Below are 57,662 nucleotides of genomic sequence, written 5' to 3'. Positions count from 1 at the left end.
GCAGCATACAAAGTGAATGTTAAAGAAAAAAAACATTAAGTACTTAAGGATCTACTTGAAATGCGCTACAATGACTATTTGGAAAGAAAGTAAGATGCAAGATAGATGAGAATTTATCTTTTGCCACACTAAGGCATTCTCATGTGCTCCAAAATGAATTTTAATGACAATAACTTCCATTATTGCTCTTTTTGATAAATTAAACTATCCTTGCTTTTATTTAATAAGATTACGAAGAGCATATTTTAGAAAAATAAAAAAAGATTTATTTAAATACTCTTTACTGAAACTGATCATGCCAGATTACATGAACAAAATGACTTATATATATCACATGAATAACAAAGCTAGCGTTAACTAAGGAATGAAGAATCATACCAAATGGCACTATGGATGTAGAAACAGTAATCAGAAGCAGTGGTTTACGCCCATATTCATCTGCTAGCTGACCCAAGAGGGGAAGAACCACCATTTTAAATATGCCTACAACCTACAAAGACAGTGAAGAATTCCAGTCAAGCAATAGCAAGATCATCATCTTAATTGATCTTGGATGTCTATTGATCTCATAAGTAACATATTATTGACAGAAATGGCATAATAAGAATTGAAATGAATATAGGGGCAGATAAGAAATATCTTACAGAAGAAAATAAGAGATAAAACAAACCAAAACAAAAAACAAAAAAACTCCAGAAATATAAGAAAGTATACATTATCCATGCCATGGAACCAACATTTTCAAACACCCTCTAGTTTCTCACATTCCACATGCACCAATAAGAGGCCATAATTGAAACAAGCTTTGAAGTGACATTTAATTGCCACTCTTCCTCATCTCATATCTTGGTACAAGTTGTAGATAGAGAGCCAAACTAATGTATTAAGTGAAGCCCAATGAGATTGAGTGATCACATATAATAGAAAAAGTGCTCATAGTCAATTGAGTTGATGCAACATGGAGATTCTTGAGATAGATATATGCCAAGTAGCTATACTTCTAGGGGGCTTTTGTAAACAAAGAAACAATACAAGGATTTGACTAGGGGCTTATGCCACGTAGTTCACTATGAGCACTATATGAGATGCTAATGGAACTTAACATTGCTATAATGCAAGTGACCGGCTAAATTGGATTCCTCTATTGAAGAAAAGTTGGCAAGTCAAGCTCAATAGGCAAGCACCTTGGTGTGCATCAATCTCTAGCATATAGTATGCTTCTCAAGGGGTCAGGCATGGAGCAACCAACAGAAAGAACTCTGAACCAGCAATTTAAAGTGGAGATCAAAGGTCTCCCATGGATTGCTAGATCTCTTATCTGGTAGTTTAGTTTTCTTGCTAGATAATTATCGTACAAATAAGCAAATAGGACAGATATGGAGAGGCAAACAGTTCATATCTGTTGCTTATACTTGGAAGAACTTGCATCTTTGATATGTTGGACTAACTAGAAAGAACACACACAACAGGAGAGGCATTTCCAAACAGATGAGAACTGCCATGTGGATGTATCAAACACTCCTTTTTTGAGAATTACACCAAGCAAACAATATCCATCTGTATTAGGATGATATGCCCACCAAAATTTTACAAGATGGGAAAGGTTGTCAAAGGTAAGGTCAGCAACTCCCAATTAGTGATAAGCAAGGCGACTCAGTTTTGTCTAACCAGACCTACAAGAATTTTCATTGGTCTTAATCTCTTTATCACATATTTGGAACCTTGAAGTTGGTGAATAAGTAACACGAGACTGAACCAAGTATGAGAAAAAGAATCCTGCTCCAAGAGTCTATCTTGCTTTCCATCGTGCCAACCATCAATCCATATTTTCCAAGATAGGATTCTAATCATCCTTTAAGATCAACAAATTCACACCTGAGCGGCATCATAATTGTCACAATACATGGTGCCACACATAAGAGCACATGAAAAGGCGTTTTCTACAAAGATAATAAGAATGGAACAATGGATAACATTAACTATGCCTCATCAAATGTGAGACGTTTCCAAGGATACCTTCAGGAATAGCACCGAGACGCTCATTCCAAATAGATTTCAGATCCAACCAATCCAGAAAGGCAGGAAGATATGTCTTGAATACTAAAATGCGAAAATTCTGGTAAAAAAATTTCAAAAACTTGTTCACGGTCAACATTGACTTTCCATCCAGATGCGCATCCTATTGGAAGAACATAGGGGAAGAGACCACTTATTCAATGAAACCTTTTAACAGTTTCCAACACCTTAGAGTAGAATTCAACAAGTCCATTTGTATGGCTAACTGGACAGAAAACACATAAATCTCAAGCTCTAGGAACTTTGGGAACTCAAACAAAAAAGGGATCAGATGCAATTGCAGAAAAAGGCACATTGAAGGAGTAATTCCCTCAAATAATGAGTCCCTCCTAGATCTTCAAGTTGACTCTTGCCTACGGGAATAAAATCACGGTAACAGGGCAAATCGCCTACATCAATTATTGTAATACGAGGCTGCATGTAGTTAAAAAGAAGCATATGATAGCTTAAGAGAGTGGTGACTACACTGGCCATAGTTCTTTTGCGGCTGAGAAATGGAATTGAGGATGACAAAACCACCAAGATATAAACAAAAATAAAAGTTTAAGAAAACAAAAAACATCTTCAGAGATCAAACACCATAAACTTTGACATACGAGCAGGAAAATGGCATGATGAAACAAATCAAAAGCAAAAAATAAGAAGAAAAGAGAATGTTGCGCTTGCAAATACAACCATAGTGGAATCAAAAGTAGGTTTTGTTTTTGGAGACAAAATTTATGAACGAAGACAAAACCTAAGTTACGAATCTACCTTGACTATGACTCTAGCACAAATCCAAAGAAGACAAGACCTAGGTTATGAATCGACGGACTAGGAGTGCCACCTTTGCCGAAGAAATACACCTCGTTCGATCAAAAGGTTCCACGAGCGAAAGAAGCAGCAATGGAAGGTCAAAGGATCTCGTCGAACTCAGAAACCCGCTCACCAGGAAACGAGAGGAGCACACTATCATGGAGGAAGATCCAGGGGAGGCGTGAAGAGATTGTATGAGGAGAGGGAAAAAAAATTACCTTAGGTTTGGGAGCACGAAGGAAAAACACGGTGCCGAAAAGAAAACAGCGAGGGAAAGGAAAACAGCGAGAGGGACCAAATTCAATTACAACGATTTTTTCAAAACTGTTGTCGTAGCCGCTAAAAACGCGGATAAAGACAACGGTTTATAAAATCGTTGTAAAAAGTGTTGTCATTTTAAAAAAAAATTGCTCAATGACAACAGTTTTGTCAAAACCGTTGTCTTTTATATTTAATGGGGAGTTCAAAGACAACGGTTTTGGCAAAAACCGTTGTCTTTGAGCAAATACGCAACGCTTTCTCTTAAAACCGTTGTCGTACGGATGTTGTCGTTTGCAGTTTTTGTTGTAGTGGATGCTCAAGTTAGTACACTTTCCGGTGAATGGGCGAAAAAGAATAGTAGTGGATATGCGTCAAAGTAAGTTCTAGATAATGCGAATTGCGTACTAGTGTTGGCCATTAGCTTGTCACGTGACACTTCAAGTTATTAATTGTTGAAAACCCATATTAATTCAAGAGAAAAGATGTAGTATAGGTCCCAAGTCGTATTTTTCCAAGGATAGTTAATAAATGTGTGCTTGATTTAGATCTAAAATTCTTTTTGAGTTTTCTATTTAGAAATGTGGGTTTGGTTCTTATACTTGGAGCAAAAGGTGTAATGGAACAGCTAAAAGAAGGTAGATTCTTAACTTCTGATCCTCCCTCCAGTTCCTTAGATTATGATTGGATAATTCAAAATTCTCCCCCTACCTGTATCCCAATCTTTCATGATTTGCCTTATTTTCTATTAACTTATGAATTTAATGATTTGGGTATTGATATTCACTGTATGCTAGTCTTTAAGTTTTTGTTAATTTTAGAAAGAACCTTTATTCTAAAATTAAATCAAATAATAACTGATGTTTCCCTTTTAGCTTATGCAATAAAGCCCGTTAGAGCAATAAACCGAAAGAAATAAGGAGTGCTTATAAGACGAGCGGATTATGGTGTCCGACCTTTAAGGTCGAGCGGAGTATGGCGTCTGATCCTCAAGGTCAAGCGAACTTTTGCTCAGGTTTATGCCGATTTATACCAGAATCCTTAGAACATGACAAACTGCTATTTAAAAGATATTTAAGACTGATCAAAATTGAATTCATTTGGAGCGAAGAATCAATCGTCACAAATTTGATCAAGTCTTATCTTACTATTTTTTCGTTCGAGTTATAAAAGCTCCTTCGGTTCTATGGCTAAAGAGTTACACAGAAAATCAAGTTTACCTCGATAAAAGCACTACTATCTTGAGATGATTGCTTGTCGAATCAATTATCGTCGTGGGCTTTTTATTGGTGACACGTGTGTGTATGTCATTATAGGTGTATCATTTTTTCTTTTTCCACCGCCTTATCTTTATCATCCTACGATTCACAATTAATCCTGTCTTTTTTGTTGTTATGATATGCCGACCTTGTTTAGAATACCTTTTCTCTGGATTCTTACAAACATTCTATAAAAACCCTAAGGCTTTCTTTTAATCTTCGTCTTCATTGTTTCTTCTCTGACTTTGCTTTTCTCTTCCTTTGGCTCTTGTACTCTTTTCTTTTCAAAAATGACTGAGAGTAATGAGTGGTATGCATAATTCTCTTCCGCTTTCACCCTTGACGATGCATGTGACCTCATATTAACTACGACATTCCTTCCTATATAGTCATTCCAACTCTGGAAGATCGTCCTCATCGTCCTCCCCCAGAGAGCATCGCCATCTTTAAGGAACAAGTTGTATTAGGATTCTGTTTTTCATTACATCCTTTCTTTGTTGATGTCAGCCGCTACTTCAACATCCCGCTACACCAACTTATTCCCCAATCCCTTAACCTTTTGAGTAGTACTGTTATCGTCTTTCATTTACTTAATGCCCCCTTATCTCCTCGTATATTCCACTACTATTTTTGCCCTCGCCAAGTAGCGAATGGTTTATTCAAGTTCTAGGCTCGCTCTAAAGTAATTTTGTTTAATCGAGTCCCAACCCAGGAAGAATGGAGAAATAAATATTTCTTCATACGCCCCTCACCTTCTACACCTTACCCTATGGCCTGGCTACAAGATCTTCTCTCTCTCCCTAATTTAGGTAACATTTCTACAGATCCAATTCTATGTGAACCCCTAGAAAAGTTAAAGGGTGTAAAGTGTAATTTACTCACCTTGACCATAGAGGGCCTATTATATATTTTCGGACTCACTTCGGTCAACTTAGAGCTAAGTGCCACTTTTGGTGAGCAAAAATCTCTATCTTTCTTGTAATTAACCAGTTGTAATTTTCCTACCATTTGTTATAGCAGCTTCTAACCTTCACTTATTTTTGTAGCGGAGGTCGTTATCCCAGCCTTCCTATACAGGAACACTCAGCTAACAAGAGCAGTCCTAAACTGGCTAGGGGAAGATTTACTGAAAGAGCATCAATTTGAACAAACCTCTGCGTCTGTTGGTTCACTTCCTCCGGCTGAACCTCTCGAGAGCAGTCTTCCAATTCCTCGGAATCAGATTTGTCCTTGGTTATCCAGCGCAAAAGGCCCCAAGAGGAGGCTTCAGGTCCATATATGCCTGAACAACCCATCTCCCAACAATCTTCCCATGCTCTGGTCAAGATTTCTTTTGCCCGAGGTAAAGAACTCGGGTCTCAAAAATATAGTTATTCTCGTCTTACACTTTCTATGATATAGCCAGGCGTTCTTTTACTTATGTCTCATGCGATCCCTTCAATTATCAGACCCATCGAGACAATGCCAACTCCTACACCTACTCAGCCAATTTCAACACCAACCTTAATCATTCCTTCGACTATTCCGCGCTCCAACCGAACTCCCAATAGGCAATTGGTCGGTCGACGGTCTGAAGGATCAATACCTGAACAAACTCTTGGGCCATCTGGTCAAACATTAGCATCTTTACCCGTCTCACCAACTCTTGTTCATTCATAATCGCCCGAGGTCCCTCTTTCTCTTCCTTCAGGGTCTGCACCTTCAACTAGCTCTTCATGTCTTTTCAAACAATCCCTTGGGTTACCATCCCAACAAAGAGTGGGCACTACTTCTCCCTTACCTTATGGGATACTTAGTTGAGCATTAGCTGAGTCATGGGCGCAAGCACACAAACAAGCGCAAGGAACTATAATTTCAAAGTGTGTTGAAGAACACAACCGAAACGCTACTGCAATAGCTTTATGTCTAAGTTTTCTTAAATAACTTTTATGAACTATAACTCTTTAGTTATTCTATCCAGTTCTAAGCTTCAGGATTACACTTAGGCCAATTGGTTATGGATCTGGAGAGGGTAAATAAAGCTTTGAAATATCGTGTGGGAAAAGAACTACAGACTTCCTCCACTATTTCCAGTAATGTAATAATGTGCATAGATTATATATGTTATTTTATATCGTATAATGCATATTTTTCTATATTCATTTGACTATGATGTATACTTTTGCACCTTTTTTTATCTCATTTCAGGACAATTACTACTTTTCGTCTAGATATTTGCTCGGTATTTGTTTTCATTTTTAGGAGCAGTTTGGAGTGGGAAAAGATTTAAGGATACAAAAGAAGATCACTTGAAGAAGATCTCTTCCTTGTGGTAAGGAAAGAGAAAGAGTGGAATGCCCAAGTCAAGTTCCAAAAGGTAGTTGTACCCAATGGCACAACCAAGGAAGCAAATGGAGACAGTCGTGCCGAATGGCATGACTAGGAAGAAGAAACAACGTAAGAAAAGGGGAGGTCGTGTCTACTTCCAAAGCATAGTTGGGTTTGGCCGTGCCTTGAGGCATGGTCATGCCTCCAAAAGTTAGAAAATCCCCAATTTTGAAGAACTGGCCATGCTAAAAAGGCACGACCATGGGCGCCCGTGCTAACTTTCAGAGTAGAATTGGACATAGTCGTGCCTTGAGGCACGACCATACATCCAGAATGAAGATTCGAAAGTATAATCACCAAGAAGGAAAAAAGCAGAGTAAGCTATGTTTTAGCCGTGCCATATGGTCCGGTCAGGGGCCCAGAACCAGAGCCAAGTTGGCTCTGGCCATGCTAGATGGCACAACCAGACACCCAAGGAATGGATTAGTCATGCCTAAAGGCACAACCACCCTGTGCCCACCTCTATAAGAGGGACACTTCATCTCCACCACAAGGGAGGAAGTTTGGAAGGCGAGAGGGGACTGTCTAGGTCAGATCCTTACACTCAAAGGCATCATCTGGGTGATCTGAGGTCGTCCTGCTACTCCATCCTCATTGACACTCCAAGATCTTAATCCAGGGGCTTCACTCGACTTCAAGGATAAGTTTATTCCCCCTTTCTTTAGGGTTCTTGAAATTCTATGTATTTGTGCTCTTGGATTGTAGAAATTCCCATTATGGAGTAGATTCTTATTGTTCTAGCATGTAGGAGGTAATTGTAATGTGTGGGTTGTTGTAAACTTTATTGAATTGATAACTTCCTTATTTGACGAAGCTTGTATGACACTTGTTCTCTTCGATGAAATGTTAGCTAGTAGGCTTTTCCTTATGAGCATGAATTTATCTATCTAAATTGCATTTCTGCATGTGTAGATCTTGTTTCTAAGTTAGATACATTGTTGTGTATCTATATTGGGACTGTGCCTGAACCTGAATTTTCGTTGATCAGATGCATAATTGTCGTCTCTTTTGAGTGTACGTTCCGATATAGGTCAGTATGACTTTATGATACTTGTTTGAAGTTGAGTATTTAAGGTAACTATCTTTCTATATGGAATGTAACTTCCTAAGGAAGGGTAATTTTATGTATGGATAAGTCTATCACTTGATCTAATAGGCTTCCCATAATCATACGCTACACAAGTGACCTACGTAATCTAAAGAAGTATACCCGGGGGAGACTTTGTGACAGGAGGTAATCTACTAAAATCCGGACTCTCTAAGTTACTTTTTCAGTTAATGACATACTTGGTTACTGGCAAGGGAAGTATTCTGATACACCATTGTGGGGTAGAATTTAGTAAATGTTTAGACTCTCCTATAAACGTACAAACAGAGAACTAGGAATGAGCTAATTCGTAGTACAACATCCATCATTACAATGAATCCTTCGACCTAGAATATTTTCTAAACACAGGACTTCCTCAGTTATCTTTCTTTACTTTTATTTTCGCGTCTTAGTTAAAAATCCAAAATACTCATTTATCGATTGTTGTCTAGCTAAATTTGAAGTGCAAAATTAATTAGCATTTAATCCTCAATCTTCGTGGAATTGACTTATACATTTTATTACTTGACGATAACTGCGTGCTTGCAATTTATCACATTAAATTTTTGGCGCCGTTGTCGGGGATTGAGTGTTTGAATCTAATTAGTTTATATTAGAGTTTGTCTAGATAATTCTGTAATTCTTTAATTCTTATATTCTTTATTCTTTATCTTTCATTACTGCATTTTCCTTCTTGTCTTTAATTCTATATTTCTATGTTTTCTTATAATTTTTTTAGATGCTATGAGCACTAATATGTGAAGTATATCCTTAAGAGAATTCTTTGCACCCATTTCTGCAAGATTTTTATCTCCGATTGTGCAACCTTATATTGAAGCAAAGAGTTTCCAACTAGATCTACAAATAATTACTATGATACAAGGTCATAAATTTGGAGAGGAGGTATCAGAAAGCCCATATCTGCACCTTAAGACATTCTTGGAGCTTTGTGATACGATGAACTGTGAGGGTGTCTCAGCGGATGCCATTCGGTTGATGACATTTCCTTTCAGTATCAAGGATAGGGCGAATACTTGGTTTTATTCTCTCCGTCCTCAAAGCATCACAAATTGGGAACAATTAGAGCAACAATTTCTAAATCATTTTTTCCCTCCAAGCAGAATAATGTTTATGAGGAAGTGCATTACAAGTTTTGCTCAAACAGATAGAGAATCTCTATTTGAAGCATGGGGGAGATTCAAAAATTTATTAAGGCAGTGTCCTCATCATGGTTTAGTAAGGTGGCTGCAATTGCGTATATTCTACATGGGAATTTCTTTCTCAGATAAATTTTTATTGGATTCATCAACTAGAGGCTTTTTTATGAACAAAAGTGTGGATGAAGCATATACATTAATTGATCAAGTAACAGTGAACCTTCATGAATGGTTAGATAAAAGTTGGATGGAATTTCCCCCGAAGGTGCAAGCCATGAAGGCAAAAGAGCCTGCCAAACAAAATACAGTTTAACCATCCAAGAGTTTTGAAATTCACAAGCCACAGAATGAGGGGTTCGAACAGTTGGAAGCAAAGATTGATAGCATAATTTCAAAATGGTTCAAATATGACTTCCCTCCAACCCAAACAAAGTTTAGTGAACATTGTAATAATATTAAGTTGAGAAGTGGTAAGAATCATAAAAAACTTCTAGAAAAAGACTTGTATAGAATTGAGAAGAAGAACAGTAAAAGACCACAAAAACTCAGTTCCATTATCCCAGAAAGTGTCCAAAGGCCACAAGTACCTTTCCCTCAACAGTTGATCACACCATCAGTAGAAAAGCAAGTTGAACCACAACCACAAGCTCAATCATTCCCAAGACCTCTGCTTAGGATTTCTTTTCCGCAAAGGCAAGTGGGGACTAACAAAGATGAAGATTTTAGCAAATTCTGTGATATCAATATGGTTGAGTGCAAATTTCTTGATGTCTATCAATATGACCTCTGCTTATGTCATAAATTAATTAAAATTATGACATAGTAAATGAGCAAAACAATGAGTACTTCATATGTGTATATCTTACCATAATTTGGAATATTATCCAAGCAAGATTTATTATGTTGAGCCATTAAATAAAGGGAGAGTGAGCGTGATATCAACAAATCTAATTCACGAAGAATAAAATACTCTATAATGTATAAAAGTTTGAGTTCTTCACTAGCTCTTTATCACTTTTCTTGGAAAAGAAAATAACAAAATTACATTACCCTTTATATCAATGAGCATGACTAGAATCATTTGCAAATTCAATTTCATTCAAATACAAAATGATAATTTAGTTTTATGTCAAATAGCTCCGTGAATTAGGTGAATGAAGTTCAGATTTTACATAATTTTAAGAAATGAAGTTCGGAAATGTAATTGTCTAAAATCTTCCATTTTCTATGTTATAGAATTTTAGGAGGCAATTTGTCATAGTTTGTTTAATGCAATACAGAAAATTAGAGTGACGATATAAAAGTTGAGGTATACCATACCTACCGTGAAGAGCAAACAAGAGCCCATCTAAAAAATGGGACACATTCACTTGACACAATTTACTTGAGAAGTTAAAGCAATACGAAATGCATCAATCTGTACTAAAGAAAGCTGAAGCAAATGGAGTCTTTTTTAGTCTATGATTTACTTTTATGACAGGGTAGGTACCATGTTAGGGAAGACCCTTGTTGAGTCACCTCCATGAGCTCAAACCAAAGGAGGGTTTTTGATTCAGCTATAATTGCATAGTTATTTTTGTGACAAATAACTGATAAGCTAAAATTAAAATAACAAAGAGATAATTGTGGGAGGGGAGGGGAGGGGAGACATGTTGAAGGGTGAAATGGAAGTAGAGAAGAGAAAGAATAACAAAAGCAGTATGAAGACACTAACTCCTTACATCGATGAACAATTAGGGAAGAAACGATAATCGTGAGTCTTTGATTGTAATTTCTAGGTCAATACAAATTAGGGGAACAAGTTAACAATAAAAGCAACCCTTATAATATGTCACTTCCACCTGTTAAATAAGTCTTCTCATCTATTTTTACAGGGATTTGGACTTGAAAAAACGTTCGAAAATTGGAGGATTAAATTATGTCAATTGAAAAATATGAGACGAAATTGGGACCACGTCAAAAAATAAGGAATTAAATTGGGAATTATCCCAAAGAATCCAATCATACATTAAAAAAAATAAAAATAAAAATAAAAATAAAAATAAAAATCAGATGGAAAGAAATTGAAAATCTTCAATAATAGAAAATCAAAATTCACACAAGAAAAATTAGAAAATATTTAATATTGATAATAAATATAAAATAAAATAGAAATATTCAAAATAGTATATCTATAATAAATTAGAAATTTAATTTTTATTATTTCGTAATTAATTTTTTTATTTAAGTAATAAATAGGGAATAATTATAATCATTAATTTAATTTCTTTATTTTAAATATTTAAAATTTATATTTACTAGTGAATTGAGTATATATAGATTCAAAATCTTATATTTTAATTGTCTTTGAATTAATATAATTTTTAATTATTTTTTTCTATATGGAGTTATTTATTTTATTAATTTTTTTCCAAATTCTTGTATACATTATTATTTTCAGCAGTTTAATTTTGATAAAGTGTCAATATATAAAGAATACCATATTACATACGTATATTTATTGGTAGTTAAATTTAAAAAATTAAATTTAAACACCATCTAATATTTGATGGGCTATTTAATTTAGGACAGTGGTTAAATCTATTCAGATATCTGCTTAAGTTAATATGGTAATTCAAAACCCATTAACCATTTTTAATGTGATTGCTATGGCAAATTGTGTTAGTGAGAGCCCTAGAGTCAATTATATGACGATTGTTGTATGGACTTGATGTATTATATTTCTATATATTTATAAAGACATTTCTTTATGGTTATTATACTTACTTGTATTGGTGTCAAATAACTAAGTATAATAATGTCATTGAGTAGAAGGTTCTTATCTATATCAATCGATTGGTTGAATCGATAATGAGATGATATAGAGAACACTACTTTTAATCATTGCTAGTCAAGTATTAACATTCAGGGATAATGTTAATGTGATGAAACTAGCATGTAGGTCAACTCGATGACTTGATCTCACAAGTCATGGATATAGAGATATCAAGTTGACACATGAGTATGCATTGGAGAATGTATACTGAATAACTCGTCATGAGAAAGTATCATGAATCGTTATATGAGTGTCATATACTTTCTCATGTGACTATTAATATAACTATCAGTTCTTGGACCTGAAGTCACCATGGTTCCCTACATAAGGAGTTGCATACTTTGGCTTCGTCAAACGTCACCCGTAATTGGGTGGACTATAAAGACGATTACTGGGTATGTAACAAATTATGCGGAGGGATGTGAGCGATGTAGATGAGATCTATCCCTCCTATATGACGGGAGTGACATCATGATTCTTGATAGAGTGAGACCACTAAGTGTATGGTCATACCCAAATGAGTTAATATGAGATATTGAGCTCATTTGTTTAGAGTGAGTCTATTTGGAGTTCAAGATATAGATTGATTAGAGGATGACACGGTCTATGACTCAATTGATCAATCTAGATGTCAATGAATTGTCACATATTGTGAGTCACAATTAGTAGTTACAAAAGTGATATTGGATCTTAACATTCTTGTAACTTGGGTAGTAATGATGTGTTGCTAGATACCGTTCATTACTTATGTTTCTGAATGAGTTTAGGAGCATTGCCAATGTTACAAGAACCTATAGAGTCACACACAAAGGACAATTAGATGGAGATTAGGTTCATATGATGGACCAAGAGGAGATTAGGTTCATATGATGAACCAAATTGGATTAAGAGTAATCTGAATTAAACTAATTGAGTTGGACTCAATTCGATTCATGTGTCAAATGAGTCTAATTTAGACTTGGATTCATTGAGTTAATTTAATTCAATGAATAGAGATTCATTAAATTTAATTGACTTGAATCAAATGTTAGATTTGATCAACCATGGGAGATAAGAGGTCAAGTTTGACTTGACTTGAGAGGGAAGATGAAGGGTCAAGTTTGACTTGACCAAATGCAACATCATTTGACTTGGCATGGGTCCGGCCAATGATAATGTTCCACATCATCAAGGCTACATCAAGTGTGTGTCACCTCATGAGGAAGACCAAGAGCCATGACTCTTGCTATTCCATGAGTAGCCGACTACTTAAAAGGGGAATAAGTGCAAGTGTGTGCTAACTTTAATTCTCTCTTATTCTTCCCCTCTACGCCTCTCTCCCTCTCCTCCATTGCCGTGACCATCCAAGAGTGCTAGCACACTCTAAGTGGTTTTTCTCCATCTCTTGTCCGTGTGGATATGTGTAGAGGAGTGTACGCTTGACACTCTACGAGTTCCGGCTACCGTTTGGACGAGCGGGATAAGCGAAAGGCATCGCTATAAAGGTATAACTTCTATCATGTAAATCTAGTGTAGATCTAGGAGAAAACTATGTATATGTAAATTTTTATCTTTGCACGGATCCGTGGCAAGAACTTCGAGGTTTTTCATAACGCAAAAAGTGATTTTTACGGCTCGAAAGTTCTAACAGTGGTATCAGAACCACGTGCGAAGCATATACTAGTTTTATTTGCAATTTTATCTAAAATTTGCAAATCTGTAAATTTCTGTAAATTTACTAAATTTTAGCATTTTTATGAGTATTTTTCTCTTGGGAGCGAAACAACAATTGTATAGTCACTTGGAGGTTTTCGGCCACTAAGAAATATTTTTCGCAACGAGTTGCTCTCGGCCAAATCGGCGATCTAAGTGATTTTAGGTGCTTTAAGGTCTATGTAACACCCACAAAAATTAATTTTTGTGAGTAGGGGTGTTGCCCCTAACCCTGTAAGGGGAATTGTTACTTGACCTCGGCTGAAAAATCAACAAGCGAGATCGCCGCGAAGTTGCGGCTCATAAAGAATTGTTAGAATGGTAGTAAATTTATGAAAATTTATGAAAAATGTATATTTTGAATATGTGTGTGATGTGTTCATGGTTATGGCCCAAAAGACCCAATATGATTGGAAATTATGTGTTGTAATTCATAATATGGCCTGCGAGCCGTCATTTGGTTGTGAGTGTTGTATTTTGTTACACAACCTATGTGTCTTGCCCTCCTTCTTTTAATATTCCTGTTGTAAAAGAATTTTAGACTCGAATGTAACTCGAGTTTCACTTTTGTAATGTACAATTGAAGATGGAATTACAAGAAGGAAGCCGACAACACAAGGTGAACAAAGGAAGACCTTAGAGAAGGTGTTATCCCTAGGTTGACCATTCGATCTTCTTATTGGCTTGAGAAGATCGTAGAAGGGCCATAACCATGTCACATTATCTTTGTATATTGATATATTCTTTGTGTGTATGTGATGCATGCTAATGTAGGGTAATTAGTGCCTTAATGCGTATATGATACGAATTCATGATTATATTAGATCTTAATTAAGTCAACTCGATATGCCTACCAAGTTTTAATACCCATCACTAACTCAATCATTTGTTGTTGTTGAATCTGCCAAAGTAGAGCAATGCATATTATCTTGGTAGTGTGCGGAGGGACAATCTTGGTCCCGCCTATCAAAGCTTGGGTGAGTACAAACTCAATTATATTAAGTATAACTAATTAATTCAATTTAATCGGGTATAACTATAGACATTTTCCCATGGTTGGAAGATAGGATAAAAATCACATTTATACTAAATCTTGGGCGATTTAGCTAAAGCTAACTCAAGTTTTAATGTAAATGAGGATCTTGATCCTATATACAAGAGTTGCATAGAGATGTAATTGATAATTAGTTATCTACCGATCATACAAAGTCTTTGGCGATTTAGCCAAAGCTAACTCAAGGCATAGTATGATGTGGATTTTGTCTCACGAGAATTATAGCTAATTGGTATGAATCTAGTAGTATGGTTTGACCACATCCATGACTTGATTCTATAAAAGTCCTATAATTCAGTGAAAGCATCATTTAGTTAAAGGTCTAATTAAATGATAAATGAAATATGATATTTACTTTCTGCATTATTTCTGTTGTAGATTGCCATGTCGACAAACATGGACACTTTCTCCCTGCGTTCTGTCTTTAACAAGGACAAGCTCAATGGAGCTAATTTCCTAGACTGGTACAGGAATATGAGAATTGTTCTCACACAAGAAAGAAAACTGTACGTCCTGGAGCAGCCTATTCCGGAGGCACCTTCTACCACTGCCACGCGAGCCGACCGAGATGCTTATAAGAAGCATCAAGATGATGCATTAGATGTGTCATGCCTCATGCTCGTGACCATGAATTCTGAGGTTCAGAAGCAACACGAGTTGATGTCTCCTTATGATATGGTTGAACATCTTCGTCAACTATATCAAGGACATACGAGGCACGAGAGATTCGAGATCTCCAAGGCACTGTTTCAGTGTAAGATGCAAGATGGGACTCCTGTAGGTCCATATGTGCTCAAGATGATTGGGTTCATAGAAAACCTACAGAGGTTGAGATTCCCACTTGGCCAAGAACTGGCTACTGACTTGATCTTGCAATCCTTGCCAGAGAACTACAGTCAATTTGTCATGAATTACAATATGAACGAAATTGACAAGCCACTACCTGAGCTGCTAAGCATGTTGAGAACTGTTGAGCTCAACCTTAAGAAGGTAAAGTCCAACTCCATTTTGATGGTGCAAAAACATAAAGGCAAGGGCAAGCCTAAAGGTAAGGGAAAGTCCCAAGCCAAGGGCAAAGGCAAGATAATGAAACCTAAAGGAGGGGTTGCCAAGGATGCTACATGCTTCCACTGCGATCAGACCGGGCACTGGAAGAAGAACTGCAAAGGATACCTGGAAGATCTTAAGAAGAAGAGAAGTGAGACTTCTACTTCAGGTATATATGTTATAGAAGTCAATCTATCTATTTCGACATCGTGGGTATTGGATACCGGATGTGCTTCTCACATTTGTACTAATGTGCAGGCGCTGAGAAATAGCAGGGCATTGACGAAGGGCGAGGTGGACTTACGAGTATGCAATGGAGCACGGGTTGCTGTTGTTGCTGTAGGAACTTAGTTTCTATCTCTGCCCTCTGGGCTTGTACTGGAATTAGATGAATGTTGTTATGTGTCTGCTCTCACAAAAAACATCATTTCAGTTTCTTGTTTAGATAAAAAAGGTTTTTCATTTATAATAAAGAACAAATGTTGTTCCGTTTACTTAAATGATATGTTCTATTGCAGTGCACTTCTGATGAACGGACTCTACATTCTAGACTTAGAGAACACCATCTATAACATAAGTACCAAAAGGTTCAAGTCAAAAGATATGAACCGAACTTATCTCTGGCATTGTCGCTTATGTCATATAAATGAGAATCGCTTATCCCAGCTCCATAAAGATGGTTTGCTGGACTCATTTGATTTCGAATCATATGAGACATGTGAGTCATGCCTACTGGCAAGATGACCAAGACTCCATTTAGTGGACACAGCGAAAGAGCGACTGACTTGTTAGGACTTATACATAGTGATGTATGTGACCCTTTCAATGTCGCTGCCAGAGGTGGTTATAAGTACTTCATCACATTTATTGATGATTTCAGTAGATATGGTTATGTGTATCTGATGACACATAAGTCACAATCCTTTGAAAAGTTCAAAGAATTTAAGAATAAGTACAAAACCAACTAGGCAAGAGTATTAAGATACTTCGATCAGATCGAGGTGGTGAATACCTTAGCCATGAGTTTTGTGATTATCTAGCTGAGTGTGAGATTCTATCCCAACTAACTCCTCCCGGAACATCACAGTGGAATGGTGTATCCGAAAGGAGAAATTGTACCATATTAGATATGGTACGGTCTATGATGAGTCACACAGATCTTTTTATATCTTTTTGGGGGTATGCTCTAGACACAGTAGCCTTCACACTTAACCGTGTTCCATCCAAAGCTGTGATAAAGACACCATAAAAGATATGGACTGGGAAAGATGCCCAGATGTCTTTTATAAGGATTTGGGGTTGTGAGGCTTACGTTTGACGTCAAGTCTTGGACAAACTGGGACCCAAATCTGATAAATGTTATTTTATTGGATATCCCAAGGAAACGAAGGGATTTTACTTCTACATTCTCAGTCAGGACAAAGTGTTTGTGGCTAAGACTTGGGTATTTCTAGAAAAGGACTTTGTTTCTAGAAAAATTAGTGGGAGTACGTTCGAGTACGTTCGATCTTGAAGAAGTTCAAGATAAGGACCATAGCACTGAAGCCTTGATGGAAGTTGAACTGGAACCATAAAGTGTTGTGGATGATGAGATTGTTCCACAAGGAGTTAAGGAACAACAACCAGTTCAAGTAGACCTACCTCTTCACATGTCTGATAGGGTACATCGTTAGCTTGAGAGATACTCATTTCTCTTGTCTGACCATGATGATGTTATGCTCGTTGAGAATGAGCCTACCTCCTATCAGGAAGCTATGATGAGACCAGATTCTGAGAAATGGATAAGGCCATGAGATCCGAGATGGAATCCATGTACATCAATCAAGTATGGACTTTGGTTGATCCACCTGAAGGGATAAAACCCATTGGGTGTAAGTGGGTCTTTAAGAGAAAGACTGACATGGATGGACTTATATATAAGGGTCGTCTAGTAGCTAAAGGTGTCAAGCAAATTCATGGTATTGACTATGATGAAACCTTTTCTCGAGTAGCGATGTTTAAGTCCATTAGGATCATGCTTGCTATTGCAGCATACCACGATTATGAGATCAGGCAGATGGATGTCAAAACCGCGTTTCTGAATGGAAACCTGCTCGAGGATGTGTACATGACACAATCTGAGGGTTTTATAGATCCACAGCATACTGGCAGAGTATGCAAGCTGCATAAGTCCATTTATGGACTAAAGCAAGCTTCTCGGAACTGGAATCTTCGATTCGATGATGCAATCAAATAGTTTGGTTTCATCAAGAATGAAGATGAGCCCTGTGTCTACAAGAAGGTTGTTGGGGACACAGTTGTCTTCCTTGTATTGTATGTGGATGACATACTACTCATTGAAATGACATCCCTTTGCTGCAGTCTGTAAAGACTTGGCTGGGGAATTGTTTCTCAATGAAGGACTTAGATGAAGCAGCCTGTATTCTAAGCATAAAGATCTATAGAGATAGATCTAAGAGATTGCTTGGCCTAAGTTAAAATGCATATATTGACACGGTATTACTACGGTTTTCCATGCAGAATTCAAGAAAGGATTTCTGCCGATGTCACATGGTGTGAGTCTTTCAAAGACTCATAGTCCCTCTTCTAGAGAGGAGAGAGACCTCATGGATAAGATCCCTTATGCTTCAGCCATAGGATCTATCATGTATGCCATGCTATGTACTTGTCCTGATGTTTCATATGCTTTGAGCATGACGAGCAGATACCAGTCAAATCCAGGTGAACGTCACTGGATAGTGGTCAAGAATATTCTTAAGTACTTGAGAAGGACTAAAGAATATTTCTTGATATTTGGAGGCGATGGTGAGCTAGCTGTAAAGGGTTACAGTGATGCTAGCTTCCAAACTGACCAGGATGATTATAGATCGCAGTCTGGGTTCGTGTTTTGCTTGAATGGTGGTGCTGTGAGTTGGAAGAGTACCCATAGAAGCTAACATCGCTGATCCCTTGACCAAGACTTTGGCACAAAGAAAGCATGATGGTCATACTAGGTCATTTGGCGTTAGAGCCCACACTGATTGGCACTAGTGCTAGTGGGAGATTGTTAGTGAGAGCCCTAGAGCCAATCATATGATGATTGTTGTATGGACTCGATGTATCATATTTATATATATTTATAAAGGCATTTCTTTATAATTATTTTACTTACTTGTATTAGTGCCAAATAACTAAGTATAATAACGTCCTTGAGTAGAAGGTTCTTATCTATATCAATTGATTGGTTGAATAGATAATGAGATGATATAGAGAACACTACTCTTAATCATTCCGAGTCAAGTATTAACATTCAGGAAAATGTTAATGCGATGAGACTAGCATGTAGGTTAACTCGATGACTTGATCTCACAAGTCATGGATATAGAGATATCAAGTTGACACATGAGTATGCATTGAAAAATGTATACTGAATGACCCGCCATGAGAAAGTATCATGGATCGTTATATGAGTGTCATATACTTTCTCATGTGACTATTAGTATGACTATCAGTCCTTGAACCTGAAGTCACCATGGTTCCCTTCATAAGGAGTTGCATACTTTGGCTTCGTCAAACGTCACCTGTAACTGGGTGGACTATAAAGGCGATTACTGGGTATGTAACAAATTATGCGGAGGGATGTGAGTGATGTAGATGAGATTTATCCCTCCTATATGACGGGAGTGACATCATGATTCTTGATAGAGTGAGACAACTAAGTGCATGACCATGCCCAAATGAGTTAATATGAGATATTGAACTCATTTGTTTAGAGTGAGTCTACTTGAAGTTCAAGATATAGATTGATTAAAGGATGACACGGTCTATGACTCAATTGATCAATCTAGATGTCAAGGATAGAAGGACATTGTCACATATTGTGAGAGTCACAATTAGTAGTCACAAAGGTGATGTTGGATCTCAATATTTTTGTAACTTGGGTAGTAATAATGTGTTGCTAGATACCGCTCATTACTTATGTTTCTAAATAAGTTTAGGAGCATTGCCAACGTTACAAGAACCTATAGGGTCACACACAAAGGTAATTAGATGGAGATTAGGTTCATATGATGGACCAAGAGAATTAGGTTCATATGATGAACCAAATTGGATTAAAAGTAATTCAAATTAAAATAATTAAGTTGGACTCAATTCGATTCATGTGTCAAATGAGTCTAATTTAGACTTGGATTCATTGAATCAATTTAATTCAATGAATAGAGATTCATTAAATTTAATTGACATTGAATCAAATGTTAGATTTGGTCAACCTTGGGAGATAAGAGGTCAAGTTTGACTTGACTTGAGAGGGAAGATGAAGGGTCAAGTTTGACTTGACCAAATGCCACATCATTTGTGACTTGGCATGAGGCCGGCCAATGATGATGTTCCACATCATCAAGGTTACATCAAGTGTGTGCCACCTCATGAGGAAGACCAAGAGCCATGACTCTTGCTATTCCATGAGTGGTCGACCACTTAAAAGGGGAATAAGTGCAAGTGTGTGTTAACTTTAATTCTCTCTTCTTCTTCCCCTCTACTCCTCTCTCCCTCTCCTCCATTGCCGTGACCATCCAAGAGTGCTAGCACACTCTAAGTGGTTTTTCTCCATCTCTTGTCCGTGTGGATATGTGTAGAGGAGTGTATGCTTGACACTGTGTGAGATCCGACTACCGTTTGGACGTGCAGGATAAGCGAAGGGTATCGCTACAAAGGTATAACTTCTATCATGTAGATCTAGTGTAGATCTCGGAGAAAACTATATATATGTAAATTTTTATCTTTGCACGGATCCGTGGCAAAAATTTCGAGGTTTTTCGCAACGCAAAAAGCGATTTTTGGGGCTCGAAAGTTCTAACAAATTGTAGATCTTCTCTGTCTAAGGGTGTAATCGAGCCGAGTCGAGCTGAATTTTTAAATGTTTGAAATTAACTTGTTTATAATCGAGCTGAGCTTGAGTTTTATTTAACGAATATATTCATAGTTCACGAGCTTATTTGAGATTTTATCGAGCCTAAATGAGTTTAATAAATATAAATTATAAATTTAAATATTCATTAAAATCTAAATTATATATTGAGCGAAAATTATAATATTATTGTTAACATTTATAATTTTATTCTAATAAATAAATTTAATATATTTATCTATATGTTTCATAAGTAGAGTTTAAAATCTATAAATTCAATATCAAAACTATTATTTTTTATTTAAAAGTTGATTCATATGCTTAACAAACATGTTCACGAGCTAATAAGCTGAATATTGTAAAACTTGAGCTTTGTTTGTTTATCTTAACTAGTCTCATTAAACGAGTTCAAATGAACTTTTTTATCCAATCAAACTTCGAATAACTCACAAACGACTTGATTCATTTACATCCCTATCTCTATCTAATAATATTAACGCACAAACATTTATTTAATTTTTTTTCTTTTAGCAAATATTTTAAAACATTTTATCAGAATTAATTGGCCTGAATTCAATAAACTGAAAAAAAAACACGTGGCGCCTCCCTCCTGAACGGTTTCTCCAATCGGCGGCGATCCGGATCCGATTGTTCTCCTATAAATAAGCAGCCTCCCTTGGCTCCCCTATTTCTCAAACCCTATTTTGCAAGGTAAACTTGGGAGGGGAGAGAGGAGAGGGATTGAGTTGTAAAGGCGGCTGCGATGGCTCCTGCTCTTTCCATTGTCAACCTTCGCGCTTCTCTCTGTTTCCTCACCGCCAGGTTCTTCTTCTTCTCCTCCCTCTTCTTATCAGCGTAGTGGTCGATCGATAGGTAGATTTGTGTTTCTGGTACTGACAGTGGCGGGTGTCGATACAGGAGGTTGTGCTCGACGTCTGTCAATAAAGGCGAGGCCTTTTTCCGGGGGGAATGGATGGCGAAGAAGGGGAAGGCGACAGATGATGGGGAGGTGGCGCGTTCCTGGGTTCCGGATCCGGTGACGGGCTACTATCGTCCTGCGAACGAGCACGGAGGCATCGATCCGGCGGATCTTCGTGAGATGCTGCTGAAGCCGAGCAAGCTGCGAACTTGAGGTTTTCCATTGGCCGACTCAATCCTCTTCGCTGCCAAGTTCCATTCTTTGATTCAAATCGAGCTTTTGCAATTCTGCCAAAAGACCAAAAATTAAAACACCGTTTTTTTTTATATTTCTAATTTATTGATAAAAGGGCGTTTCATCCTATGTATGTTTTCTCCACTAGATTTGCTTATTAAAAATTTGGATCCATTTTTTTAGTTTAATCAGTTTTTTCTAACATTAATTTATTGGTGATAAATTGAATTTTTTATTTATATAATTTGGTGCTTGTATTTCTATTTTTTAATAGATAAAAGAGGAATATAACTATAGTTTTAAAATCATTTTACAAATATTTAATTCACGCACTAAAGGGTGTAAAGTAGTAAAAAAAATCTTATTTGAATCAAATAAGATAAAAAATTAATTATTTAACAGACTTATCTTAAAAATCTTAGCTTTATATTAAATTAACATCAAATGGTCCTAAGTTAAAAATTTTATTTTTTATAATTTCCAAAAAAATCAATTATAAATGAATTTTGATAACCAAAATTCATTTATAAGTCTACATATATTAAATTTATTCTAAACCTGAATCACTCTCTTTTTTATATTTTTCTAAGTTTGAAACTATTCAAATTCTCTTAGTCTAACCCTTCTGTTAATGATTTAGCTAAAAGTCATTAATGAACCTAAACAAATCTGATTTAATTAAAACATTAATCAACTCTTTCACGATAATCTTATAATTGTAAACATGCTTAAATTTTCTAATTTTAAACCCTTTTAATCCATGGGGAAAAAATTTAGTTTTTAATGCTCAAATCAATCTCCTCTTAAATTCAACAAAAACAAATTGAATTTACTCCAAATCTAGAATCTTCTTTTGCTATCAATGAGAACTTAAAAAAGATATTTAACCATGAATGAGTTTTGGCAGTCATTCATGGGAATAATATACTTATCAATATCACTTTAAACCCAACATCATAATCTCTTTGACACTCTTTTGAGCCTGATTATGTAAAAAAGAAAAAACAAATTGATTCTAGTCTTTTTTTTTAAGCTATCAATGATTTTTAGTTAGCATTAGGAAAGTGGTATATCTATAAAAAAAAATTAAAAAAAGAGGTGCAGTATTATAAAATCTTTCGATTAAAAAGTCAAGTAGATTTTTTCCCCTTCTAGTGGTACATATGCAATCGAATAATTTTCCGATATTTATTATCCTTATTTAGTTTTAGAAAATTTTCTAGTATAGTATTAATTTTATGAGTATATTAATAATAAATCATGAAAATTAAAAGGGCAAAATATTTTTATTTTATTCGTAAAATTTATTAAATTATATTTATTTTAGATCTTATATTTAAATTACCAAAAATGTTAATTTTGTATTATGATGTTTTAATTCTATTTTAAAATTATATTTAAAATTAATATTACATAAAATATAGAATACAAATTAATATTTTTAAAATACAACAAACTACTAATATTAATTTAAAACTTATAAAAACATAACTTTTATTAAAAGAACGGACGACAAATCAACGAGGATCCTCAAGTTCCACATTGAAATTTGAGAATTATTTTATAATTTCTTTTGGCAGATAGAGAAAATTTTAATATCCTAAAGTGGTGGTTATAGAAGGTTTAAAGTTTTCCCGTCCTCCTTGTGATCGCCGAAGAAATTTTAGTTTGTCTAATATCAATTGTTCATGTGGAGCAGACATTTAGTGTCAATGATAACATATTAGACGAACGACAATCAACTTTGTTTCTTGATTCATTGGAAGCCCAAGTATTACTCGATAATTAGACCAGAGTTAAGAAAAGAAATTAAGGAATGTAACTTTCAGATAACGAAGTCGAAGATTTTGATATCAAAGGAATAAATACAACGGGAACGAGAAATGGAATTGAGTAACAATGTCATTTCCTAATGTAAAAGGATAAAAAATTATAAAAGAATTATGTGAGTTTTTATTCCCCTATACCTTAAGATTGTAAGCCCTTTTCAGAATAAATTTTAAATTTTTTAATGTCATAATTTTGAACTATGGCAAATCGTGAACTGATAGTTCTAAAACATAAATTATAATCATCTTAAGCAGTTAAAGTTAAGGGTCGACCTGTCAAGAATCATCGAACCGGTTGTTTCGAACCATCGATTCTGAACAATAGTAAGGTCTACTCCTATGCCATGACCTTTTCTTCTTCTTTTTAATCCTCCCTAACCCTAATGTTTTCCCAACCACTTTTTCTCACCCACAAATCTTTTGTCGTAGTCGTTACCATTGTTGCCTCATCGTCGTCCCTCCTTATGTTGCTATGGCTACCATCGGTTTCACCTCCCACAATGCTATTATTGCCACCTCTTTCTCGAGCCCTCCTTTAGGCCTAGCCACCTTTCGATAGTGATTTGAGCAACAGAGAGTTTTGGGCCCCATCTTAATCGTCATAACTATAGCTCGTCGTTACTGCTAGCGTCGCTATCGTCGTGTCACCAACGCTCCATAGCAACACGTATGATTAGACCTTTGATTTATGTGAAGTTTTCTTACTTAATCTCTTTTAATTACCTTTGTGCATGATTAAGCATACCATAAGGAGAAAATATGAAGTATATTAAAATTTTATTTCACATGATGATTACTGATATTAAGAATCTTATTGTTGCTACATTAATTATCATATTCATGCCCCGGGGCTATGGTGGAGGGGAAGAGCATCAATTTGTCACTTAAACACTCATGGTTCGATCCCTAACTATGACACATTTGTATAGATTTTTCCTCTAAATGGGACGTGTAACCACGAGATGTTGGGATTCTGGAATGATGAGCTCCAAATTGGGGTGCAACATTTTATTATCTTCACACCCGCGGTTCGATGCTCAACTATGACACATTTGTAGGGATTTTTCCTCCAAATGGGGCCTGATTCTATCTGAAAGCTAGGGAGATGATGCGTTGGCTCTGGTGGATGATTTGTTGACTGACATAAGACTTCTTTAGCTTAGAATGGAACCTTCCTGCAATCCTATATACAATCAAACGATTCGACAAAACATTAGTGACCAAAGATCAGGGAAGGGATCCCTAGCAAAGCCCTCTGACGCTCAAATTAGTACACTTTCCGGTGAGTGGGCGAAGAAGAATAGTAGTGGATATGCGTCAAAGTAAGTTCTAGATAATGCGAATTGCGTATTAGTGTTGACCATTAGCTTGTCACGTGACACTTCAAGTTATTAATTGTTGAAAACCTATATTAATTCAAGAAAAAAGATGTAGTATAATTCTAAACATGGTTAAATTCTCTAATTTTAAATCCTTTTAATCCATGGAAAAAAATTTAGTTTTAATGCTCAAACCAATCTCTTAAATTCAACAAAAACAAATTGAATTTACTCTAAATCTAGATCAATCTCTTCATAACACTTTCTTAAATTTAAACATGCTCAAATTCTCTAATTTTATATCTTCTTTAGCTATCAATGAGAACTTAAAAAAGATATTTAACCATCATTGAGTTTTGACAGTCATTCATGGGGATAATATACTTATCAATATCACTTTAAACCCAACATCATAATCTCTTTGACACTCTTTTGAGCCTGATTATGTTATGTAAAAAAATAAAAAACAAATAGATTCTAGATTTTTTTTAGCTATCAATGAGTTTTAGTTAGAATTAGGAAAGTGGTATATCTATAAGAAAAAATTAAAAAAAGAGGTGCAGTATTATAAAAACTTATGTTTTAATAAACTTGCGATTAAAAAGTCCAAGTAGATTTTTCCCCTCCTAGTTGTACATATGCAATCGAATAATTTTTTGATAGTTATTATCCTTATTTAGTTTTAGAGAATTTTTTAGTATAATATTAATTTTATATGAGTATTTTAATAATAAAGCATGAAAATTAAAAGGGCAAAATATTTTTATTTTATTCGTAAAATTTATTAAATTATATTTATTTTAGATCTTATATTTAAATTATCAGAGATGTTAATTTTGTTTTATGATGTTTTAATTCTATTTTAATATTATAATTATAATTAATATTACATAAAATATGAAATACAAATTAATATTTTTGAAGTACAACAAACTACACTAGTATTAATTTAAAACTTAAAAACACAACTTTTATTAAAAGAACAGACGATAAATCTACGAGGATCCTCAAGTTCCACTAGGGATGGCAATGGGGCGGGGGCAGATTTGTCATCCCCATCCTCACCCTGTTCTCATTTTTTCGGGTTCTGATATTCTCCGAACTCGAACCCATGAGGATCAAATCCCCATCTCCATATTTAATTATTATTATTATTATTTTATCATTATTATTAATGATAATATTAATATCAATATTATTAATAATATTATTATTAATACATTAAAAAAAATCTTATTATTATTTATTAATATTAATAATAATAATATTCGGGGCGGGTTCGGGGATGGGGATAGTATTCCTATACCCGCTCCAAACCCGCCCCATCCTCGAAAAATCGGGGATCCCTATCCCTATTTCGGGTTTTCCCCGCGGGCTCTCGAACCCACAGGGAAAATTGCCATCCCTATGTTCCACATTGAAATTTGAGAATTATTTTATAATTTCTTTTGGCTGATAGAGAAAATTTCAATATCTTAAAGTGGTGGTTACAAAAAGTTTAAAGTTTTCCCGTCCTCTTTGTGATCGCCGAAGACATTTTAATTTGTCTAATATCAATTGTTGATGTGGAGCAGACATTTAGTGTCAATGTCAACATATTAGACGAACGACAATCAACTTTGTCTCTTGACTTATTGGAAGCTCAAGTATTACTCGATAATTGGACTAGAGTTAAGAAAAGAAACTAAGGAATGTAACTTTCAGATAACGAAGTTGAAGATTTTGATACCAAAGGAATAAATACAACGGGAACGAGAAATGGAATTGAGTAACAATGTCATTTCCTAATGTAAAAGGATAAAAAATTATAAAAGAATTATATGAGTTTTTATTCCCCTATACCCTAAGAGGATACATATGCAACTTAAATAAGTGTAAGCCCTTTTCAAAATAAATTTTAAATTTTTTAATGTCATAATTTTGAACTATGGCAAACCGTGAACTGACAGTTCTGAATCGTAAACTATAATCGTCTTAAACAGTTAAGGTTAAGGGTCGACCTGTCAGGAATCGTCGAACCAGTTGTTTTGAAGTGTCGATTCTGAACAATAGTAAGGTCTACTCCTATGCCATGATCTTTTCTTCTTCTTTTTAATCTTCCCTAACCCTAATGTTTTCCCAACCACTTTTTCTCACCCACAAATCTTTTGTCGTAGTCGTTACCATTGTTGCCTCATCGTCGTCCCTCCTTATGTTGCTATGGCTACCATCACTTTCACCTCCCACAATGCTATTACTGCCACCTCTTTCCCCAGCCCTCCTTTAGGCCTAGCCATCTTCCGATAGTGATTTGAGCAACAGAGAGTTTTAGGCCCCATCTTAATCGTCATAGTTGTAGCTCGTCATTACTACCAGCGTCGCTATCGCCGTGTCACCAACTCTCCATAGCAACAAGTATGATTAGACCTTTGATTTATGTGAAGTTTTCTTATTTAATCTTTTTTAATTACCTTTTGCATGATTAAGCATACCATAAGGAGAAAATAGGAAGTATATTAAAATTTTATTTCACATGTTGATTACTGCTATTAAGAATCTTATTGTTGCCACATTAATTATCATATTCATACCCCGGGGCTATTGTGGAGGGGAAGAGCATTAAGTTGTCACTTAAATACCAATGGTTCGATCCCTAACTATGACACATTTGTATATATTTTTCCTCTAAATGGGACGTGTAACCACGAGATGTTGGGATTATGGAATGATGGGCTCCAAATGTGGGGGAACATTTTATTATCTTCACACCCGCGGTTCGATGCTCAACTATGACACATTTGTAGAGATTTTTCCTCCAAATGGGGTCTGATCCTGTCTGAAAGCTAGGGAGATGGCGCGTTGGCTCTGGTGGATGATTTGTTGACTGACATAAGACTTCTTTAGCTTAGAATGGAACCTTCCTGCAATCCTGTACACAATCAAACGATCCGACAAAACGTTAGTGACCAAAGACCAGGGACGGGATCCCTACCAAGACCCTCTGACGCTTAAGTTAGTACACTTTCCGGTGAGTGGGCGAAGAAGAATAGTAGTGGATATGCGTCAAAGTTAGTTCTAGATAATGCGAATTGCGTATTAGTGTTGGCCATTAGCTTGTCACGTGACACTTCAAGTTATTAATTGTTGAAAACCCATATTAATTCAAGAAAAAAGATGTAGTATAGGTCCCAAGTCGTATTTTTCCAAGGATAGTTAATAAATGTGTGTTTGATTTAGATCTAAAATTCTTTTTGAGTTTTCTATTTAGAAATGTGGGTTTGGTTCTTATACTTGGAGCAAAAGGTGTAATGGAACAATTAAAAGAAAGTAGATTCTTAACTTATGATCCTCCCTCTAGTTCCTTAGATTATGATTGAATAACTCAAAATTCTCCCCTACCTATATCCCAATCCTTCATGATTTGCCTTATTTTCTATTAACTTATGAATTTAATGATTTGGGTATTGATATTCACTGTATGCTAGTCTTTAAGTTTTTGTTAATTTTAGTAAGAACCTTTATTCTAAAATTACATCAAATAGTAATTGATGTTTCCCTTTTAGCTTGTGCAATAAATCCCGTCAGAGCAATAAACCGAAAGAAATAAGGAGTGCTTATAAGCCGAGCGGATTATGGTGTCCGACCTTTAAGGCCGAGCAGAGTATGACGTCCGATCCTTAAGGCCAAGCGAACTTTTGCTCAGGTTTATGTCGATTTATACCAGAATCCTTAGAACATGACAAACTGCTATTTAAAAGATATTTAAGACTGATCAAAATTGAATTCATTGGAGGCTCCCAATCGATCGGCCGATCGATTGGGAGCCTTTCTGGGCGATCGGCAAAGGCTCCCAATCGATCCATGGATCGATTAGGAGAAGCCTTTGTCGCGGGTGCTCTCCCAATCGATCAACCGATCGATTGGGCATAAGTCAATCGATCGGTTGATCGATCTAGCTCATGTGGACTTGCCCAATCAAGTCCAAAGCCCCCTAAAACCCATTCGGTTAATCCATGACCTGTTGATACATCATGCCTAGCATCCGACCATAACCAACCAATCTCAAACTATCCTTCTAGCCTCCTCCATCAGCCTTGCGTCCCTCAGATATCTCCCATCTTTCACGCCTTGCCTTCAGGAGCTTCCTTCGGCCTCATCCTAGTTGTCGAGTTCTCCTTGCCAAATCACACTAGGACTTATCTTGCCAAGACCACATGCTTGGACTTACAACCTTTGCCAAGATCACACTTGGACTTTCCAATTGCTTGACTCCTCACCAGGACTTTCTCCTTTGCCAAGATCACACTTGGACTTACCTTGCCAAGACCACATGCTTGGACTTATAACCTGTGCCAAAATCACACTTGGACTTTCTAATTGCCTGGCTCCTCACCAGGACTTTCTCCCTTGCCAAGATTACACTTGGACTTTCCAAATGCCTAGCTCCTCACCAGGACTTTCTCCTTTGCTTAACCTCCAGTTAGGACTTCCACCACTGTCTAAGCTCCAGTTAGGATTTCAGATGCCTAACCTTCAGTTAGGATTTACCCAGTCAAGTCTCTTGTCATCCTTGACCTACTTGACTTGTATTCTCATCAACCTGGTCAACCATTTGACCATCTCCACAACCGGACGATTGCTCCAGCAATCTCCTTATATTGTCAAATATCAAAACTCAAATCCTGACTTAAGCTTGATTCAACTCAAGCTTAGTCAAACTGGTCAAACTTGACCTAGGGGAATTGTCCTAACAATCTTCCCCTTTTTGATGTTTGGCAATACCTCTAAGTTAGGCTAAATCCCATAGTCTTAACTTTTTCCTTATCACAAGGCTAAATCCCATAGCCTTAACTCCTTCTTTATATAAAGGCTAAATCCCATAACTTTAACACCATTCTTCATAACAAGGATAAATCTCATAGCCTTAACTCCATGACAAAGTATAAATAAAAGTTTCCTTCATTCTCTCCCTTTCCTAGAGGGTAAGCTCCCCGTTCTTAGGATGAAGGCCTAACTTAACCTCCAATTCTCCCCCTTTGTCACACATTAAAAACTGAAAATAAACTCTTCTCTATAAGAGTTAACTGTACGTTGTTTACAATCTCACATGTTGTTAACATCTCTACAATGAAGACCTCATATTCTTCATTGCCGCCAAAGCTCCCCCTTGAGCTCTACTTTACTTCACAATGCTCATCCCAGAGCATGCATTAACTTCCCAATGAAATTCTCATTCATTGTATTCAATGCTCCCCCTTGAGTAGTAATCGTCTTCTCAATGCTCATCCAAGAGCATTTTTGGCTTTACCAATGAAGGTCCGATCCCCTTCATTAACCCAATGCTCTCCCTTGAGTAGTAATCTTCTTCTCAATGCTCATCCGAGAGCATTTATCATCCTAACAACGAAGATAACTAATCTTCCATTGTTCCCAATACTCGACCCTGAGTATTATCCAACACAAAGGTTTAACCCACCTTCTAAGGTCTTTGAAAAGATTTTTATATTTTCAAAGAGTAACTCCCTCTAAAAATATGGTAAACTTCCATCATTGCACCAACAATGATTTGGAGTTCCTAAATAGTCAGGAAACCAAAACTAGAAGTTTGGAGGTTCAAAATACAATAAAGAAGCTAAACCTCACCCTAAACTTCACCTAAGTCTACGTTAACCAATCCATACTTGTTTTCATCAAGAAAACTCCCCTAAGTGTGTACAAACGTATTCCAAAGGATTAGGAATAGTTAATGACCCTTGAAAACCAAAACTTGAAGTTTTAAGGTTCCAAAATTCAGAATTGAAGCTAAACCTTATCCTAAACTTCACTTTGGTTTTTCTTAACCAATCCATAATTGTTTTCATCATGAAAACTCCCCCTAAATGTATACAAATGTATTCCAAAGGGTTAGGAATGGTTACCTAGACAAAGAATGACTTAAATCACTGAAAACAGACTTTTTCAGCCATAATCAGCGTGACAATCGATCAATGGATCGATTCACGCTGCTTGGATTGATTGGTGGATCGATCCAGCAAGCTTTTGTTTGCGAGAGAACCGCTTTCAATCGATCACCCGATCGATTAAGCCCATCCAATCGATCGGGTGATCGATTGGAATGCTGAAATTCTGAAATTTACTTTTTGTGAATTTCAGAAACTCTCCAAAAATTCTACAAAATTCTAAAAATCATGAAAACTAATGTAGACATTATTTAGGGTATACTTTATCAAGGAAAAATAGTTTTCTATGAAAATACTTCCTATTTTCAAAGATTGACACAAATTTGAAAACTCTTGAAAACTTTAATGTTTTCTCCTAGTTTGTGTCTAACTTTCCAATGATGATTACTATCAAAAGATAGTCTTCACCAAAGTTTTTCAAAAACATTTTGAAATCATTTTCAAAACCAATATCCAATCATGTTCTTTGGGCTCAATGCACATGACTTGCACATTAGCTTTCCCAATGATTGGAAAACACATAACTATGTGTTTTGATGAACCTAAAACTCAACAAGATGCACTAAATCAACATCTTGAGTTTTGTTCATCATCCTAACATCTCACTTGCATCTAATGTATACTAAAACACATATAAGTCACCTTATGGTTCTTTGTGAGATGTATATTTTTTTTTTGCCCTAAACTAAGGGATCATGCATAACTATCTAGGCATTATGAAACTTGTGATCATCCACCTAGGATATCACTTGGTGTCATCCCACTTGTTGGGATATTTACCATTTATAATAGATGTCATGTGTCCTTAATAACAAGGAAATTAAAATAATGCATGATATTATGACATACATCAAAAAGAGATAATTTTCAAAAGAAAATCAAGCTATAGCTACATGATGTATGTATGACATGACATGATATTTTTGTGTTTTTCATAATAAAAATGAATGCAAGGCATGATGTCATGACGTATGATAGGCAATAAAACATGGCATTTTAGCATAAATAGAGTATACCTAGATAATCTATCTAAGTATCCTTAAACCTTAGCTATAACCTTAACATTAAGCATAAATTGCTTATCTCTTGAAGGAATGCCAAAACCCAACTTAACATTTCTTTTACCCCCTTTTCTATTTGTGCCAATTGAGATTAAGAATTCAGTCCTCAAATATTTGTTTGACATATATTACTCTCTTTAAGGATCAAACATTTAGATTTAGACTTAATTTTGCTCTTAATCCCTTAAGAACATACTAATATCTCAACTAGACATTTCTTATCCTTTCTCCAAGTCTGCCAACTTACCTTTGATGTGATTCCTCAAGGTTTGACACAACTTACTCTTCCACAGAGTAATTAATTTGATTAAGGTTTAAATTTTCTCTTAACCCCTCAATAGAATACTACATTTCCAACTTGGTATTTCTTTTTTGCATTTGTGCCAATTTAAATTCAAGTTCAATTCCTTAAAACTTGACACATTTTTTTCCTCCAAAGAGTAAATGAAATCAAATTAAGGCTTAGATTCACCTTTAACCTTCTAAGAAAATGTCAAAATCCCAACTTGACATTTCTTATATTTTCCCAATTGTGCCAAGTTAAATTAAATCCAATTTTCTTAGGTTTTGGCACATGTTACTCTTTCTAAGGGTAACAATTTGGATTAAGGTTTACATTTCCCTTAATTCCATAAGAAAATGCCAAATTCCCAATTTGGCATTTCTTTTGCTTCTCTCAAGTGTGTTAATTTAAATTAGATTCAACTTCTCAACTTTTGACACATTTTACTCTTTCAAAGAGTAATCCAATAATCCTTTTCATTTTCAAAGGTTAACAATAACCTTGAAAATGCTCTCAAGTGTCAACTTTAACAAGGCTGGGTTAACTACCCTTCCAATTAGAGTTGACACTCTCTAAACCAATCTAGGATATAGAGAATATGCTCCTAGGAACCCAAAACCTATTGGTGTTCCTTGGGTGCTCTAGGTATTCACTAGAGATAACTTCCCTAGATACCTTCCTAAGGACCTTTCTAGGCTTCTTAGAAGCCTTGGTCACTTCTACTAGATCAACTCTAGGGATAACTTCCCTTGTGACATTCTTTGTGACTTTGTTTGACCTTTTTGGAGCCTTAGTCACATTGATCTTGCCAAAAGTACTTTTAGGGATTTCTTCCCTAGTATTTTTGATTTGACTTCTAAACCTAGGGTTGGCCCCATAGCTATATGGAACCCTATGGTATTGAGTCTCACTCTTCTTGGCCTTGGGTTTGTATCCCAAACCTCTATGTCTATTGAATGTCTCTTGCCTAGTTCTCCCTAGATTTTGCTCATTTTGACCCCTAAGTATGTTTTCCATTCTTGCTAGGGTCCTTTCTAAATTATCAAGTCTTGTCCTCAAGATTTGATTTTCACTCCATAAATCCTTAGATTTTGATTTTTCATTGAGTCCTTGAGCATTTCTATTTTTAGGCATATATCCATAAACCTTAGAGTTATTGCCTAAGTAATTATCTACCTTCCTAACCTTAGGTGTGATAAATCTAGCACGAGGAGGAATATATTTACCCTTAGTGCCATCATGCTTATTACTTTCATGATAATTAGCATTAAAATGATAAGAATTATTTCTAGCATGCTTCTTATCATGTGTCAAAAGAATAGGTCCATTAAATGATACCTTGGTTTTTACCTTGGAAGCTCCCCCTAGACTTGTGCTTCCTCCTTTGATCTTGACCGACTTCTTCCCCTTTGGACATTGCCTTCGATAATGTCCATTTTGATTACACAAGAAATACACAATGTGTTCCTTATTCTTCATTGTTGTGGGAGCGATCTCCTTGGATTTCTCCTTGCCCTTGGGTGCTACTTGACCATTCTTCTTGGCCAATTTGGGATACTTACTCTTGTAGTGCCCATGCTCCCTATACTCAAAACAAATGATATGATTTTTATTATTTACAATGTAAATTTCTATACCTTTGCTTGTAGGGGTAACACTCAATCCTCCATTTGATTTATCTTGTGTTGTAGAGGTGGCATCATCTTCTTCTTTTTCTTCTTCTCTTGAGGATATGGATACTTTCATCTCTTCCTCTCTTGAGGATGTAGAAGATCTCTCCTCATCTTCCTTCTCCTCTTCTTTTTCTTCCTCGAATGTTGCACTCGTGTCAACATTCAATTGGTCCTCCTCTTGGACCAATGAGCCATTCTCCTTGGGCTCCTCAACTCCTTGAAGTTGTGTAGGATGCTCATAATAAGCAATGATCTTCTTCCAAAGATCACATGCACTTGTGCATTCACCTACACTCAAAAGGATATTAGAAGGTAATAAATTCAACAACACTTTTGTTACCTCCTTATCCGCCTCCGCTTGCTCCTTTTGTTCCTCGGTCCAATGTCGAGGTTGGAGGTGTTTACCCTTCTTATCCATTGGAGCTTCAAACGGGTCTTCCAAGACCACCCATTAGTTCCAATCCATTTGGAACTAAGTCTCCAACCGATTCCTCCATGAATTAAAATCTTCTTTATCGTACGGAGGTGGAATCCGGATCCGAGTGGTCCTTCCAAATCCATCTTCTTATTCCTCTAGCTTCTTGCTCTCTTGGCGATTAGTCCGTAGAAGAGCGACCTCGCTCTTCTATCACTTGTTGGGACCGAAATGTAGTTAGAGGTGGGGGGGGTGAATAGCTCGTCGCGATCTCGTGCTTGTCGTTGCTTCGTCTTGTGATGATGTGCAACGGAAAATACAAGAAACAACACACTATAACGCTAACACGTAGATTTACTTGGTATCCACCTCAAGAAGAGGTGACTAGTCGAAGAATCCACACACTCACACACCCTCCACTATGAAAACCCTCCTTTACGGTAACGACCGAAGGCGGAGAAGACTTACAAGCTCACAATACAACAAGAATATAAAGAGAAGCAAATACAAGAGAAATCTTACAAGATTTGTAGAATAAACCCTAACCATAGCTTCTTCTTGTTGTTGTAACTCGCCTCTTGACTTGGACGTGCCTCCAAGAATCTTCAAGACTGGCGGGGAGAGCTGTGGAGAAGCTGTGAAAATCGCCCTTACAAGCTCGTGTAGAAAGGAATGAAGTTTCTACCGAAGAAATCACACGCCAATGGCTTTATCTGCGCCAATGGTCGAATCTCAATCGATTGGATTGCTCCTAATCGATTGGGGAGGCTTTGGATCGATCGACCGATCGATCCAGAGCGCCTCTGTGCTCTTTGAAAATTCTCTGAATCGATTGCCCAATCGATTCAATGTGTTTCGTGCGATTTCCAGTGATATCGCACAAAAATCCAACCTCCCAATCAATCAGCCGATCGATTGGGAGGCTTTTTGTGCAATCGGCAAAGACTACCAATCGATCCATGGATCGATTGGGAGAAGCCTTTGTCGCGGGTGCTCTCCCAATCGATCAACCGATCGATTGGGCATGAGCCAATTGATCGGTTGATCGATCCAGCTCTTGTGGACTTGCCCAATCAAGTCCAAAGCCCCTTAAAACCCATCCGGTCAATCCATGATCTGTTGATAGATCATGCCTAGCATCCGGCCATACCCGACCAACCTCGAACTAGCCTTCTAGCCTCCTCCATCAGCCTTGCGTCCCTCAGATATCTCCCATCCTTCATGCCTTGCCTTCAGGAGCTTCCTTCGGCCTCATCCTAGTTGTCGAGTTCTCCTTGCCAAATCACACTAGGACTTTTCTTGCCAAGACCACATGCTTGGACTTACAACCTTTGCCAAGATCACACTTGGACTTTCCAATTGCCTGACTCCTCACTAGGACTTTCTTCTTTGCCAAGATCACACTTGGACTTATCTTGCCAAGACCACATGCTTGGACTTACAACCTTTGCCAAGATTACACTTGGACTTTCCAATTGCCTGACTCCTCACCAGGACTTTCTCCTTTGCCAAGATCACACTTGGACTTACCTTGCCAAGACCACATGCTTGGACTTACAACCTGTGCCAAGATCACACTTGGACTTCCCAATTGTCTGGCTCCTCACCAGGACATTCTCCCTTGCCAAGATTACACTTGGACTTTCCAAATGTTTGGTTCCTCATCAGGACTTTCTCCTTTGCCTAACCTCCAGTTAGGACTTCCACCACTACCTAAGCTCCAGTTAGAATTTCATAGGCCTAACCTCCAGTAAGGACTTACCCAGTCAAATCTCCTGTTATCCCTGACCTACTTGACTTGTATTCTCATCAACCTGGTCAATCATTTGTCCATCTCCACAACCGGACGATTGCTCCAGCAATCTCCTTATATTGTCAAACATCAAAACTCAAATCCTGACTCAAGTTTGACTCAACTCAAGCTTAATCAAACTGGTCAAACTTGACCTAGGGAAATTGCCCCAACATGGTATGCATAATGCTCTTCCGCTTTCACCCTTGACGATGCATATGACCTCATATTAACTATGACATTCCTTCCTATATAGTCATTCCAACTCCGGAAGACCGTCCTCATCGTCCTCCCCCAAAGAGCATCACCATCTTTAGGGAACAAGTTGTATTAGGATTCTGTTTTCCATTACATCCTTTCTTTGTTGATGTCAGCTGCTACTTCAACATCCCGCTACACCAACTTATTCCCCAATCCCTTAACCTTTTGAGTGGTACTATTATCATCTTTCGTTTACTTAATGCCCCCTTATCTCCTCGTCTATTCCACTACTATTTTTGCCCTCACCAAGTAGCGAATGATTTATTCATGTTTTAGGCTCGCTCTAAAGTAATTTTGTTTAACCGAGTCCCAACTGAGGAAGAATGGATAAATAAATATTTTTTCATACGTCTCTCACCTTCTTCACCTTACCCTGTGGCCTGGCAACAAGATCTTCTCTCTCTCCCTAATTTAGGTAATATTTCTGCAGATCCAACTCTATGTGAACCCCTAGAAAAGTTAAAGGGTGTAAAGTGCAATTTACTCACCTTGACGATAGAGGGCCTATTATATATTTTCGGGCTCACTTTGGTCAACTTAGAGCTAAGTGCCACTTTTGGTGAGCAAAAATCTCTATCTTTCTTGTAATTAACCAGTTGTAATTTTCCTACCATTTGTTATAGCAGCTTCTAACCTTCACTTATTTTTGTAGCGGAGGTCGTTATCCTAGCCTTCCTATACAGGAACACTCAGCTAACAAGAGCAGTGCTAAACAGGTTAGCGGAAGATTTACTGAAAGAACATCAATTTGAACAAACCTCTACGTCTGTTGGTTCACTTCCTCCGGCTGAACCCTCTCGAGAGCAGTCTTCCAATTCCTCGGAATCAGATATGTCCTTGGTTATCCAGCGCAAAAGGCCCCGAGAGGAGGCTTCAGACCCATATATGCCTGAACAACCCATCTCCCAACAGTCTTCTCTTGCTCTGGCCGAGATTTCTTTTGCCCGAGGTAAAGAACTCGGGTCTCAAAAATATAGTTATTCTCGTCTTACACTTTCTATGATGCAACCAAGCGTTCTTATACTTATGTCTCATGTGATCCCTTCAATTATCAGGGCCATCGAGACAATGCCAACTCCTACACCTACTCAGCCAATTTCAACACCAACCTTAATCATTCCTTCGACTATTCCGCGCTCCAAGTGAACTCCCAATAGGCAATTGGCTAGTCGATGGTCTGAAGGATCAATACCCGAACAAAGTCTTGGGCCATCTGGTCAAACATCAACATCTTTACCCATCTCACCAACTCCTGTTCATTCACAATCACCCGAGCTCCCTCTTTCTCTTCCTTTTGGGCCTGCACCTTCAACTAGCTCTTCATGTCTTTTCAAGCAATCCCTTGGGTTACCATCCCAACAAGGAGTGGACACTACTTCTCCCTTACCTTATGGGATACTTAGATGATCATTAGTTGAGTCATGGGTGCAAGCACACAAACAAGAGCAAGGAACTATAATTTCAAAGTGTGCTGAAGAACACAACCGAAACGCTACTGCAGTAACTTTATGACTAAGTTTTCTTCAATAACTTTTATGAACTATAACTCTTTAGTTATTCTATCCAGTTCTATGCTTCAAGATTACACTTTGGCCAATTGGTTATGGATCTGGAGAGGGTAAATAAAGCTTTGAAAGATCGTGTGAGAGAAAAACTACAGACTGCCTCCACTATTTCCAGTAATGTAACAATGTGCATAGATTATATATGTTATTTTATATCATTTAACGCATATTTTTCTATATTCATTTGACTATGATGTATACTTTTGCACTCTTTTTTATCTCATTTCAGGGCAATTACTACTTTTCGTCCAGATATATGTTCGGTGTTTGTTTTCATTTTCAGAAGCAGTTTGGAGCGGGAAAAGATTTAAGGATACAAAAGAAGATCACTTGAAGAAGATCTCTTCCCTGTGGTAAGGAAAGAGAAAGAGTGGAATGCCCAAGTCAAGTTCCAAAAGGTAGCTATGCCCAATGGCACGACCAAGGAAGCAAATGAAGACAGGTCGTGCCGAATGGCACGACTAGGAAGAAGAAACAATGTAAGAAAAGGGGAGGTCGTGCCTACTTCCAGAGCAGAGTTGGGTTTGGTCGTGCCTTGAGGCACGATCATGCCTCCAAAAGTTATAAAATCCTTAGTTTTAAAGAACTGGTAGTGCCAAAAAGGCACGACCATGAGCTTGCCCGTGCCAACTTCCAGAGCAGAATTGGACCTAGCCGTGCCTTGAGGCACGACTATACATCCAGAATGAAGATTCGAAAGTACGGTCGTGCTAAATAGCATGACCAAGAAGGAAGAAGAAGAGTAAGCTCTGCTTTAGCCGTGCCATATGGTACGACTAGGGGCCCAGAACCAGAGCCAAGTTAGCTCTGACCGTGCTAGATGGCACAGCCAGACACCCAAGTAATGGATTAGCTGTGCCTAAAGGCACGGCCACCCTGTGCCTCACCTCTATAAGAGGGGCACCTCATCTCCACCACAAGGGAGGAAGTTTGGAAGGCGAGAGGGGACTGTCTAGGTCAGATCCTTACACTTAGAGGCATCATCTGGGTGATCCGAGGTCGTCCTGCTACTCCATCCTCATTGACAATCTAAGATCTTCGTCCAGGGGCTTCACTAGATTCCAAGGATAAGTTTTTCTTCCCCTTTCTTTAGGGGTCTTGAAATTCTATGTATTTGTGCTCTTGGATTGTAGATATTCTCATTATGGAGTAGTTTCTTATTGTTCTAGCATGTAAGAGGTAATTGTAATGTGTGGAATGTTGTAAACTCTATTGAATTGTTAACTTCCTTATTTGATGAAACTTGTATGACACTTGTTCTATTCGATGAAATGTTAGATAGTAGGCTTTTCCTTATGAGCATGAATTTATCTATCTAGATTGTATTTCTGCATGCGTAGATCTTATTTCTGAGTTAGATATATTATTGTGTGTATATATTGGGATTGTGCGTGAACTTGAATTTTCGTTGATCAAATGCATAATTGTTGTCTCTTTTGAGTGTACGTTCCTATATAGGTCAATATGCCTTTATGATACTTGTTTGAAGTTGAGTATTTAAGGTAACTATTTTTCTATATGGAATGTAACTTTCTAAGGGAGGGCGATTTTATGTATGGATAAGTCTATCACTTGATCTAATGGGCTTCCCCTAATCATACGCTACACAAGTGACCTACGTAATCTAAAGAAGTATACTCGGGGGAGATTTTGTGACAGGAGGTACTTTACTAAAACCCGGACTCTCTAAATTACTTTTTCAGTTAATGACAGACTTGGTTACTAGCAGGGGAAGTATTCCGATACACCATCGTGGGGTAGAATTTAGTAAATGTGTTAGTTAGAGCCCTAAATCCAATCATATGATGATTGTTGTATGGACTTGATGTATCATATTCCTATATACTTATAAAGACATTTCTTTATGGTTATTATACTTACTTGTATTGATGTCAAATAACTAAGTATAATAGCGTCCTTGAGTAGAAGGTTCTTATATATATCAATCAATTGGTTGAATTGATAGTGAGATGATATAGAGAACACTACTCTTAATCATTCCTAGTCAAGTATTAGCATTCAAGGACAATGTTAATGCGATGAGACTAACATGTAGGTCAACTCGATGACTTGATCTCACAAGTCATGGATATGGAGATATCAAGTTGACACATGGGTATGCATTAGAGAATGTATACTGAATGACCCGCCATGAGAAAGTATCATGGATCGTTATATGAGTGTTACATACTTTCTCATGTGACTATTAGTATGACTATCAGTCCCTGGACCTGAAGTCACCATGGTTCCGTACATAAGGAGTTGCATACTTTGGCTTCGTCAAACGTCACCCGTAATTGGGTGGACTATAAAGGTGATTACTGGGTATGTAACAAATTATACGGAGGGATGTGAGTGATGTAGATGAGATCTATCCCTCCTATATGACGGGAGAGACATCATGATTCTTGATAGAGTGAGACCACTAAGTGTATGGTCATGCCCAAATGAGTCAATATGATATATTGAGCTCATTTGTTTAGAGTGAGTCTACTTGAAGTTCAAGATATAGATTGATTAGAGGATGACACGGTCTATGCCTCAATTGATCAATCTAGATATCAAGGATAGAAGAATATTGTCACATATTGTGAGAGTCACAATTAGTAGTCACAAAGGTGATGTTGGATCTCAACATTCTTGTAACTTGGGTAGTAATGATGTGTTGCTAGATACCGCTCATTATTTATGCTTCTAATAGGTTTAGGAGCATTGCCAACGTTATAAGAACCTATAGGGTCACACACAAAGGGAAATTAGATGGAGAATAGGTTCATATGATGAATCAAGAGATTAGGTTCATGTGATGAACCAAATTGGATTAAGAGTAATCCAAATTAGATTAATTGAGTTGGACTCAATTTGATTCATGTGTTGAATGAGTCTAATTTAGATTATGAGTCATTAAATTAATTTAATTCAATGAATAGAGATTCATTAAATTTAAATTGACTTGAATCAAAGGTTAGATTTGATCAACCATGGGAGATAAATGGGTCAAGTTTGACTTGACTTGAGAGGGAAGATGAAGGGTCAAGTTTGACTTGACCAAATGCCACCTCATTTGTGATTTGGCATCACTACAAGAAAAAAGCTAAACAACAACGCTTTTTTGGCGTTGTCGTATGTACTTAAAAAGTGATGTTGTAGATGGTGTTGTAGAAAGTCATATCAAAGACAACGCTTTAAAAGCGTTGTGGTTGGTCACAAAGACAACGCTTTTTAAGCGTTGTCTTTTCGTTCTTAAAAAGCGTTGTTATAGATGCTGTTGTAAAAATGCACATATCAAAGACAACGCTTTAAAAGCGTTGTGGTTGGTCACAAAGACAACGCTTTTTAAGCGTTGTCTATTCGTTCTTAAAAAGCGTTGTTAAAGATGTTGTTGTAAAAATGCACATATCAAAGACAACGCTTTAAAAGCGTTGTGGTTGGTCTCAAAGACATTATTTTTTAAGCGTTGTCTTTTATTACTTAAAAACGTTGTCTTTTTAAATTTATAAAAAATAGTGTTTTTCTAAATAGCAAAAATTATAAAAAATACTCAAAATTTACATATAATTGAATATCCACAACCACAATCATTTTTATAATAAGACTATTTAACAAATAAATAAAACTTTATATTATACAAACAAAATGTATACATATTGATCCACAAATTAAATTTGTATCATACAAGTAAAAGACAACGACATTTGCGGACATTTGCGGACTGGTGCTGCTTAGTCCAGTAAAAGAGCTCACTTGGGACATTTGCGGACTTTGCTGCCCACCAACAGCAAGTTGCTCCTGCTCCTGATCTTGCTCCCTCAAAGCAATAATGTAATCATAGGTGCTGATTCCCTGTAAGCGCATCCATGTAGAGTAGCATGAGCTAGTTAAAGTGTCAATTTTCTCCAGAATTGATGAATAAACAACACCATATCGTTCAAATTCTACTATTTGTTTTCCACTATGGAAAATCTATCAGTTAAATAACAAGCTGTAATAGTTCAGTTGGATAATAAGTTTCAGTAATGCTCAGTGTATGGATGAATGCAAAGAATTTGAAAATATAAAAGATATATTCCTTGAAATAGAGATATTTGACCGGATACATAGGTTTGTTTTATATAAATGTAGGAGCTGTGTAACTGGTAGTGTTTGCTGTGTCACAAGTAGAAATATGAAAGTAGTGTACCTTTTTTATTAAAAGAATATGGAAGAAGAAAAGTTGTGCAACTGGAAGAGTAGCAACCATGGCTAATAAAGTGCACACAGCCTGCATTATAGAGACATTATCAAATTAGTATCAGAACCTTGAAAAATCCTCATTATGATGTGTGATTTTCATTCATTTTCTCTTCTGAGTACTCACCACCACAATGATAAAGGGTGCCAAGGAAAAGCTACTACCCAGCTTTGAAACAATTTCAGCAGAAAATCTCCTTCTCTCAACAAAACACAGTATCAGCACAAGCATCCCAACAGCCCACTGCAGAATAAGCTGGCCCAAGGTGCACAAAGCATGGAGACCAATCAATAGTCAATCAGAATGAAAAGGACCTGACATAAAATGCATTCTATGTATCAGGTCCTTCACGTACTAAGAAAATAGTATCTTCTAAGTTGATGCACACAGATGATAAATCTACACTAAGAAAATAGTGTCAATCACTATGATTAATGAATACAACTATTGGAATGGTAGGAAATATTTGTGCTTACCAAGAGAAGAGCAAACACCATGAGGATGAAGAACCTTTTGTAATTTTTTCTTCCTATGCAGTTATTGATCCACTACAAGGAAAGATGAATACTGCATATTACTACAAGATAACAAAACATATAAGGTTGTGAATGGAGAAAACCCTCACCCTGCAATGATGATCAAAGCCATCAACGCATTTGTCACAGACTCTACAATGCTTACTATATTTTAGAACCTGCAATACAAACAGATAGAAATCATTAGAGAAAAACCAAGTTAATATAAAGCACATAAGAACTTTATTTTTCTTGAAAAGATTGTGTGGCTCATCGTAAATGAGATCTCTATCACCTTTCTCCCTAATAACCAATATTCTGAATTATCCATCTTTTATGGTTATGCATTTGTCCAAAGGCCATCTGATCAAGCAATCAAAAAAAGTAAATTACTCATCTTACTGTCCTATTCTTTTTAAGACATCCTACCACACCACATGAGAAGCACCCACATTGTTTTGGTTAGCCTAGAAATTTGCAACTTATCACCTCGAATCCCAACGGTGGCATCACTCTGAATTATTGCACAACTTCTCCATCCATAGCAATCCAAACATCAGAACACGAAATGGCGAAGAAATATTACCTTAGTTAAGATGGAAGATTAAAAGTATTGATCAGGAAGAGACCAACAACTTTAGAAGCCTCGAAGTTTTAAATTTTGTCCATGCTGGTTGGCACAGGGAAAAAAAATTCATTCCATCTGCCAACTGGCACACGAAAAATAACAAAACTGAAGTGTTCCTCTTTGTCGGTTGAAACCTACTATGTCACCTCATTGCCAATTGAAACCCACTGCATCCCCTCACGAGCAGTGTCACTTAACATGGCCAATATATATGCTTGGAGAAGATGACTTGTTTCAGAAGCTTTTTAGATCAAAGATACGAAGATGACTAGAGGATCTGGCTTTTTGACTTGAAGCTGGTTCAAAGAAGACAAATCAAATATACAAATACTAAGATGAAAGCATAATGAAGTAGTTAACTTTTTCTACTTTACCTGATTATAAGATCTATAGCTTCTTGCTCAGTATTTTGCTGCACGAGTAATTATTAGAAAAACAAACCCAATAGTGGAACAAAAGCTAGATAAAGAAACTAGATAATTTACACTGACAGAACTTTACAGAATAACATATAATACAGTGCTTTGTACTTGCATATTAATCCAGAAAACATCCTTTCACCTAAGTGACAATTTTTCCAAAACATCATCATTCACAAAACATCATCATTCACTAAAAATTTTCACAAGTTTTTAAACTTCAGTGACAACTTTTCTTTGGGGTCAACTGCTCAAGGTCGATCTGGTAACTATGCACTGCATCAAAAAAATTGGCATTAACTATGATTCCACCAAAAAAAACCACCATTCCATGAACTTAAATCTAAATAGAATTATGGCAACTATCATTCCATACCTATTCATAAATATGATCTTGTATGCACTCCGCCAACTCGGACCGAACCTCATCAATTTGTTCACGAGAGTACCCTTTTTTTGTGAACTGTGAGCATACACAATTTATGTTAATGGAAAAAATAATCAACACTGATCACTTTGCAATTTTAAATAGTTTATGTCAAATAATTTGAGATAAGCTAAATAATGTTACTATTGATTGCAGCGAATCTCTCTCAATAGTCTCAACTTCTTCAATAATTTCTCTCATAAAGCGCATCACAAAAAAACCACATTGTTTCGCATCCGGTTGTTGAGGAGCCTATATATAGTAATTAGAGTCAAATTGTTAATGAAAATTATACACATTACAATATATGTTAAACAAAAGTACACATACCTTAACTACTTCCCACTTAACATTTTTCCTACCTTTCCTTCCTTGGTTGAATTAAACAATTTTAAGGCCCTTCATACGTTAAGAATATTTGTTAAATAAGATTTTTATTATAATAAATATTTACTAAAAGAAATCTGAACTCACATTTCCATTACGTATTTTGAATCATCATCGCGAATGCGGCAACTTAGGGAATCCAGCAGGTAAATAGCATCCTTGTAAGGTTCAATAACACTAAGATTCCAATGGAAACTAGGCAAATACATAGGATTAGATCATAAAATTGAATAAATTATCGAAAGGAAGCAATTGAAAGTGATGTTTTACTTCTTGCTTACCCGACATTACATGGCACTAACACTAGTTGATCTGTTGATGCACTTGTCAGCTTATCTGCTAAAAGAGTTGCCCTTTGATTCAGGGTTTCAAGCTTAACTGATTTGTCTTGTGCCGTTTTTGCCAGATATGGGAGTTTGTGAGGATTCATAAATCTGAATTTCTTTGTCTTGGTATCTTTCACCATCTTTTTATACAGACACCTATCATTGCAAAGAAAAAAATATTTAGATACTAAATAATAAAATTTAGATACAAAACACTCATAATAAGTTGGAAAAAATAATGATCACTCATAACACTAAGTTATGGCTGATGATAGTAACATCCATACATGAGAACTTACTATGAACAGTCTTGCATATTAAACATACCAGAAATGTATACATGCAAATTCTTTTATTTCTTGAGGACAAGCACATTTAAGATACTTAAAAATATACAAGAAAAAAGATATGAGCAAAGTACTTCCTGTCTAGAAGAACAAATGGCAGAAGGCAAACATTAAGGGCCGGTTGAAAATGAATGAGCTATATTTATGTAAAGTGTACCACATCAATTGATATTATTAAACCTCTCAATAGAAATGATGAACTATTAACTTAATGAGAATAACATGGTATGAGAAAATTACTAGAAGTTGAATTTTTCAAGAGTAAACTTGTTCACACAACAATATTAGTAAACTTCTTGCAGTTCAAATCAGGGATTTTCTGTCTTGCTAGATATTAGAATTTCCCAGCAAACATAAAGCAATGCAGTAATTTCCCAGCATAAGTAAAGCAATGCAGTTGCAACCGAGAAAATAATATTTAGATACTAAATAATAAAATTTACTAACAAAACAATCATGTGGATTAAAAAATAATGATCACTCATAATAAGTTGGTGAAATTGTAACAATAAACCATAATAAGTTGCTAAAATTGGGAAGCAAACATGTGATGAAAAAGTTGCTGAAATTGCTTAAATAAACTTACTTACCATATGTAGGCAACGATCAAATTTCCTGAAATTGCCTCCAAATGATACAAAGAATTGATGTCCTCAAGGTCAAGAAAAAGTTCACAATCTTCATCAAACACTTCATTATCTAAGCACATTGATATACATTTTCCTCCATCTAGAGCATGCTTACTGTAACAATATAACATATGTAATGCTCTTGGGACACTTGTTGACAAAGTAGGTTTTGATTTTTTTCGTTCAAACTTCTTCCTTCTAGGCTTCTAATAATTTCAAATATAAACAAGTTAGATAGCTAGGTTGAATAATAATAAAGTGGCAATATAATTAGAAATATAATAATAAAGTGACAATATAATTAGAAATATAATATCTCATATACCTCATCTTGCTTCACAATCTGCTGTTCAGGCCAAGCCACAACAGTTCCTATGGCATCACCAATTACTTCACATTCACTTGGAATTGGATATGGCAAAGGAGCGGATTTGTCCACTGCTTGATCAATGGAGACTCGAATGCAATTCTTGGGAAATGGAATACCATGAAGCATTTTTTCCATGCCATTCAAACAAACAATTGTACCATATGCAGCAATATTTGAGCAAGATTCCAATGTCAATGCAACTGATTGACCCTAAAATATTAAAAAAAAAACATGTTGATTATATTTAGTTTATAATGCTATAATAATAATGAATATCACTATAACTTGTATTTTACCTGTAAAACTTCGTCTTTACCCACAATCTGTACGTCATCTTCTTCAATATTCTTCTGATGAAACTTCACCGAGCAACTGCCTTTGTCATCAATTGAATTGTCCCATGCACCCCTTTTATGCATTAATGCTTCAAGTTTTTGGATGCGTACATCTTGTTCTAAAATTTGCATCTTCGCCTCCTTCAGCTCCCTTTTATGCTCAGCGATTATATCTAGGGTAACATCATATTTCTTCCTTGTTCTACCAACATTGAAATAGATTGTTGGGTTGATATGACCTCCGATACCCCGGACACGCCCAGAATATTCCTGAGTTTCAAGTGCCTTGGTAAGAATATCCTCTTTTGCTCCTTCGCATTGCAGCTTACCCTCCCTCTTTTGCTGTATATATTCATCCTGTAATGCAACATTAAAAAGAATTATCAGTACTTTACCAAGGATAATTACCAAGGATATGCAATATTGGTTTAAAAAATACTGATGTCCAGGCCGGTTCTTCCCCAAGTAAACCACTGCATGTAATAGACTTTTCGACTTGATCTCTTCTCCAAGTAAGAACATTTCAAACCTAGATACCTAGTAAATCCACATCTGTTCTATATAAACCCGTCACCTCTAAGCTCTCAATGCATTCATTCACCATTTACTTCCTCAATACATGCTCTAGTACTGAGAATTCAAGCTATGCAAGGAATGGCTGTTAAACTCCTCATTGCACTGCTTGCCTTGGCTTCCTCACGCAAAGGGTATGCATGCATGCAACTTTACTCTCGAAAACTAGAAGATATATTGAAGTCATTATCAGAAGAACATGAAAATTTACTTACAATCTTGTGTACTGTGTCCACCAAATCTTCACCTTCAAACTCTCCTCCTTTGTTGGCGCGTCCTTTCTTCCACATAATAGCTCTATTGATGTCATTATCATCACATAATTCAGTCCCCTACAACAAAGAAAAATCAAATAACAAATGTGAAATAATTTAATGTGAATCAATTAGAGGGTTCTTAGAGGAAATATATTTTAAAAATACTTACAATTTCTTCAGCAAAGCGTGCATACCCTTTGCGTGAGAGTCGATGAGGATATCTATTTTTTTTCCTTCGCTCTTTTTGTTGATCACTGAGTTTCTAGTTATTTCAAACAGGCGACATATCAAATTTGAATAATACATAATGAATTATGATCGAATAGTTTCAAAAGAAAAAATTTAGAATCTTACAATGAAATCTTCAGAAATGCGACTAATGACAAACGCACGCCAATCTTCTCTTGTAATTTCAAAGCCAACAGGTGGCTCATTCAACTCCTCAGGTTTGTCACGCCTGCTTAAAATAAATTTTTGGGTGAGATGGGTCTTGTATTGCCTCCACTTACTGTTTGCAGACCTCAAACATCCCTTTTTCCACTTTGAGTCAACATTATAAATCAACTGTACATCAAATAAGTGGAAAACATTAATAAGATTAATTAAGACAAACATAAAATATATCTATCATTAGTAGTGAAATATTATAATTGTTAAAACATGCTAACTTGCTTACATTGACTGATTCCCATATTAATTCTTTGACAGCAATTGGGACTTGCTTCCATGTCTTGTATTTAATATTAACCTTTTGCCGAGCCAAGACACCAATGTAACTTTGCATGGCTACAGCAGCTGGTCCTATCGGTTGTCCAAAATTATTGAATGACACCTCATTTCTAATACCTTGCATTCTTTGCTTTGTAATCTTATCCAACTGTGTGCGACCTCTAGAAGTTCTTGAGGAGATAGTGTCTTTGGAATCCAACACTTTATCACCCTCGCAACTCTCTTCACGGGCAGCTGTAATGACTTCTTTACCCTTGTCCAACTTTGCAAGTTGCCCTATTCTCTTACTCTTTCTAGTAGAATCCATTGATCTGTAACAACTTAGACTGATCAACATAAGTTTAGTTAGAAACATGCATAAACTCACAGCAAGATGATATATTTACACCAACAAATTCACAACAGTATGAAAAAAAATAAAAGATAAAAGCAGAAACTTGCAATAACATCACAACATATCTGATTCGAATTAAAGTGAGGAATATAACATATTAATATTGTCCACAAATTCATCCTCATAGGTAAATTGTTTACACACTTATATTCAAAAGCAAAAATTCAGCAATTAAATATTGTCAATCCAACTTCCATCACAGTCTTCACGAATACATGGTGGTTCATTATCATCTTCTCCGTCAATATCCATTGATGGTAACCCCCTACTAAAACATTGATAGTGGATAGCAGTGTCCTCTAACTCTTCGCCCTTTAGGTATTCAAAGTAGTCTCTGTTTGGTGTTGCAAGTACAACACTCCATAAAGGATCTTCAGGATCTTCAATGTAAAATACTTGCTTTGCTTGGCTTGCCAGGATAAAAGCGTCAGATTTGAATCCAAGTCTATTGAGGTTTACCAATGTGAAACCAAGATCATCTACTTTAATGCCGTTATTATGCTCCACCCAATTACATTTAAACATTGGAAGTTGAAATTTATGGTAATCAACTACCCATATTTCTTCTATAACTCCATAAAAAACCATATCTGACACAATAGGATTTTTATCCTTTGCACTTGCAACTTGCATTGTCTTTGCAACTAAGCTGACTCCGGAGTTTTGAACAACTCGTATAGCATCACGCTCTTTTGTAGCATAAGTAACCCCATCAATCAAATAGCTAGAGTATTTTAGTACTTGCTTGTTAGGCCCGCGAGCTATCCACATCAATCTTTCTGAAACTTGATGAGTGGAATGGTCAACTACATCAGCAACCTAAATTTTTTATGCAATAAATTTTTAATTATGCATAAATATGAAAATGAATGTATGCCAATATGTAATACTAAAGAAACTTACACGATCACGCAACCAAGTAATAAACGTTCGATTATGCTCATCTTGTAACCACTTCTTGGACTTAGCCTTACGAGGAAATCTTGCATTCAAATACGTCATGTGTTCCCTAATCAAATTATTTGGTATAAATAAACCAACAGAATGTAAGCAAACCACATTAAAATATTAATAAGTTAGATACATTACTCGATATAGAGATCAATCTCAGCATCATTTGCCAATACATAACGATGTGCTTGCGTCAACTCATCGTGAGTAGTGGAGTAGACTACTGCACCTGATAAAGGCTTAGTAAGTTCTATTTGTCGATGACTTGATGGGATCCCAATTGTGTGCACACTAGACAGATAGTCTGAGCAAAATTCAACAGCCTCTTCAACAATATAAGATTCAGCCATACACCCTTCAGGTCGATTGCGATTTCGCACATAACCTTTCAAAATCTTCATGTATCTTTCAAATGGATACATATACCTATACCAAACCGGTCCACACAGTTTCACCTCCCGCACAAGATGAACACTTAAATGAATCATTATATCAAAAAATGAAGGAAATACTTTTCAAGTAAACACAATATTGTCACAATCTCTCTTTGCATATCATCCATCCTTGAAACATCTATCACTTTATTACATAACACATTGAAGAAGAAACACAAGCGAGTGATAGTGTCTCTAACATGTTTGGGCAAAACACCACGTATCGCCACAGGAAGCAATTGTTGCATTAAAGTGTGGTAGTCGTGTGACTTAAGGCCAATAAGTTTTAAGTCCTTCAACGACACGAGGTTTTTAACATTAGATGAGTAACATGATGGAAGTTGTATTCCAAACAAAGAATTCAAAATTTTCCTTTTCTCATCCTTACTAAGTGTATAACAGGCTGCTGGCAAAAATGTTTTCTTCTCCCCCATCCTTGGTGCCAAATCTGTCCTGACATTCATTTCCAAAAGGTCTAATCTCGCTGCTACTCCATCCTTTGTTTTTCCTGGAATATCAAGTAACGTTCCGATAAGACTTTCACAAATATTCTTTTCAATGTGCATCACATCAAGAACATGTCGAATGTATAGATGTTTCCAATACTGAAGTTCAAAGAAAATTGATTTTTTTTCCGGCATGATTTTACATCATCATTCGACTGAGACTTTCTACTCATTTTTCCCCAATGACAATTAATTCTTTCAACTCTTTCAAAAACTTCATCGCCACTTAATGGTTTTGGAGCAGGGTTAAATTCTTGGTTCCCATTAAATGCCTTCCGTTGCCTTCGATAAGGATGAGTTGCAGGTAGAAACCTTCTATGACCTGTATAAGACATTTTCCTACTATGCTTCAACCTTGTTGAATAGGTATCTTCACCACAAATAGGACATGCATGATATCCTTTCACAATGCATCCTGACATGTTCCCATATGTAGGAAAATCATTGATCGTCCATAATAAGATAGCCCTAAGCATAAAAGTTTCTTGGCGATATGCATCATATGCTTCGACACCTATATCCCATAAGCATTTTAAGTCATCAATTAGAGGTGCTAAGTAAACATCAATATCATTTCCCGACTGTTTGGGACCAGAAATTAACAATGTGAGCATCATAAATTTTCTCTTCATACACAACCATGGAGGAAGATTATAAGTAATCATTAAAACTGGCCAACAACTATATGCAGAACTCATTAAACCATGAGGATTCATCCCATCAGCTGATATAGCCAATCTGAGATTTCTTGCCTCAATACCAAAATCTGGCCATTTGCGATCAACTATTTTCCAAGAAGGTGTATCAGCTGGATGGCGTAAATATCCATCACAAAGTCTTTTTTCGGCATGCCAAGTCAACTCCTTAGATATCTCTTTATTCCGAAACATTCTTTGAAATCTTGGAATAGGGGGGAAGTACCACAAAACCTTGGCAGGAATTCCTTCATTTATAATATTTTTTTTCCCAACTTCCACCTTGACATCCCGCAAGTAGGGCAATTAGTTAAATCCTCATACTCCTTCCGGTATAAGATACAATCATTAGGACAAGCGTGAATTTTTACATAATCCATCCCTAATGCAGATAAGCTTTTCTTTGCATCATACAGAGATAAAGGCAATTTATTGTCATCTGGAAGTATTTCTCCTAACAAACTGAGTAGGTCAGTGAAACTTTTATCACTCCAACTATATTTGGCCTTCAAGTTGAATAATTTCACAATTGCAGATAACCTTGTAAATTTAGTGCATCCCGGATATAAAGGTGTCTCGGCATCTTCAAGAAGCTTATTGAATTGGGTTGGATTCTCAGCATAACTATCATATGCATCATGAACCATATTTATTGGTTCCTCACGAACATATTCATTTGGCCCTACTTGGTCACTTTCATTTTGTGAAATCCCTATCGTAGATCTTTCGCCGTGCCATATCCATGTATGATATGTCATATCTATACCGTTACAATACAGATGTGCCCTGATAGTTTGTATATTTTTCTTCTTTAGATTGCCACATTTTGCACATGGGCAAGATATTCCCATATTCGGATCATTAGTGTTTTCCATTGCAAATTGCAAGAAAGACTCAACTCCATTCTCATATTCACGTGATAGTCTATCCTTTGACATCCAATCTTTGTCCATTCTTTATAACTAATCAATCAACAATGAGCTAATACCTAAAAATATTAACACAAACAATAGTGTGAAACTATAACAAAATATTTAAACAATTAATCAAAATTGTATTTCTACCTGAAAATTTTTGACCATACAGGTTTCTCATCAAAATGCAATCCCAATAGCAATTTTCTCACTTGGGGAGATAACCTAGTTATCTATATTATCCATATGTACATGTTTGTTAGAGTCTACGTATAGGTAGTTAGGTACTTTTGCCTTGGTATAAATTGTAGAGTCATATAATATTGGAGCATTCACCAAAACATATTCTCTATTGAAACATGTTAACCTTTAGTTGAAAAATGAAACCATTCCAGGAAAATGCTTGAATTATAACTTATAATAAGCAACTTTGTTTCTTTAGCACTTGAGAATCTGCAACTTCCTCAAAGGGACATCAACATAAGCAACTCAATGCAATAGTGCATGATGTATTAAATCATACTTAAGCCATTAAGCTCTTAGAAGGCAAGTGACATAAATATAACAATAGTAGTTGATATAAATTCAACAAACTGAGTAGGCACAAGTCACTGCCCAGAATTAAGATGAGATAATGCAGAACACAAGTTTTAGATACAATAAAAATGAGAGATATTCTCTGCGCATTAAGGGTACACAATAAAAATAATAGTAGAATAACACTAGAGATTGATTATTTTCAAGCTGCACATTATACCTGACGACAAAGAAAGGCTGGAATGTGAATAATATCTGCAACTTGGCCAACAGCTTCACACTGAATTTGAGAAAAAAGGATAGCATGTTATATGCTTCATGCTATTTTTAAGGATTAATACCTACTGCCAAAGTCTATAGCTAAACGTTTAAAAATTCCAGATTAAATCATGAGAAAATACAATCAGGGGAGGGGGAAAATTGATGCAGTATGAATCCGGCAAAATGGCTAGTTCGGAAAATAATCAAAAATAAACAAAATCTTATTCTAGAGGGATGGAAGAAATTTTACCTTTCTTTCTTCCGTTCCTCCTACTCTCGAATCTGCTCTGCGAGGAAGGAACTAAGATCGAAGGGTTCAGAGGAGTTGAGGAGCCGTGAGAAGATTAGGAAGGGTAAGCTGACTTTGATTGAGGAGATGGGGAAATGCGAGATTAGGGATCTCGACTTGGAGGAGTTGGGCCGGCGTGAGGAGTTTTGCGTGAGGAGTTTGGGTCGAGATTAGGGTTCAGAGGAGATCACGCGGCAAGGAGAGGAGAAGGCGCTCGTGGAGAGGAGAAGGCGCTCGTGGAGAGGAGTGGAGAGGAGAAGGCGCTCGTGGAGAGGAGAAGGAGAGGAGAAGGCACTCGTGGAGACGCCATTACGAAGGGATGAGAGAGCGAAGTCGAGAACGAGCAGTGAAGGTAAGGAAGAGCAGAGAGAGGGAGGAACAGTGAGGGCAAGAGCAAAGATATCGAGGAGCCGGATCGAAGAACCGCGTGGCAGTGCTACGGCTCCGTCGGATAGTAGAAGAAATTGAGGGATCTCGGCTCCGTCGGCTCCGCCGTGAGAAGATTAGGAAGGGTAAGCTGACTTTGATTGAGGAGATGGGGAAATGCGAGATTAGGGATCTCGACTTGGAGGAGTTGGGCCGGCGTGAGGAGTTTTGCGTGAGGAGTTTGGGTCGAGATTAGGGTTCAGAGGAGATCACGCGGCAAGGAGAGGAGAAGGCGCTCGTGGAGAGGAGAAGGCGCTCGTGGAGAGGAGTGGAGAGGAGAAGGCGCTCGTGGAGAGGAGAAGGAGAGGAGAAGGCACTCGTGGAGAGGAGTGGTGAGGAGAAGGCGCGCGCGCGTTGAGGGTTTAGAGTTTAGCAAAGCGAGGGCTGTGAATTTATTTTAAGTGAGTTTAGGGGAAACATACACAACACTTTAAAAAACATTTTTTAAAAAAATGTTGTCTTTGACCATAAACAACAACACTAAAGACAACACTTCATTAAAAACCGTTGTCTTTAGTAAAAAGTAAATACCATAGACAACGCTTTTCACTAAAAGCGTTGTAAAACAAAGAACGACAACATTTTTATTAAAAAGCGTTGTCTATTGGGTGTTGTTGAATGCAAAAATTCTTGTAGTGCATGGACCGGCCAATGATGGTGTTCCACATCATCAAGGCCACATTATTGTGTGCCACCTCATGAGGAAAACCAAGAGCCATGACTCTTGGTGTTACATGGAGGTTTAAAACCCCCTCCATTAAGTGGCCGGCCACATTAGTGAGGCATTAAACAATTTGTGTGCTAATTCAAGTCTTTTTCTTCCTCTCTACATTCTCTTCTCCCTCTCATCCTCCATTGCCGTGACCACTAAGTGTGCTAGCACACTCTAAGTGGGTTTTCTCCACCTTTTTTCCGTGTGGATACATATAGAGGGGTGTACACTTGACACCCTACGAGATCCGACAACTCTTGGACGAGCGGGATAAGCGAAGGGCTTTGCTACAAAGGTATAATCTCTACCATGTAGATCTAGGAGAAAACTATGTATATGTAAATTTTTTATCTTCGCACGGATCCGTGGCAAGAACTTCGGGGTTTCCATAATGCAAAAAGTGGTTTTTGCGGCTCGAAAGTTCTAACAGTGGTATCAGAGTCACGTGCGAAGCATATACTAGTTTTATTTGCATTTTTATATAAAATTTGCAAATCTATAAATTTCTATAAATTTACTAAATTTTAACATTTTTATGAGTATATTTCTCTTTGGGGTAAAACAACAAGTGTATAGTCACTTGGAGGTTTCGACCACTAAGAGAAAATTTTCGCAAACGAGTTGGTCTAGACCAAATCGACAATATAAATGATTTTAGGTACTGTAAGGTCTATGTAACACTCACAAAATTAATTTTGTGAGTAGGGGTGCTGCCCCTAACCCCACAAGGGGAGTTGTTACTTGACCTCGACCGAAAAATCAATAAACTAGACCGCCGCGAAGTTGCGGCTCATAAAGGGTTGTTAGAATAGAAATGAATTTATGAAAATTTATGAAAAATGCATATTTTGAATAAGTGTGATGTGTTCATGGTTATGGCCCAAAAGATCCAATATGATTGGAAATTATGTGTTGTAATTCATAATACGGCCTGCGAGCCGTCATTTGGTTGTGAGTGTTGTATTTTGTTACACGACCTATGTGTCGTGCCCTCCTTTTATATTCCTATTGTAAAATAGTTTTAGACTCGAATGTAACTCAAGTTTCACTTTTGTAATGTACAATTGAAGATGGAGTTACAAGAAGGAAGCCGACAACACAAGGTGGTCAAATGAAGACCTTAGAGAAGGTGTTATCCCTAGGTTGACCATTCGATCTTCTCTTTGGCTAGAGAGGATCGTAGTAGGGCCATAACCATGTTACATTATCTTGAATTCTTTGTGTGTATGTGATGCATGCTAATGTAGGATAATTAGTGCCTTAATGCGTATATGATACGAATTCACGATTAGATTAGATCTTAATCAAGTCAACTCGAAATGCCTACCATGTTTTGATACCCATCACTACCTCGATCATTTGTTGTTATTGAATCTGCCAAAGCAAAGCAACGCATATTATCTTGGTAGGGTGCGGAGGGACAATCTTGGTCCCGCCTATCAAAGCTTGGGTGAGTACAAACTCAATTAGATTGAGTATAACTAGTTAACTCAATTGGATCGGGTATAACTATAGACATTTTTCCAACGGGTGGAAGATAGGATAAAAATCACATTTATACTAAATTTTGGGCGATTTAGCCAAAGCTAACTCAAGTTTTTATATAAATGAGGATCTTGATCCTATAAACAAGAGTTGCATAGAGATGTAAATGATAATTAGTTATCTACCGATCATACCAAGTCTTGGGCGATTTAGCTAAAGCTAACTCAAGGCGTAGTATAATGTGGATATTGTCCCGCGTGAATTATAGCCCATTAGTATGAATCTAGTAGTGTGATTTGACCACATCCATGACTTGATTCTACAAAAGTCTTATAATTCAGTGGGAGCATCATTTAGTTAAAGACCTAATTAAATGATAAGTGGAATATGGTATTTACTTTCTGTTTTATTTTTGTTGTAGATTGTCATGTCGACAAACACGAACACTTTCTCTCTATGTTTTGTCCTTGACAAGGACAAGCTCAATGGAGCTAATTTCCTAGACTGGCACAGGAATCTAAGAATCGTTTTTACACAAGAAAGAAAACTGTACGTCCTGGAGCAGCCCATTCTGGAGGCACCTCCTGCCACTGCCACGCGAGCCGACCGAGATGTTTATAAGAAGCATTAGGATGATGCATTAGATGTGTCATGCCTCATGCTCGCGACCATGAACTTTGAGCTTCAAAGCAACACGAGTTGATGTCGGCTTATGATATGGTTGAATATCTTCGTCAACTATATCAAGGATAAGCTAGGCACGAGAGATTCGAGATCTCTAAGGCACTATTTCAGTGCAAGATGCAAGATGGGACTCCCGTAGGTCCATTTGTGCTCAAGATGATTGGGTACATAGAAAACCTACAGAGGTTGGGATTCCCACTTGGCCAAGAACTGACCACTGACTTGATCTTGCAAACCTTACCAGAGAGCTACAGTCAATTTGTCATGAATTACAACATGAACGAAATTGATAAGCCACTGCCTGAGCTGCTAAACATGTTGAGAATTGCTGAGCTCAACCTTAAGAAAGTAAAGCTCAACTCCATTTTGATGGTGCAAAAGCATAAAGGCAAGGGCAAGCCTAAAGGTAAGGGAAAGTCTCAAGCCAAGGGCAAAGGCAAGATAATGAAACCTAAAGGAGGGGTTGACAAGGATGCTACCTGCTTCCACTGCGGTCAGACCGGGCACTGGAAGAGGAACTGCAAAGTATATCTGGAAGATCTTAAGAAGAAGAGAAGTGAGACTTCTACTTCAGGTATATATGTTATAGAAGTCAATCTATCTATTTCTACATCGTGGGTATTGGATACTGGATGTGCTTCTCACATTTGTACTAATGTGCAGGCGTTGAGAAATAGCAGGGCATTGACGAAGGGCGAGGTGGACCTACGAGTAGGCAATGGAGCACGGGTTGCTGCTGTTGCTATAGGAACTTACTATCTATCTCTGCCCTCTGGGCTTGTACTATAATTAGATGAATGTTGTTATGTGCCTGCTCTCTCAAAGAACATCATTTCAGTATCTTGTTTAGACAAAAAAGGCTTTTCGTTTATAATAAAGAAAAAAATATTGTTCCGTTTATTTAAACGATATGTTCTATTGTAGTGCACCTCTGATGAACGGACTCTATATTCTAGACTTAGAGAGCCCCATCTATAACATAAGTACCAAAAGGTTCAAGTCAAATGAGATGAACCAAACCTATCTTTGGTATTGTCGCTTAGGTCATATAAATGAGAATCGCTTATCCCAGCTCCATAAAGATGGTTTGCTTGACTCATTTGATTTCGAATCATATGAGACATGCGAGTCATGCCTACTGGGCAAGATGACCAAGACTCCCTTTAGTGGATACAGCGAAAGAGCGACTGACTTGTTAGGACTTATACATAGTGATGTATGTGGCCCTTTCAATGTCGCCGTCAGAGGTGGTTATAGGTACTTCATTACATTTACTGATGACTTCAGTAGATATAGTTATGTGTATCTCATGACACATAAATCACAATCCTTTGAAAAGTTCAAAGAATTCAAGAATGAAATACAAAACTAGCTAGGCAAGAGTATTAAGATACTTCAATCAGATCGAGGTGGTGA

General features: G+C 36.8%; 2 protein-coding genes, 1 long non-coding RNA gene and 1 other non-coding gene across 5 annotated transcripts in view; 1 reads left to right on the top strand and 3 right to left on the bottom strand.

Annotated features, from left to right (window-relative positions):
- LOC121973308 overlaps positions 1-2,559 on the bottom strand; it is a 2,624-nt gene extending 65 nt beyond the window's left edge. The window contains exons 1-2 of one of the 2 annotated variants that reach the window (XR_006109498.1): positions 2,542-2,559; positions 379-490 (exon numbers count right to left, since the gene is read on the bottom strand). This is a non-coding gene — a long non-coding RNA (uncharacterized LOC121973308). Of the gene's footprint in view, positions 1-378; positions 491-1,412; positions 1,452-2,541 lie in introns of those variants that run through there. The other variant, XR_006109497.1, reaches the window with a different exon arrangement.
- Positions 2,560-8,970: 6,411 nt separating this feature from the next.
- LOC121973933 lies at positions 8,971-9,077 on the bottom strand. The gene has a single exon (XR_006109837.1). It is a non-coding gene; the product is annotated as a small nucleolar RNA R71 (small nucleolar RNA).
- A 12,124-nt stretch (positions 9,078-21,201) lies between these two features.
- On the top strand, positions 21,202-21,807 carry LOC121973307 (indole-3-acetic acid-induced protein ARG2-like). The gene is made up of 2 exons (XM_042524819.1): positions 21,202-21,317; positions 21,414-21,807. The coding sequence occupies exons 1-2, from the start codon at positions 21,259-21,261 to the stop codon at positions 21,625-21,627; spliced, it is 273 nt and encodes a 90-aa protein (XP_042380753.1). The 5' UTR covers positions 21,202-21,258; the 3' UTR covers positions 21,628-21,807.
- On the bottom strand, positions 21,646-42,577 carry LOC121972404 (probable protein S-acyltransferase 22). Its single transcript, XM_042524077.1, has 5 exons — positions 42,493-42,577; positions 42,143-42,271; positions 41,966-42,046; positions 41,499-41,628; positions 21,646-21,701 (listed from the first exon to the last, which is right to left on the bottom strand). Exons 1-5 carry the CDS (start codon positions 42,511-42,513, stop codon positions 21,646-21,648), a joined length of 417 nt encoding a protein of 138 aa, XP_042380011.1. The 5' UTR covers positions 42,514-42,577.
- Positions 42,578-57,662: the final 15,085 nt, after the last annotated feature.

This window comes from Zingiber officinale, chromosome 4A (assembly GCF_018446385.1).
Source record: "Zingiber officinale cultivar Zhangliang chromosome 4A, Zo_v1.1, whole genome shotgun sequence".
Taxonomy (NCBI): domain Eukaryota; kingdom Viridiplantae; phylum Streptophyta; class Magnoliopsida; order Zingiberales; family Zingiberaceae; genus Zingiber; species Zingiber officinale.
This window is presented reverse-complemented; position numbering and strand designations above follow the sequence as displayed.

Bases quoted from the DNA above. Each gene is read 5' to 3' on its own strand.
- LOC121972404 (XM_042524077.1), bottom strand. From the start codon at position 42,513: ATGGTGTTTGCTCTTCTCTTG. The intron at 42,272-42,492 runs GTAAGCACAAAT...ACCTTGGGCCAG, and splicing joins TGGTGTTTGCTCTTCTCTTG to CTTATTCTGCAGTGGGCTGT. The intron at 21,702-41,498 runs GTCCGCAAATGT...GTCTTTTGGCAG, and splicing joins TACTGGACTAAGCAGCACCA to AATTGCAAAAGCTCGATTTG.
- LOC121973307 (XM_042524819.1), top strand. From the start codon at position 21,259: ATGGCTCCTGCTCTTTCCATTGTCAACCTTCGCGCTTCTCTCTGTTTC. The intron at 21,318-21,413 runs GTTCTTCTTCTT...GTGTCGATACAG, and splicing joins CTCTGTTTCCTCACCGCCAG to GAGGTTGTGCTCGACGTCTG.